The 61,703-nt window shown below is 33.2% G+C and overlaps 2 protein-coding genes across 3 annotated transcripts; both read left to right on the forward strand.

The window, feature by feature from the left end:
• Positions 1-11,245: 11,245 nt before the first annotated feature.
• LOC146997428 (zinc finger BED domain-containing protein 5-like) lies at positions 11,246-12,061 on the forward strand. Its single transcript, XM_085817872.1, has one exon. It carries the CDS (start codon positions 11,246-11,248, stop codon positions 12,059-12,061), a length of 816 nt encoding a protein of 271 aa, XP_085673998.1.
• Positions 12,062-19,728: 7,667 nt separating this feature from the next.
• Positions 19,729-48,403, forward strand: LOC118186288 (mediator of RNA polymerase II transcription subunit 30-like). Of its 2 annotated transcripts, none has more exons than XM_085817767.1 (5): positions 19,729-19,997; positions 33,753-34,051; positions 35,926-36,090; positions 39,564-39,665; positions 48,114-48,403. In XM_085817767.1, exons 1-5 carry the CDS (start codon positions 19,856-19,858, stop codon positions 48,210-48,212), a joined length of 807 nt encoding a protein of 268 aa, XP_085673893.1. In that variant the 5' UTR covers positions 19,729-19,855; the 3' UTR covers positions 48,213-48,403. The 2 variants fall into 2 exon arrangements, with proteins under 2 accessions (XP_085673893.1, XP_035212267.1); XM_035356376.2 differs by having other exon boundaries at positions 19,883-20,005.
• The last annotated feature ends 13,300 nt before the right edge of the window (positions 48,404-61,703 follow it).

Genomic DNA, 61,703 nt, shown 5'->3' on the forward strand with positions numbered 1-61,703 from the left:
CGTACAGATGTCACGCAAAAACATCGTTAAATTGCCTTCGATAGCGGTCAAAATGGATATTTTCTTTCAAATATGGTACCCGGAATTTTCCATGATTACAATACTTCCTTTACTTCGTACAAGGAAGTAAAAGGGGATTTTTGTAGTTGGTCGCCTAAATCTGTAATCATACATATGTATAATAACTGTTTAAAAATACCCTTTGAATAATCCATCTAAACATTTTCCTCTTAATAATATTTTCATAATAATTTGCCATCATCGCTGCATTAATCCTTTCAAGCTCTTTTATCTAATCATGAAGCTAGCTTTTTTACAATGCAATATTTTTTCCTAGTATGTTATATTTACGTGGCAATTATTGAAGTTAAACAATAGAATAGTGGATAGAAAGGATAAGTTTGAGTTTGGAAAGCCTACGATTTGTACACATTGCCTAATTTTTACATGACCTAGTATTTCTTTATGCATTATTGTATTTTGCGGATTTCAAATAGGATATCTCTTACTTTTCTCTATAAATTATTTTTTGAAATTGCGATAATAGTAATTAAAAGGCACGAAGAACGTACTATGAATAACGTAAGATTAATTCTGTGAAACTCGTTGAGATGTTTCACGCAAAAGAAAAAAAGTAATTTGCGATTACTTTTTTCTATTATCAAAAAATACAATCTCTGTTGAATTTTTGAAATTCAAAGGCTGATTCCGAAAGTTACGTGTATAGAAATTTTAATGCAGTTTTATTAGACGAAAGAATCTCCTTTTGCGGATGAACCTCCTTTACTAAAATGCATTAGGACTGTATCCATGCTCTTCACGCCGGTTTTTACTTTCTTGTACGAAGTAAAGCAAGTATTGTAATAACGAAAAATTCCTGGTACCATATTTCAACGAAAATATCAATTTTGACCGCTATCGAATGCAATTTAACGATGTTTTTGCTTGACATCTGTACGTAAGGACAGAATAAAGGATTCTTTTCTCCCAAATGAACTATAAAACTGATTTAAAATGGATTCAGAAGAGAATTTTTTCGTGGCGTCTGTACGTACGTACGTATGTACCTCTCATAACTCAAAAATGAGTAGCCTAAGAACGTCGAAATGTATGAAGGACTGCTATAACATGTAGTTGTGCACCTTCCTTTTGGGTGGCAATCGGCTGCAACAAAAATATATAAATATATATATTATACTCTGTGTTACTCGGCGGCGTGAGGTCAGATTTTTTATTCTTATATGTTGGTACATTGCGCATTTTTTGCTTAAAAAATAATTTAATTATGTTGTTTTTATCTTCGGGTTAAGGTTTTAGGCCTTTAGTTAATCTGCATGCCATAGTTGTAGTATTATCAACAATTTAAAGTTGTTTAAGTGCGGCTAAGTCCAATTACCATAGCAGACATATTTGTTTACATAATTAATGGTCGGCAGAATGGTGAATTAAGTCTTTCTGCATCTTCAGTGTCTTTTTCCCGAGTGGGACCACAAAGAAACTCAGTTTGGTGCACCGAAAAAAATTCTATCTTCTTGCCCGTTGGCTGAATTGCTTGTTTTTGCGTAGAAACTGTAATTTTTATCGCAAAAACTGTTTTTTTAATTGTTTTAACTATATTTGGTGTTTTATGTTTTTCTATATCTTTCCATTATGAGTTTTTATATATTTTTGCCAAGCCGCGAAGTGAGAACTGATTTAATTGAATGAGAAATATATCGCTAATGAAATTCGAGGAAATAAGTTTAAATGAAATGCAGGAAAAAAAAATTAGTATTCCGTACAAGGAAGTCATGTGATGTAAACATCAGATTTTTTGAAGTTGATTTTAAAAACAGCACTTCGTTCTTTAACCAATTCGACATAAATTCTTCGCTGTTTAATGCACGAGAATATCGTTCGGTGAATTATTAGGTTATTTTTAATTGCTTAAAATTCCGGAAAGATTTAGTTTTGGTTTGTTTGGGTATGGCAAATGACGCACGAAAAGAACACCGACAATTTTTCAAAATGAAATAAATAAAACTCTATAATAAAGTGGCGAATTAAGCAGTTTTCTTTTAAATCTTTCGGTCCCCCTTAAGTTATATTATCATATATTTGTTAACCACGATAGATTTTTAAATCAAGATAAAAATTTTAAGAATTGCTGTAAGCTAAGGGTAAGGATTTTACCTTTTCTTCTGAGCAGGTTCAGGGTTTTAAATCATGCTGAAATCGGGTTTCTAAATCAAATTAAAAAAATGAATGTAATGTAATCACTAGAAAGGATAATTTTCCTACGCTTAGAGGTGGCGATTTTCTTTCATTATTGCCTTTTCTCATTCTATATATTTAGAGCACAAAATAAATTAATAAAAAAACCTTTTTAATTTCACAGTTTTAATCAACTGCACTCAAATGTGAAAAGTAATTTATTTTAGCTGCCATATTATTTTTGATTTTATGTGAATAAAGTTATTACTTTGATCTTCTTTGTACAGTTAAAAGCCTTATCATCATATCCATTAAAATTTGCTTCAGTGTTATAAATTATTTGTAAAATATTGTCAACCTAATGGACATGCTAGAGCATTTCATAGTCTTTCTTGTTAATTAGTCTTTAAAGTTATAATTGTTAGACCGCTACACCGCAAAGGCTCGCCAAGAAGATGGGAGAAATACCTTATATACTACCTCTTTTAAAGGGCGACTGGGGTATGTAGGAGACACAATCGCCAAATCCTGGGTGAGGAGAATCATCATTCAACGCCCTTTTAGTTCGGGCGCCACTGTAGAGACATTAGGATTTTTTGGAAGCAAGAGAGATTGAAAAATTAGCAATCGCCTTCGCCGGGAATAGAACCACGGACCTCTGAAATACCGGCTCAGCGTGCTTACGACTACACCACGAAAGTTCGTTAAGAAGGGGGGAGAAATACCTTACATACCCCCCTTTTAAAGGGCGACTGGTGTTTTAGGGGACCTAATCGCCAAATCCTGGTGGTGAAGAATCATCATTCACAACCTTTTTGTTCGGGCGCCACTTGTAGAGTCATTAGGTTATTTTGAAGCAGGAGACGTGAGAAATGGGCAATGCCCTCGCCGGGACTCGGACCTGCCCCTCTCGAATACGTGCCAAGTATGCTACCGTTACATCACGAAGGCATGTTGGAAGAAGGGAGAAAATATCTTACATACTCCCCCTTTTAAAAGGCGACTGGGGAATAGGGTAACCGATCGCCCAATTTTGGTGGTGACGAATTATTGTTGACCACATTTTTCGTTCAGGCGCCACAGTCTGAACGTAATTAGGTTATTTTGAAGCAGGAAAGTTGAAACGTGTTCAGTGCCCTCCCCGGGACTCGAACCCTGGACCTCTCGAATACGTGTCGAGTATGCTTTCAATCATACCACGAAGGCAGGCGGAAAGGAGGGAGGAAATACCTTATAACAGATTGACAGTAAGCATTATTATGCCGCCCAACCGGTATAGTGGTTAGTGTCGCTGATTGCCTTGCCAAAGAGCCCGGGTCTGAATTCCGGAGAAGGCATGGATGTTTGTAAATGTATAGTATCCGAGCGGCATGAGGGCACTCTAAATATGCGGCGAGCCGAATGTTCTGTCGTGTGGTTCGATGGAAGGGGAGAGGAGTGGGAGACCCTCGGACCTCCCCTCCCTCGGGGTGCTCTCCATCGAAACTATGGGCGGAACAGAGCTAAATCGAACTGTCACCCGAATGGTGCTTGAGACTTTTGCCGACGACAGGCGTATTCTAGCGCTCCTTGCCTCGAGAAATTTCGTTGGCTTACGTCAGTCAAGCGAGCATAAGCAACAACAACAAGCATTTTTATTCAGCATATTTTTACTTCCTTGTACGAAGTAAAAAGGAAGTATTGTAATCGCGAAAAGTTTCAGGCAGCATATTTCAACGAAAATATCCATTTTGACCGCTATCGAATCCAATTTAAAGATGGTTTTGCGTGACATCTGTACGTAAGTACAAAATAAAAAACTCTTTTCCTCCAAAAAAAAAAAAAAAAATTATAAAACTGCTTTAAAATGAATTCTGAAGATAATTTTTCGTGGCGTCTGTACGAACGTATGTACGTACGTACGTATCTCGCATAACTCAAAAACGAGTAGCCTCAGAACGTTGACATTTTGTATATAGGACTACTATAACACGTAGATGTGCACCTCGTATTTTGCCTGCAAACGTATATAAATATATTTATATATATATATATCCCTCTGTTACCCGGCTCAGTGATCTCAGTTTCTTTACTCTTATATGTTTGTAATTTGTACATTTTTTGCTTTAAAAATGATTGAATTATGTTGTTCTTATCTTCCGGTTGAGGTTTTTATGCCTTTAGAAAATATGTATGCAATAATTTTAGAATTATCAACAATTTTAAAGTTCTTTAAGTGCCGCTAAGCCTAATAATTTTTTTGATGGCGGCCATTGCTTGTTTACATTTGAAACAGCAGAGTAGTGGATTTGTTGCCAATCTAGAGAAACGTAGCTTCGCAACAACAAAGAGAAGGTCTTCATTTATGATTGCGAATTACATCATGCTTAATCCTTTCTGGAATTTTTTCGAGGAAATAAGTGTTTAAGATTTATTTCATAATTTTTAGTACAGATATTTGGAGTTTTTATGCATTTTTGCCTAGTCGCGAAGTGAGAACTGAATTTATTGAACGAAAAATACTAAATCGTCTGTGAAAAACTGTTTCTTTTTTGTTTTGTTTGCTTAATTTCTTTTATACATCGTTCTAGCTTTATTATAGTATTTGAATAGAACATGTGGCAACGATTAGATAATTCTTTAAATGATATAAATTTTGTGATAAACCTAGCGCGAAGTCATGTGGTGTACACATCATATTTTTTTAAGGTTAATATATTGTTGCGGGCGTACGGGTTCGTAATAGATTGAATGCACAAGTCCGATAGTAGATTTATAAGGTATTTTTCCCACTTTCCTAGCGTGCCTTCGTGGTGTAGTGGTTCTCCACTCTGAGCCGGTATTCCAGAGGTCCATGGTTCGATTCCTGGCGAAGGCGACTGCTAATTTTTCATCTCTCCGGCCTCCAAAAAAATCCTAATGTCTCTACAGTGGCGCCTGAACTAAAAAGGTGGATGAGGTTTCTCCACACCCAGGATTTGGCGATTGGGTCCCCTGAAAACCCCAGTCGCCCTTTAAAAAGGGAAGTATGTAAGTTATTTCTCCCACTTTCCTAGCGTGCCTTCGTGTAGTGGGCCGGTATTCCAGAGGCCTCATGCATGCTGGGCCGGTATTCCAGAGGTCCATGGTTCGATTCCCGGCGAAGGTTACTGTTCATCTCTCCATCCTCCAAAAAAGTCCTAATGTCTCTGCAGATTAATAAAATTCATTCTTATTAGAAGAAATATATCAGAACACTGGAGTTTTCCTCAGTGATATTCGTACAAGTGTTCACAATATCACGCAGTATAATCAGTAGCTATACTTCAAACTATTAAAAACGTTAAGTACTACGCACTGTAAAGCGCACCTATAGAGAAAGCTACTAAGATATCTCAGTTCACGCGAAACTAAACAACCCGAAATAACAGTAACTAAGTAACTGCATTTAGACGCTCTCTCTCCGGCCTTTTACAGTTTTCAACCGGTCGCGAGATATTTCTAGTACTTTCTGTTTCTCGAAATGACTGGAAAGCAATCCGAGAGCGGAATTACGGTTACAGCTAACATACCGGTCAATTACATTTATTCAGTTTCAATACAAATTACCGAGATATCCATTTACTCGATGTTAAATGCACGTGTCCCTGTTTTCTTACATTTCTGGCATAGCTTTCTCTTCAAATTTGTCTCGCGCTACACTGCACGGGGAAATACGACAGTTTCAATTATAATTCTACTAAAGTTACCTATCTGAAGTACAAAATTCGTAACAGTGTTTAAGATAACCAACCGTCTTTAAAATTTGTAGCCTTTTACGAGGTGCGATGTCTTTGTTTTTGTCTTCAGAATAGCTCTGTGCAGCTGTTAAAATTTCGATGCCCTAAAAATGCTACCCTTCTAGTGTAACTTAATTTCTACACTAGTGTGCAAAATTTAAAAAAGAAAATTGTTTTTCAGCATATAATCATGGAATTGTTGAAAAGGGCTTCTGCGATCAGTACAATAAAAAGCCAACATAGTAGAAAAGTGATGCAGATGGGCATATATCAGCATCATGACTCTACGGGGTACATCGGGGCAGGTAAAATGCGAGGAGTTAGCGCGCTGTGGAAGACAGCATGAAAAGAAGAATGTGTCCACGGCTATTTCGATATCATTGTTTGACGGATGCTGTACCCGTAATCGTAACACTCAGAAAGCCAAAAAATCGGAACAGAGCATGGTAATGTCCTAGTGTAAAATTTTAAAATTAGTGGGTAAGAAAAGGCCTTAGTTTGTCTCAGATGTTCACGAGGAAATTTTTTTTTTCAGGAAAAGGGTTTTTCTTGCAGAAACATTTTTGCTTTTGAAGAAGAGGGACTTATGTTTGATTACTCTAAAAATCGGTACAGTTTTTGAGAATCTACGTCAAAATAAGCTGTATGGGGGGGGATCTACTTTTAAATAAATCATTAAAATTGAAACTAAGCTATTTGGTGACATAATACTTTACTTAATGACATTTGTGTCACTCAGAACGTTTTATAATCTATTTCGAATTTATATGGTGACTTTTCTTTACTTTTAAAAATTTATTTAAGGGGTTGCCATAAATGTTGATCACAATAAGCGATGTATTTTCCATGCTCTTTAATTCCTTGTACGGAGTAAAGGAAGTATTGTAATCACGAAAAATTCCGGGTACTATATTTCAACGAAAATATCTATTTTGATTGCTATCGAATGCAATTTAACTATGTTTTTGCTTGACATCCGTACATAAGGACAGAATAAAGGAACCTTTTTTTTCCCCAAACAAATTGTAAAATTGATTTAAAATGGATTCAGAAAAGAATTTTTCGTGGCGTCTATACGTACGTACGTATGTATGTATCTCATATAATTCAAAAACGAGTAGCCTCAGAACGTTGAAATTTTGTATATAGGTCTGCTATAATATGTAGCTGTTTACCTCCCTTTTTGGTTGCAATCGGTCGCACCAAAAATATATAAATGTCTATATATATATCCGCTATGGTTATCTAACCCACTATGTTACTCGGCTGAGTGAGGTAAGTTTTTTCTTATTCTTATATGTTGGTAAATTGCTCATTTTTTGCTTTAAAAATTATTGAATTATGTTGTTCTTACATCCGGTTAAGGTTTTTATGCCTTTAGTTAACCTGCATGTTATTAGTTGGAGAATTATCTACAGTTTCAAAGTTGTTAAAGTGCGGCTAAACCTATTTTTTTTAACCATAGCAGCCATATTTGTTTACAGTTGAAACTTAGTAGAATAGGGGATTTGGTGCCAATTTAGAGAAACTAAGCTTCGTAACAACAAAGATAACGTCTTCTTTTATTATTGCGAATTAAATCATGCTTAATCTATTCTGGAATTAAAAATTTAAGTTATTAAATTATACCATATTGTTACGAAATGTACAGGCGCTGTAACGTGGCTTCCCCGCAAAGCAGTTTTGGGGTTGCCATAAAATGGCAAGAGAAGGCAGGATTGCCACAGTTGGCAAGAAATCGCTTATTTGGCGACATTTGGCGACAAAATTGGCGATATGCCATGGACGGATGGAGAACCATCTGGAACGAATTGTTACCGGTTTAACCCAGAATGTTCTCGAACACAAGCCGAAAGCTATATAAGCCCTGCTGGTCCGCAGTCAGTCGGAGTATGTGCCTCGTCTAGCAAGCTGATAGTCAGTCAGTGTGTTTCATCTAGTTAGTCCGTGCGGAGACGATCGAGTGACAGCCGGCCAGCGACTGCCGAGTGGGTCGTCGAGTGCATCGAAGAGTCTTTTAGTGTATCGCGGTTAGTGCCTCGTCGAGAGAGCGTGTTCAGCTCAGGGAACGACCGAACCGAAGAGTCGGGAGATGTGCTCTGCGTTTCGTCGAGTGCATCGCGAGTTGTAGCGTGGAGAGTCTCGAGAGTACGTGGAGTTTCGAGAACGACCGAGCAGAATCGGGAGCTGTATTCTGGTGCTTTGCAGTGAAGCTTTCTCCACTGTTATAGCCTGATAGTGCAAAGGCTGTGTCGCTGATTGTTCCAGAGTGTTTATATAGTAGATCTTCGACGACTGTAAAACGTATTTTGTAGCTGTCCTGATCATACTGGCCTTAAAGTGTGTTATTCGATACTTCATCAAGTGTCGTCTTTATTCACTCCAAATCCACACGAACACCGTACGAATGTAAAGGAAGAAAATTACGTAACAATATATTGACTCAGCATAGCGTCCACAATAAATTGAGTCAGGGTCTACGCCTTCAGTGTCTTTTTGACGCGTGACACCAAAAGTAAACTTTCAATTTTGTGCACCGAAAAATCTGCCCGAATTGGTTGTTTTTGCGTAGAAACTCTAATTTTAATTGTAAAAGTTGTTCTTTAAACTATTTTAACTGTATTTATGTTTTATAATTTTCTGTATCTTTTAAGTTTGAATAAAAACATTTTGAGGTTTTTATGTATTTTTGCTTTGTCGCGAATTCTTTGAATGAGAAATATATATCTAATGAAATTCACGGAAATAAGTTTAAATGAAATGCAGGGAAAAAATGCGTATGATTTAATATATTTCGTACGAGGAAGTCATGTGGTGTATACATAAGATTTAATTTATACAGGGAGGCGATAGCAGTGTAACGCGGAACGGTAACATTTACCGCGAATACAGTAAGCGGTGTGTACTGTAATATACTTAGTTTCTGATATGCTTTGTGAACTATTCTAATGATCATGCATGGAGTATATTAGCACTACTAGATCCGATTTCACACCGGATAGTTCTTCATGGCAAATTTCTTTAGCAAAAGGTACTTTAAGGCAGCTCAAATCTCTCTCTATAATAATGAAAGTCTTTGCCATCTATGTGTTGTAAAACATTTTTATGGCCTCGAAATTTCACAACAAATTAATAAAAGCAGAGAGCAAATTGATTCCTCTTACTTTGTATCCAGCGCAGCGTCAAGCGAGGTGATAGCTAATTAACTTGTAATCTAAAAAAGGTTATAGACGGAAATTGTAACAGAAACACATTTTTATCCATACAATGAAAATAGATTAAGATTCGTTAGTATCACAAATACATATCGAAAAAGGGAGTTATATAATAGAGAGTGTCATATCACTGTCCTTTCCTGAAGGAGTGAGAAAATTAAGGAGTAAAGAATAAGCGAGTTACACAATTAAACTCCTTTGCAGGATGTCCAGATTACACTGTGTATTGCGCTATTGGCGACAGTCCATCACTATATGCATACCAACACCATGTTCATTTTATTACTTGGTTTTCCCCATGTGTAACGTGTATAAGAGCCAGTTTCCTTTAGAAAGTCCTTCACGAAGGCATCCCTTCCCTGAGCAGGTAGCCCTAGTGTGCTTTGCCATAAATAAATACACACACACACATTTTATTACTAATTAAACAAAAGAGTCTTTTAGTTATGAGTTCAAAATTTAGTAATTTATATGCATAAAATATTAATTACAGTCTTATAACGAGCAAATCTTATCGTCTCGTCATACGCTTAATGTTATTTTATACTGTTATTAGCGAACCGTCGATCATTTCTTGAAGCTCTTTTATCCATGGATCTGAATTAACAGGTGTAGTTACAGGTCATATCCGGATTGGGAATTCCTGGAGTATTTACAAGATTCTTTACCAGTGTGGTTTAATTTACATTGGTCAAACTAAGAGAGCCTTAAAATTTCGTGTTAAGGAACATGAGGCATATGTTAGAAAGAAGGAAACACATAGGTCTTCTGTTGCCCAGCATTGTTGGTCCGAAAATCACACTTTCAATTTTTCTGCGCCAAAATTATTCAAAAAGTCTGTCATTGGTGAACTGGACTTTCTAGAGGCATTTCACATTCAAAAAAAGTCTTTCTGTTCTAGTTAACAGCCCTAATTCCAATCCATATTTGCTTTCAGCCTTTAAAGAAATTATGTTTTAGTTGTGGTTTCATCAACAGATGTCGCCAGTAGCTTGACTTCTGTCTAGGCATTCGTATCTTATCTAATCACTATATTTTATCTCTTTCATTTGCGCTTTTGCAGCTGAGGATGATGGTTCGGTAAAACCATCGAAACTAGTCCTGTGAAAATTTGAAAATATAACGCTGATTTTTGTGGTTTGACTTCTAAATTTATACCTGACGCTAGCTTTAATTTCATAGTTTGAAGGAACATCTTTAGGTCATAAGTGATGTTAGACATGCCAGTTTCAAAACTTGCACATTTTTCATCACTATTGTCCGATTTCCTATTTCGAGCATCTAGAGCAGTGTGCCATCTGAAGCACCGTGGTGTGCCGCCGGGTCTAGGTGTCACGGTGCTGTTCGCCCGCTATAACTCCTCCCGTCACTCCCCCCGCCAGTGTCATAGGTGGTCACGGCGCTGTGCAGTGCTATAACTCCTCCCCCTGCCAATCTTGACAAGTGTCCGCCGTGTCCCCGCCCCCATGAGACGCAGGCAGACGCCTCACACAGTGTCAGAGAGACAACGGCTGCTGTGAGGAGAGAGACACTGATACTGCAGTGATGGACAAGTTTTTGAAAAGGAAAGAACTGGACTCTGAACAAAATCTGGAGCCAGATGAGAGCCCGAGTATGAGTGGGGGTCAAAAGAAAGCAAAGATGGTTAAATTCTCTGGCGCAAGGCAATATAGCGAAAGCTATATTTCAGTTGGATTTACTTTCACTGGAGATGAACACAAACCAACTCCACTGTGCGTGGTGTGTGGTGAAAAGCTAGCTAACAGTGCTATGGTTCCAAGCAAACTTAAACGCCATCTCCAAACGAAACACCCTTTGCTTCAAAACAAGAATGTGGACTATTTTGTTCGCCTGCGTGACAACATGGAGAAACAGGCAACTTTTATGAGAAAAACAACAAAGGTAAATGAAAGAGCTCTTAAAGCTAGCTATCAAGTTGCTGAACTTATAGCCAAGACAAAAAAGTCGCACACTGTGGCAGAGACATTAATACTTCCTGCCTGCAAAGCTATTGTAGAGGAGATGCTCGGACCTGAAGCAGCAAAGGAAATAGCCAAAGTCCCTCTCTGAAACAACACAATTTCCAGACGCATTAATGACATGTCTGCAGACATCGAAAGTGTGGTTTTGGAAAAGATCCGTATCAGTGAGAAATTTGCATTGCAACTTGACGAGTCTACTGATATCAGTGGACATGCTCAACTCTTAGCTAATGTGCGTTTTGTTGATGGTGATGCAATTAGAGAAAACTTCTTTTTTTGCAAGGTATTGCCAGAAAAAACAACAGGAGAAGAAATTTTTCGGGTCACATCAGAATACCTTGAACAAGGAGGACTTAAGTGGGAAAACTGCACAAGTGTCTGCACCGATGGAGCTGCAGCCATGGTCGGGCGCACCAAAGGCTTTGTAAGCAGAGTGAAGGAAAGAAATCCAGTTGTGATTATTACGCATTGTTTTTTACACCGCGAGGCCCTCGTAGCCAAGACTTTACCATCAGCCTTAGTTCATGTGTTGGATGATGTTGTGCGCATGGTAAACATTGTAAAGTCACGACCCATGAAAAGTCGCATATTTGCAGCTTTGTGTGAGGAGATGGGAGCAAAGCATAAAACCTTGCTGTTTCATACGGAGGTCCGGTGGTTGTCGCGTGGCAAGGTCTTGGTTCGTGTGTATGAGCTGCGGGAGGAACTTAAAGTGTTTCTGACAAATGAGGGGTCAGATTACGCAAAGCAGCTTGCAAGTGATGAGTGGTGTGTAAGGCTGGCATACCTGGCAGATATATTTCATCATCTGAATGAATTGAACACCCGAATGCAAGGCCGAAAGGAAAACCTGCTTACAAGTACAGATAAAATAAATGGATTCCGTTCAAAGGTGCAACTCTGGCATCAACACGTGGAAAGTGGCAATCTTTAATGTTCACACTCACCATGCAATGGCAAGGTGTTCACACTGCTGCACTGTGTGAGATAATAGTTAAGCATTTAAAAATTCTTGAGGAGAAGTTGTCATTTTATTTCTCTTCAGTCTCCACTGAATGCCTTGACTGGGTTAGGGACCCTTATAGCTCAGCATCAGTTGTTGGAAAGGAAATGACTTTACAGGAGCAGGAGGAACTAATTGAACTGAGACAAAATCGTGGTTGCAAGCTAAGATTTGCTGATCTACCTTTGGACAGTTTTTGGTTGGATACTGCCAAGGAGTTCCCCTTCTGGCAAACAAAGCTATTTTGACATTGCTCCCTTTTTCCACTACATATCTGTGTGAGATTAGCTTTTCAAGCATGATTGCTATGAAAACCAAATACAGAGAGAGACTGAGAACTGTTGACGAAGAGCTACGTGTGTGTCTTTCTTCGAATCCAGCCAGAATATCAGCTTTGTGTTCAGCCAAACAGGCCCAGGTTTCGCACTGAAAGTATTTTATAATTTTTCATTATTCTGTTTACTTAATATTTCATAATAAAGTAATTATAAAATACTTTCTTTGTGCTTATTTGATTCTTATTCAAGAGAATTACTTTATTATAGTCAATATAGGCACAGAGTTAATTTTTTAACATTTTCTAATGGTGGTGTGCCTCGTGATTTTTTTCCCCGCGACAAGTGTGCCTTGGCCAAAAAAGTTTGGGAAACGCTGATCTAGAGTATCACACATAAGTGGCACATGCTTTTTTACCATTTTTACAATTAATTTACATTTAATTTTTTGGGGAGTCCCCAAGAAAGTGGGGACCTTAAGCTATACCTTGTGTAGCTTATACGTAAATTCGGTCCTGAAAACAAGATTCAAACATAGGATAAAGTATCGCAGCACATTTATCAGTAGTCATTCCCAGTGTCTCTAGTGATTCGTTTCGAGTTTTATCGTAAAGAGATATCATTGAAATTTCTTCTTGTTTTTGAACCGAGATTATCAGTTTTAAGAACTCTTTGACATAAACCTCCACTAAAAGGTCATCCCGTACAAACCGAGTTTTCAGACTATCAACTGCTTTGGCGTAGTTGTCTTCTGTTGCCGGGAAGCTTTCTACAACTTCTTGTGCTCTGGATTCACTTATAGTAGCTTGAATGAGGTACTGAAATTGAGATTTCAAGTGCAATTTCTTGAGGCTTATCTGCACTTAAACAACTTTAAAATTGTTGATAATTCTACAATTGTTGCATGCAGATTAACTAAAGGCATAAAAATCTTAACCGGAGCATACTAGCAACATAATTCAATCATTTGTAAAGCAAAAATGGACAATTTACCAACATGTAAGAATATACAAAATCTGAGCTCACCGAGTATATATATAATTTTGGTGCGTGAGATTGCAACCCAAAAGAGAAGTGCACATCTACATGTTATAGCAGTCCTATATACAACATTTCAACGTTCTGAGGGTACTCATTTTTGAGGTATGCGAGATACATACATACTTACGTACAGACGTGACGAAAAAAATCTCTTCTGAATCCATTTTAAATCAATTTTATTAATGCGTTTTGAGAAAAACAATCCTTTATTTAGTCGTTACGTACAGATATCATGCCGAAACATCGTTAAATTGCATTCGATAGCGGTGAAAATGGACATTCTCGTTGAAATATCATACCCGGAATTTTTCATAATTACAATATTTCCTTTACTTCGTACAAGGAAGTAAAATTATTCATTTACTTGGAATAAACTGAAACTGTAACTAAATTCTAAATTAGTATTAATAACAGAGATATTATGATCTTGTTTTGAGAAATTAACTAACTACACCATTCTTAATTTAACATCAATATCGTAATCTTTACTTTTCTCATGTTTGCTTCTGTTTCTAGTTAAGTGTCATCTATGTAGTGCCTCTCCCTTTTTTTTTCCTGTCTTCAGCTACGTGAAACGTAAACGTGTAATTATGGAATATTGTACATAAAGCATTAAATTGTAATTATATAATTATGGCACCATTTCTACACTTGTATGTGGCTTTATTTTATTTTATTCACTAAATTATGCAAAAGATAAAATAGATCCATGACTACATATGACTAAAAAAAGAATCATCAGAAAAATCATAATATATATTATGGGGGGAGTATATCATTATATACTCCCCCCTCTCTCTATATATATATATACAGGGTGTATCAATACAAGTGACAAGTGACGGAGGACGTGGGCACTGCCCCTTTACCATGAAGGTTAATCAGTACAGCACCACGTCCACCAATATCTAGAGTAACCTGATGAGATGCCACATGAGGACCTCGCACAAGACGCCCAGATCCAGCACCTAGTCCATCCGAACGGCGGTCGAACTAACCAAAAGGCCCCCGGGAAGTCAACCCCATCCAACTGCCCGGGTCCAGTATTTATTGATATTGACAAAGGCAAATACATGGCCATACAAGGGCTAATTACTATAATGACTACATATGATATGTAAAAATAATCAATACACATTAAATAAACAAATTTAGTTAAAATACAGTGGCAGATTGCTTGCCAGAAACCCTAGTACGTGAGAATGCACAAGACTAATATTATACTCTTCATATATAAAAATAATGCATAGTGCAATTAGAATTAAAATAGCACTACATGCAGATACTTAAATTGCAGACATTGATATACAAATAATTTGGAAAGACATAAATGAATAATATTAAACAGCTACTGTCTAACGTAGCGAAATGTATACCGCCCACACAAGTACTTGGGCATGCTCAGACAATTAACTTGGATGATACTAATATAATAATCATACGGATACTGCTATATGGCTAAGGTTTGACTCATATGAGATATTTAATAAGATGATTTACATACATAACTGCACATAGGAACTAAGACTATATATAAAAGTATTTAAGCTGAATTGCAATACAGTAAAATTCGTACGTTACAAACTTTCAATGCAATGCCCTATACTTTCATGTTAATATTTCAAATATTTTACAGTTATTTACATGTTCATTTATGTATATTATAAGTAGGGTCCTAATACTAGTAGTTAAAAATGGAGCATAATGTAATCTACCCAAACACATACACTGGTGCAGATCTGAACTAAAACAGCACTATAAATTATTAAACTGGTAACACAAGAAGATATTTAAATTGCTCATACAATAAACATACAGATACTGCTCATGTGTGGTATTTAATAAGTTGGTTTACGTTCTTTAGTACACATAGGTACTCGTAGTATATGTAGAAAAAAATTTTAAAAATTCATACATTACAAACTTTCAGTGCAATGGGCATTTATAACACTTTGCATGACACATTCTAAACCTCTTGCTGTAGATACATTTTACGATATGACTATTAACTTACATTAGAATCCTTTTAAATAAACATATTTTAGTTAAAATACAGTAGCATATCGCTTGTCAAAACCCCTAATACGTGAGAATGCGCAAGACTGATATAAAGCTTACATTATACTCTTCATATATAAAAATAATGCATAGTGCAATTGGAATTAAAATAATACTACATGCAGATACTTGAATTGCAGACATTGATATACAAATCATTTGTAAAGACATAAACAAATAATATTAAACAGTTACTGTCCAACGTAACGACATGTATACCGCCCACACAAGTACCTGGGCGCGCTCAGAAAATAATCATACAATAGTCATAGAGAATACTAATATAAAAATCATACGGATGCAGCTATATTGCAAAGGTTTTACTCGTATGTTAATAAGCTGATTTATGGGTGTTTCAATACAGCGGTAACACAGTTTCAGAAGAGATAGAGTACTTTCTAGACGATGGGAAATCACATAGCAATTGCATGGTCGGAAACGCTTTCCTGGCACGCTAATGACAACACAAAAGTCAAGAAAGACAGGACACGAACGGGGGGGGGGGGAGAAAACATGTTTATTGTTGGGAGTGCAACAAAAATAAAAAAAAAATAAAAAAAAATAGAGAGGTAATGATCTACAAAGATAGGTGTTGGAAATTGTGACCCGGACCGTGATGCAGTAATTGTGCGTCATGCGTGTTCCATTCGTGATGCAGATCTTCCATGCGCCAGAGAAGTGAGGCCTGCATCACGGTCCAGAATCGTAACTTCGAACACCTTCACCCATAATTACCTTATGATGTCCCATAATTAACACAAGATTTGAATTAAATAATAAAAGCAGTTTTTTCTTTAAACTGTTATTTTTTTATTGAATTGTAAATTACACCGGATAGGGTTATGTATAGTAAAACACATCGAGCAAATAGCCTTTGCTGTCACATACGCATTCTTTTGTCGAAATTTTCCATGACTATTTAACATAAATGCGGCTGAATTTCGTCGATACATAGATGAATTTCCTCCTGCTGCTCTCCCTCCTCTTGCTGCTCCCCCTCCTCTTGCTGCTCCCCCTCCTCTTGCTGCTCCCCCTCCTCTTGCTGTTCCTCCTCCTGCCGCTCCTCCTCCTTCTGCTCCTCCTCTTGTTGTTCCTCCTCCTTCTCCTGCTCTTCCTGCCGCTCCTTCTTTTTCTGCTGCTCCTCCTCCTCTTGCTACACCTCCTGCTGCTCCTCCTCTTGCTACTGCTCCTCCTTCTGCTCCTCCTCTTGCTGCTCCTTCTGCAAGAGGAGCAGCAGGAGGAGCAGGAAGAGGAGCAGCAGCAAGAAGAGCTGGAGGACGAAATATTCGGGGCAGAATAACAATATTTGGGGGCAGAATATTGTTACGGATTTGGTATTTATATAGCTTATGTTAGTTGAATTGTAAATTAAATGGTTTTATTCCCCGCGCAGTGCAGCGCGTGACGAATAGTAAAAGAAAGCTAAGCCGGAAAATTGAAAATACAAGAGCGCGTGCATGTAACATTTAATAAATATCTCTTTTTGATTTCGAGAAAGTACTAGAAAATTCTCGCGCGCGATTTTAAAATCTTATAAAAGGAGGAAAACCTCTCAGTTCGTAGTAGTTACTTAGTTTGTTGTTGTTTAGAAAACTGCTCTTGTTGACTGTAGCGAATTCGCGGATTAGCTTTCTCTAGCTGTTTTGAATTAAGTTCTTTTGAACGTTTGAGTAGTTAGAAGATAACTACTGTGAGATATTGCAAAACTGAAAGAATATCTGAGGGAATTTAGGCATTTTGTGATAATAATAAATTTTTTTGTTCATTTTTCATCGGACTTGTGCATTCATTTCGTAACGAACCCATACGCACGCAACAATATATATATATATATATATATATGATAACAAAATTCGGGGGGCAGAATAATTTTGCTTCGGGCCCACGTGCTATTCGAGACCAGCCATTTTCCCACGTGCCGCCCGCAATTCCATAATTGTGAATAATAATGTTGTAGTTGTAAAGATAATATTGTAATATTTAGATGATTAACATCGCATCTGCCTTTGGAGAAGAGGGTTTTTAAGGTTATTTTTATTATATTCAATATATTTTTACTTGAAATTTATGAGAGAATATTCTTCTGGTTGCAACTGATGTCACGTGTTTGAAATATTTTCGCCTTGGAACAACCTGTTAGGTTAACTGCTGTTTTCGGGTTGACTGCTAGGTTCACTGCTGCTAATGGACTGCTAGGTTGACTGCTGTTTTCGAAACAAAAATGTTTGTTATCTGTATCATGACTGGTAATATAAAAGCATCTACAGCAATTGAAGATTTACCGAAACACACTCGCGGTTTAGTCAATTGACGGTTATCACGATTACAATTAAAATTGGAGGAAAGGAGAATAAAATGTGTTATAATAATTAAAAACTGACAGTTAATATTTTAACTATGTTTTGAATCAATTTAATTGGTTGACAAGTTTGTTTGACTATGTAAAATAACACAGCACTCAGATCAAGAACGTACTATTAGAAGAAAGGAGAAAGAAAAAGTCTGAAAGGATTTAAATTGTAATTTCGTATCAGACAGTTTTTTAAGGTTTTTTTCTGTTGCCGCTGAGCTCGCGGTTTATCTGCCTGTTCTTGGACGCACTCCTCCTGACACAACTACTTTTACCTTTTTGTAACCATTATTAGTGTATTGTTATTTAAGAAAAGAAATGCAAAACCTCACTTGTTTCACCAGATAGGTCATGAGGCTTGCAGAAGTAAGTAAATACCTCATCAATAGATTTGAGCTATAATACAGATGAATAAGACAACACAATAATATAAGACACCTAGATGTGGAGAGAATAGCGAATGTATTGTTTCGGATTTGTAATTAAAATCGTTTTAATTCCCCATGTAATGCAGCGCGTGACGAGTTTTAAGAGAAAGCTACTCCGAAAAAGTAAAATTACTGGAGCACGCGGCATTTAATAATAGATATCTGGTAATTTACGAGTATGTTTAAACTGAATAAATGTAATTGACAACTGTGTTAGCTGTGACCGTAATTCTGTTCTTTTGCTTTAAATTTTCAGAACCTTCTGGTGTACGATTAAAAAGTTTTAAAACGCCATAGAGAAATATCTCAGTTCAGTTGTTTACATAGTAACTGTTTTGTTGACTGTAGCGAATTTGCAGTGAGATCGGATTAGCTTTCTCTGAGCTTTGGATTGCGTTTTATTTGATGTTTTAGTAGTTTAAAAATGTAACTACTGCGTGATATTGTGTGATAGTGTGATATTGTACCCATATCTAAGAGGAAAATTTCAGCATTGTGTTTTATTTCCTGTGATAAGAATAAATTTTGGCGCTCCCCTGGCCCAGGCGCCCTTGTGCGGTGAACCATTTTGCCACCCCCACGTGGCGGCCCTGAGTCGTTATCAAAACATCTGTAACGAACTGTGGATCTTCGAAATACTGCTTACTCTTCAAAATAATTTCTTTCAGTTCCGTAATTGTGACCATTTGACGCAATGTCGCACCAATTTTTTCGTCCACATATAAGTCCTCTTTCTTAAATCCTTTTGCTATCTGAAATATTGTGTCGAATCAGAAGTAACCTCTTGACGCATAACGCCAGAAAATGTAAAGAACAGCTGCAAATGAAAAGTTACAAAAGTTACGGACGCCTTTTAAACCACTGAAGTGACCTACAAGTTCTCCAGATGAATGAATACGATAATTAAAAAAAGTTAACAACTATTTATTCAGTCAAAATGCAGCCTTAAATTAGCATTGTTAACGTGAACAACATAAAAAAGTGAGAACATTGTGTTCGAAACATTACGTAAAAAAGAAAAGAATATATTCTTTTAATAACAATAATAATCATTGCCATTTTAACAGCAAGAAAAGTAATAACAAAAATAATAGGTGAAGTAGTAGGTAAGTTTAAATAACGATATTAAATTTTGTGCAATCTTTAGCAGCTAGGAATGAGATGAAAATGTGCAGGGAAAAGGATTTAAAGATGGTGTTTACTTACATTTGCTCTGTAATGGCCTATTCAAGATAATCTCGGCGAAATGCAGCACACCTCTGAAATGTACTTAAACTTTTGTGTCAGCTTTGCTGCTGAAGAATAATCATAAGTTTCGTAAATATGTGGCATAAAACTTGTGTGTCTTCATTTTTTATTAAGACTAGTCGTACTCTAATTTTTGTTTCTTAAAATTAGAATTAACCTACAATCACAAATCTTTTTACTCTTCTTCAGGCAAAAAGACTTAAAGCTGGATCTAAATGTTGTATTTTCTAAATGCGTTATTATTTTTCAATTTTCGGTATTGTTAGTATTTTTCGTAGTTTTATAATTGTGTGAGCCAATTGATAATTTAGTTGTAAATTTTCAGATGCGAAAGGTCTACAAATATAACTACTCTGCACAGTGTCTTGCTTGTTATATAAACAATCTTATAATTTTGAAATTTCTTATTCATAGAAATTTTCCAAAAGTAAACAGTATAGCTTCGGAAAGATCTTCTTTGATAAAGGGTAAGTGGGTAAGTGGGTATATTTCTCTGTTTAATTTTTTTAAAATTTAGTAATGGTAGAGCATACCATGTTTGTAACTGTTATGACTGGAGTGTAGTTATTGCTAAAATGCGTAGAATTTGTTTGTAAGACTCAGACGTTCATACTTCCAAGTAAGTCATGTGAATAATTTCAGCATTTATTAATTCCCAGTGTAGTAGTGTAACCTCTCATGTTTGTGTAGAGTTAGTTGCCTCTGAGTAAAACTGAAAACTGCCATGAAAACTTTTTCATCACATCTCCTGGTCTGCCGCTAAATTTCTTCGTTTTTAATTTATCTGAATTATATCATAGTTTTCAGATGTAATTCTAGGAGGATGTTGATTACTAAGTACAAAGTAAAACAAAATTCTATGAAAAAGATTTTGATCATAAATTCTTCAGAAAAAGGCAACCACATTGTCGTCTGCAAATTTCAGTGTGGAAAGACTTCTCAGCTCTGAAGTTCATCAATTTGAATCTATGGCCCTTTATCAAAGAAGATCTTTCCGAAGCTATACTGTTTCTTAGAAATTACTAATGCCAGTTTTTCTATTTCGTAATAAATGCTAATTAATATAAATAATTTGCTATGCCATCAATTTCTGTAGCATCTATTGCTGCTTTTGTATTAAAAAAATAAGCTGCAATCCATGTGTATTTGTTTACATATACATGAGGGAATCGGAGTCAGAGTCTTTAAAATTTCAGGAGTCGGAGTCAGTCATTTTCCCTACTGACTGCACAGCCCTGCTTTTAAGCACAAGTATTATTGATGTTCTATACTTATGTGTGTTCTCATGAATTTAAATGCATGAATTATTAGTTGGCCATCTTAACATCTAACAATACATACCGTAAAACTGCTGCTTTTCTGTTATTAATACCTTCTCAGAAAGTTGCCAGAATGTTGTACCAAATGGTTTATCCAGTAACCATTACTTTTAACATTACAGGGTTACCATTAACAGGGTTATTACGGTCCTTAAGAGTCCTTAAAAGTCCTTAAGTTTTTTTGAATTGATTTTTGGTCCTTAAAAGTCCTTAATTTCGGCCAAAATCGGCAGAAGATCCTTAATTTTAATCATTGGAAATAGCTGTTTTTTATGACTGCCATTTTGAGTGTGAATTAGCATTTTGGAGGAATATTTTTGGTGATTCAACTGACAGATATGGTTATCTTTTGAATGGGTGAATGGATTATAATTCGTTCCTATTTCTAATATAAATCGTGGGATTTTCGAGTTTTATATTAAAAGAAGTGCAGCATAAGTATTTTGAAATGATTTCATTTTTTCTAATGAAGAGCTCTTAAACAACTTTTGGCTTTTCGGGATGTGAATTCTTTTATTAAACGGCTCTGAATTCGGCAACTTATCAGCATTTTGGCGATTTTAAGATCAGTTCCTATAGCAAATTTTTAATTTTGAGATCTGGGAATTTTTCGACATTTTTTAAAACATTCTAACATGGATAATTTTCATTAAAATAGTGGTAAAATATTGAAATTATGTTTAAAAAATTAAAATAAAACATTTTTAATTTTTGCTGTCATATTATAAAGTTCCATTTTGGCCACTTATTATACAATATTTTGAATCTGCGAAATAAGCAATGTATACGAAACAATTAACGAAACAGTTTTAGCAAAAGCAAAATAGCTATGTAAATAATTTAAAATGTCTTCTTAAATTTTTTCATGGTAAGAGTTTTTCCAATGTCTCTGAGTATTCAGAATTATCAGAATATTCAGTTTTCTCTATAAAATTAATTTTACACCTTTTCCCTCTGATATTTTTTCTCAAAATATTTCTGGCTTTTTACTGTTACAGAATTTTTCTTTAGGATTTTAGACATTGCAGCTTAGAAAGTTGAGAAGGATCTGAAGGCAAAATTTATAGACCCAAGATTCTAGAAAATTACAGAAAAATGTCTCCATGCTATTAACACGTAACGAATGTATTTTGCAGAAAGTTTATGATGTATTTCTTACTTTTTGGAGAAGGTCTGGAAGAACAAAGAAAACATAATATTTGAATGTTTTACTTCTGATACTAGAATCTTTTTCTTAACACGTTTATCTTCCCTTTATTTTCTCTAATTTTCACTAGACACAGACATGGAAAATATCAAAAATGCTTTTATTCTTATCAGAAGGACGGGCATTATAGAAAGAAATTTTTTGCTTAGTAAAGAAATTGAAAACTGACAATTTAAATGATTTATATTATATGTCTGAATGCATCATACACAGGGCTGGCGCTAGGCATTTTCCCACCTGATGGAGTCTCTGTGGATCCTAAATTCTGCTTCCAATGCCTGCTCTAAATTCTAAAAGTTTTGGCATTTCTAGATTTTGTTGCTTGGTGTGTCACTAAATTCTAAAAATTCTGCCACACCGTCTCTGTAACCAGCCCTTACCATATATCTGTCATATTGCTTCTGAATGTTCATATTACTAAAGATATAAAATTGGCAGCTTTTTCTATGCTTTCTAAATTTAGTGTTTTTAGAATAACAGAAATCTTTAATTTAAATTCTAAAATGAAAAGGAAATGTGCTGAAGAAAGATTCTTCAAAGATATGTACTACTATTAGTATGTACAGTTATTATTATGTAAATTACCTAGTTGTTTATAATTTCAGCCTTTACTATAATTTCCCATTTCTGTTTTCTCACCAGAATGCAATTCGCTTAGATAGTTTTTAAACTGAGGTGTATGGAGTGTAAGACAGAGTGTGTTTTATTCTCCACATACTTGCTGCATTAGTTCCTGTCTAAAATGAGACATAAAAAAATCAACATAAAGCTAACTATTAATTTAGAAGTAAAACAACAATCTTAATAAATCTAACTGTTAGTAAAACGTAAATAAAATGTCACTTATCTTCTTTCTAATATGTCCAACTATTATAAGTGTAAAATATTTAATGTTACTTGATAAATTTCATAAAGTTTTATTTTATTCTATAACTTATTAATAATTATGTTAATTAAGTTATGTTTAATAGTAATGCATCCTACTTTTATGTTTAGGACGGTATTACAAAAGTGAAGTTCAGGCACAGATAGTATTTTTAATTGAATTTGTTCAGTTCTCATTTGCTCATATGTCCTTAATTTTTTCATTAATGGACCTTAAAAGTCCTTAAAAGTACTTAATTTCCGTGTGCAGAAAAGCGTATGAACCCTGTATAAGTACTGTTCTGTTGTTGTGACTAGATTCAGATATTCCCAAAAGCTGACAATCTGGCAAAAAATTCAAAGCATAAAAATAATCACCAAAATATTTACAATGCGGTTGAAAGAAAATCCAAGGGACAAAGTAATATAAGAGATATTCATAAAATTAGAAATTTTAAATGTAAATAAAGCCTTTATTATGAAATAGGTTCTTTCTGATTATCTGTACCCTCTTTGAGAAGCTGCCAAAAGGTATTGATTAGGCAATGCACCATGTTATCCAAAAGTGTTAATGTAGCAATCCACTATGTCACCAAAATTTATTTATGTAAAACCAGGTATGTGTGTAACATTCATATGTTTGAGTACATAAAATAAGTGCTTTTCAGTGGTTTGGTAATATGTAGTAAGGCTCTGCAATATATGTGGATCCTTTTTCGCATTTACTTTGCACATGTGCATACGTGTTTTTTAGATTGTAAAAATTTCTATATATTGAGCTATATTTCACATAAGACACTTAACACATTTTTCAAAATAATGTTGACTGCAAAAAAATAGATCTTCAGAATTTCCATCGTGCAGTTATTTTTAAGATTCTGCAGTGATGTATGGATTGCAGTTAGATTTTCTTTATTGTAAGTTCTGTGTGGTAAGAGATTTCAAAACTTTCTTTTTATAGAAACTAATAGTTTACTAACATTTTATTAAAAAAATGAGTTCAGTTGTATTAGTTTTGTGATGCATGTTCTGCGTTCCATTCTTTCAGAAAAAGAAAATCTTTTTTGGAAAATGAGAATAAAAATGTGTGATTTTATGATATGTGGACAGTTACCATCCTGACATCAAAATGCTTTTTAAAAATTAAAAGAAAATAAATTTAATAATAAAAATTTTGAAAGATGTTTCATTTACTTTTGAATAAGATCTCAGTATATGAATATGCATATAAATAACATATAGGTTATCTTTTTTTTTTTTTTTTTTTTTTTTTTTTTGTATGGAATCTGAACTTTTAGGAGATACATTTCAGAATAAATGTATCATAGTCAGTTACATTTAATTCATAATTATGAGGCCTTTTGTGTGGATAAGTTCTTCATAATGTAGCATAGTATAATATAATGTAGCAGTAAGAGGACATAAAATAGTGGTCTAAGATCTTTTCCCTGAAGATGTGTAAATAACTGAATCCTAACATGAGACTTGAATTATTAGTTAGTAAATGCCTAACACAATGAATCGTTCGTGGAACTGCCTTTTGCAAAAGCATGAAGGGTATTTTTCTTGATTATTTAATGTTAATAAAAATATCTTTGTAGGTCTTTTGTTGTAATATATCTTATTGACATTTATTATTGCTGAACTGATCTCATAGATACGTATCTGATATATCTTGATTTGATTCTGCATTCTATTTATCACAATGTTTTTTGATTTTAAGCATGCTGAATTCCAGATGTATAAATGATATTTGAATGCTCAATGCACCTATATTATTGGTCGGGAAATACATAACAACAAAACATTTTTTTTAATCCTGTGCCTGTCTGCGGCATTTCTGCCATTAAGCGACGAGCAGCCCAGTAAAATAAAGAAGAATGAAAATGAGAATTAAAACTACTATCAAAAGAGTTGTCATTAAAAAACTTTAAAATGATGGGGCAGTTCTTGAGATGTTTGCCATCCATGTCACCCTGATGACATAAAGGGCAACAATCTGAATCCTTGATTCCAATATGACATAAATGGCTCTGTAAATAATCACGTCCAGTTAGCATTCAGAAACAAGCAACTGCAACAGATCGAGGCAAAAAATTGGGAATTTTATTCTTTTTATTAAGCAGAATGTTCCACCTCTTACCCACAGCCGCGTCTCTATATAAGGACATTCTATTATTCTTAATTTTCTTGTTTACAATCCTTTTAATGTTACGTAGAGGCAGAGGAGAATTGGGCTGAGCTATTAGAGAACCAGTTTTAGCAAGTCTATCAGCTTGCTCTTTACCAAAAATGCCACAATTCCTCTGAATCTATTGGAGAGCGATCTTTTCTCTAGAATTCCGTTCAAAAAGCCTTGGTCTATAAGTATGGATATGTGCATTTTCACATTGTATTTTGAATTCAAAGTGACAATATAGCAGCTTCAAAATCAGTGAGAAACACGATATTGCAATCAGGACTGTCTTTCAGTGTATCAATTGCAAATGATATTGCCGCTATCTCTCGCATCAAAATTGTTACAGTATTTCCCAACAGGTTAGTTAATACCGAAAGTACTTGAATATGCTCCAGCACCGGGTTTTTTATAGTGCCATCTGCTGAACCATCAGTATACGCATGGAGCCAATCATCCAGAGGGTACCTACTATATATAGTATTTAGAGCAGCACTTTTTAATTCACTTTGTAAGGAGAGCTGTTTATAGACATTTCAGAATAATTATTCATTAAGATCCAGGTGGGTGCCAACATGGTTTTATCTAGAACAGGATTTAATTCCTGAAGAAAAACCTAGCAATTGGGTGTAGGAATATCATACATATCATAAAGATCATGGATAGTAGAAAGGAAGGAATTGTGGGTTTTTAATCTTTCGTTTGCTGGTCTGTAATGATTTAGAAAGTTATTTTTTCTTCATATGATTATTTTCAACGAGGTTTATGGGTCCCCTTTGGCACCTTTCACTTAATGGTTCTAGTTCAGTATGAAATTCCATAGCAACTACGGGGCTTGGATTTAGTGCCACCAGTGATCAATCACAACATGTTTTGGAATAGGTCCTTGTTTTGAACAGAGGCAGTTATCAAAGCCTTGTTTCCATATTCAAGAGCAGAACGTCATGATTTTTATAGGCTGCACACAAGACATCTGGGGTTGAGCCCCAAGTGACACCAGCTAAACGTTTTAATAGTCTTGTTTTGGCGTATCCTTTATCAACGGCTGAATCAATATGCCTTGTCCAAGCTAATTTTGCATCTAAGTGAATACCCAAGTAGACAGTATCAAAAATTATATTCAGGGCTTTGTCATTAAACTGAAGTTGGATGTTGTGATGTTTTCTACTGAGGGAAAACAGTTGAAAGGTGGTTTACGACCATATTATCATAAGTACAGGTGTTAAGAACATTTAAGGCCTGTTGTAGGATGCTTTCTAGGCCAGCAAAGTCAAATCCTGTAGCACTCATCACCACATCATTAGCAAATAGTGTCTATTAAATCATTGATCATTATATTAAAAAGAATTGGGCTAATGTTTGGTTTGACTATGACCTGACACAGTATGACCACACTTATAAAGTGTTGGTCAAGAAAACTTTTAATCCATTTAAACAAGTAGCCTAAAATGCCACAAGAAATCAGCTTCCGAAGCAGTCCAGCCCTCTAGACCCTATCAAATGCATTTTTAAAGTCCACATATACTGCAAGGGTACTTTGCCTTCTTTGGAAGCCATCTTTTACCTCTTGGGGCAAACGTACAATTTGTGCAACTGCGCATCTAGGTCTATGGAAACCTGCCTATTTTTCAGATATTACACCAATTATGTCTAGTACAAACTTTAAGCTGTTAGCAGTCAATCTCTCAGTTAATTTACACATTATGCTTGTAAGAGAAATAGGGCAGTAACTGTTTATATTTTCAGCTGGTTTGTTAGGTTTGAGAATTGGTATTATCATGGCCTTTCTCTGAGCACTTAAGAAGCAATTTCTGCAGGTTTGGTTAGTGAATGCCAACAAAGTTATTTTTGCAGAATCTCCCAGTTTTACTAGGAACTTGGGTAGGATTTCACCTGGGCCTGCACTTTTACCTAAGGCATCAAAGCCATTTTTCAATCCCTTAATAAAGAAGTCAGCATTATAAAGTTGCTTAAAAACTGGAGATTTGTTGTCCTGAGGTTTCAGTTTAATTTTTTTTATTTTAATAGTAGGCCTGTATTTGCTTACCCGAGCATAATGCCCACAAAAAGCATATGAAATATCTTTATTAGTAGTAAGCTCTTTAAACCTTTTTTAATAGGTTAATTTCTTCTGATGTTTCGATTGTTTATCTGGGACAAAAAATTATGAGCCTTTATGCCATCCATCTTAAAGTCCAGTTTTTCTAAAATGTTTTTATATGAGGAATACTTTGCTTCAATTATTGAACTTTTTAAGGTAGCTTGTTTCTTACACAAAGCTATACAGTCTTCTCTAAGGCCGATATTTCGAGCCTTCTCACGAGCCTTATTGTTGTCTTCAGAAAGCTTCTGCAATTTGTCATTCAGAAAAGGGGTATATTTCTTTTGTTGTACTCTTCGGCCACATAAAGAAGCACGCTTTAGTATAGCATGAGTAAAGAGTTTTGAACAATGTTCAAGATTTGGAAAAACCAAGGAGTTGCTTATATAATTTATCAGTCTGCCATTTTAGAGTTCAAGAACACCTGACGAGGCTCCATGTAAGGGGATTTATATCTTGCATTACTGGATAGTAATAGTTTATGTCCAGCACCACAGGGACTATCAATTAACTCATGCTGTATTTTACATGACAGAGCTGAGTAGGCTAGGAGTAAATCAGGACGAGAGACACTTCCATTGCAAGAAAGGAAAGTCTGAGAATTTCCTTCATTCTCAATGAAATCAATAGGGTTAGAATCAATAAGATTTTCGAATATGTAGCCAATACTATTTGATGTTTAATACCTCAGCGAGTTGAGGGGGCATTGAAGTCTGCAAGTATAAGTGAATTTCTATCCTAGTCGAGTATTATTCTTTCAAAATTGTGTTTATTATTTGAAGATTGTACAAGTGAAATATCTTATGTAGGGTCTCTTGTCTCCATACATTTATTTCCAGGAATTCTAATTTATCGTTGGTAGTCATCCGGTAAGAGGCAATTAATTTTGCCTTTGAAGAAAGTTTTACAAAATAATAATAATAATAATAATAATAATGGCAGTAGCAATTTGTAATCTTAAAAGCTGGTTTAGTCCTAGTCTTAGAAAAGATTTCTTGCTTCATTTCTCTCTTTACTTCTAAAACCCTCAAGAACGTGCACCTCTTACTAAGTCAAAAATGCTTTCCTACTTCTTCATCAATGAGGGCTACTTAAAGGCGATAGGTATCAGTCATTTAGTTTAAACAGGGGGCACCACATGAAGGCGACTGATATCACCCCCAGTTACAGTTCATAATTATTATTATTATTATTATTATTTTTTTTTTTTTTTTGCGAAACATTGACAAACTGCAAACAAAGTGGTTGTGTTAATGTGTAAATACCCATCCAAACTCATATTCTCTTTTAACTTGATGAAGTTGTCAAATGGAATTTGATAATAATATCCTAATTTAATTGTAATAACTGCTGTTTGTTCATTTACAGGGATTTTCTGTAAGCATTAGACAATTCTTAATATTTCATAAATCTTGAAATCTGCCTATAAATTCTTTGGATAAGGCAGTTAAATAACTTCAGTTTTTTTTTTTTTTTTTTTTTTTTTTTTTTTTTAAATTTTTATTTTGGAGGTATTTGAATATCATCTTGTTTAGTTTTTATTATGACTGGAAAATTTTATGCAAAATTTGCTTTTTTATTTTTTGTGTAATGATAATAATTACTTTCAAAAGCATATACTTTGTTTACCATCTGTGAAATAGTTTTATTTTCGCACTTCAAGCCATGACTGATATTGTTACATTTTCTGTGATGTTGTACAAAAATTCTAAAATACATATACAGCTTTTTTTTTTGTTTGTTTGTTTGGGATACACTTTATTGTTTTCTTATGAAAATAATTTTTGTGTGTTAGAAAAAAGAATGAATTTTCACAATCTCATTTTCTCATGAATTTTCACGATTCATTTTCTCACTATTCAGTTCTCATTAATGTGTAAAAACTATTCTGAAAATTAGGATTGTGAAGTTAAAGGTTTTAAATTTTTTTTTAAATCTTGCTAAAATACATATAATAAACTGCCACAGGCCCACCAGCAGGACAAATCATCAAGGCTACCATCAGCTGAGTGCTAAAGTCACTGAACACTGGTAGTTCAGTCTGAGGTTCGAATACCACAAATGGGCTGGCTGCATGAGCATTTTTGTGGATTTTCCCATGTGTAACATGTATACTAGCCAGTTTTCCTGAGAAAATCCTCCATGAAGGCATCTCTTCCCTTAGGCAGACAGCCCTGGAGTACTTTGCCATAATCAAATAAACCAAATCAATAAATCATCGTTAAACACATAAAAAAAAAAACATCATAATGCTATTCGACTCTTACACTCATCTTCCAGGATGAAATCAGTTTCAACAAGTAGAACAGTTCTGTCAAAAAGCAACAAAAAAACCTGTTTGGTGTGTTTTCCTCCCTCAGCACAGTGGGATTTGCATGTGATGTTAGCTGCTGTCTGTTAACTTATAACATAATACTAGAGATGTAGAGTCTCTTGAATTTCCGGAGAAGCTATAATTTAATTCACAGGGCTGTGCAGTTGGAGTCATGGAGTTGGGTAGATTTTTGGGTAAAAGGAGTTGGAGTCGCTAAAAAAAACGTCGCCTCCGACTCCAGTGTTTGTTGAACAGTTTGAATTTGAAATGAAATTAAAGTGAATTGGAAAAAAAAAAAAAAAAAAAAAAAATAATAATAATAATAATGACAAACTGAGTTAATATTTTTATTTATGGACTATATTCATTAATAAATAGTTATTTTTTATTTTTTTGACATATTAATAAATAAATATAAGGGAGCAGGATGGATGTGGTATTTGCCATTGTTGATTAAGCTGATTCATTTAGTTATTAATCTCATTGGTGAATTGAGGTAAGCAGCAAGAACTCCCAAAATTGAGGCCATTCTTAGGAAGCGAGCTCGAAAAGGAGCAGTGCAATGGAGAAGTACATATTTGATGATATAATGGTTGTTAGGATTAAGAACTTTTTCAGAAGATGTAAATAACCCTAATATTTCATTAACAGAAAGACTGTGAAATGATCTTGCAGAACTGGAAATCCTTCTTTCAACAACTGAAAGACTGCGATGTTTGTTCTTTCTGAAATGGAGGGTTTATTGCAGAAGGAATCATTTCTTCAATGAAGAAAAGAGAAACTAGTTTGCTAGACAATAAGATCACGCTGGGTTCAATATATGTAGATCCAAAACGCTGAATTTTTGGATGGCAAACAAATTAAAAAGGCAAAGAAAGCCATCTATGAATTTTCATTAAGAATGAAATTATTCTCAGAGCAACTGGAGTATTCAAATCAGGACAGTCAAACTGCAGATATTGCAACTGAGTCTCTATCATCTTCTTCCATTAATGAATTAGATTTTGAGAAATATTTGAATAATATTGAAAAGGCTGAGGCAAAGCGAATGAAAATAAAGAACCAAGAGCCTTTAGATATAAAAATGAAAAAATACGAACAAGATTTATACAGGGCCTTTGAAGAAATAGATAAATATGATTGCTGTTGCAAGACATCTCTTTTAGAACTTGCAAAAATCTATCCTGAAAAGTTAAAGGAAGTAGCCCTAACAGTAATAGCTCTTCTTCCTACTCACATCAGAGTGGAAAGACTCTTCTCAATTCTGAAGTTTATCAAATGGGCTCTATGGACCTCTAACAAAGTAGATCTTGCCGAAGTTTTACTGTTTCTTAGAAATTATCAATGCCAGTTTTTCCATTTCATAATAAATGCTAATTAATATAAAAAATTTGCTAATAATCAATTTTTATCTGTAGCATCTACTACTTCTTTTATATTAAAAAAATAAGCTGTACCCATGTTTATATGTTTACATATATATGAAGGAGTCGGAGTCAGACATTTTCCCTAGCGTCTCCACAGCCCTGGTAATTCACTATTAATATTAAATATCATTCAAATAATTCATAGAGAATTTTTTCCTTTTCATCTCAATTAACTTAAATACAGATATTTCTTAGCCTTACTGAAATAATTCCCTTTGGGATTTGATCCCTTTGGGATGAAGTCTTACAGTCTGTACCAATCAACTAATTACTTATGCATGTACCATGTATTTTTATTTATTTATTTACCATTTACAGTTGTAATTATAATTAATTACAACTAATTACTTATGCATGTACTATGTATTATTCTAGGAAACAGTAAACTTACTTTAGTAATACATGGTACATGCATAAGTAATTAGTTAATTATTAATACGTTGTACATGTATAATTAATTATTTAGTATATCCATATTTATATGGGCAATCACTAAATATGTGTATTCATAGTTTAATCTGATATTAACAATCAACATATACCTCAAATAATGATTGAGTGATTTCTGCAATTTGATTTATGTACAGTTTTGACCCCAGTTTAAACTCAGTTTCTTTATAAGAAATTTATAGTTTCTACTTTTTCAGGATCATACGATGACAAGAGTAAGTATAGCGATAGTAAGATGACAAGAGGTACTCATGTGAACAGTTGTTTTCGGTAACTCTTTTGTTAAGACTTCACCGAAAAGACCTTTCTCGATCTGTCAGGCACTTAAACACGAAATTCAGCTGATGATATCTGGTGATCATTCTGACAACTGTGGTGTCTGATTTATTCTGGCATGGTTGGATTTCTGGTGGCAAACTTGTAGCGGCTATATGGAAACACTGGCTCTGTCATACCAAAAAATCTTTACCCAGTCTTCAGGTGTTTAGTGAGACAAGTAACCCTACCTAGCTAAGTCTATAATATTGCAGACTGTTATGAAAATGAGAGCTCAAAATTAAAGGCATAAAAGCCTTCATTTTCTTGCTAAAATACACACAAAAAACTATTTACAATAAGGCATCAAAAACGTCAGTACTATTCATCTCTTGCTTTATGTCCAGCTTCCAGTACAGATTAATTGACTATTTGGCCATGGGAAAGCACTCTATGCCTATTTGCCTAAGAGAAGGGATATCTTCCTGGAGGACTTTCTAAGGAAAACTGGCTCATGTAAACTAAGCATGGGAAAAATCATGAAAACGATCAAGTGGCCAGTCTGCTTGCTGGAATTCGAACCTCAAACTGAACTACCAGTGTTCGGTGATTTTATCGCTTGGCCACTGGTGGGCCCCAGTGTGGAACCAGTTTCGACAAATAGAGCTGTTCTCTCAAGGAGTAGAGAAAAAAACAAAATCTCTTGACAAAAATTCTGACATCCCTAACTTTTACAGCCTGCTTCAGGTGCATCAACTCTGGTGACAGTCCTGTTGAAATTTAGCATTTTTCTATGTGACATAAACAATAAGTATTGTCATGTCTGTATATATATCATCTTACTAGATTAAACTTATGATCTAAAATCTTGAAATTTCTGAGATCCGAAATCATTGAAGTCCCCATGATTCCAGATCTTGGACTTTGTACTGTACAGTTCTTTTTCAGAAGTGTGCTGCTGTATGTACTGCAATGTTATTTATGTCTGATATAATTCTTCATAGGTGAAAATTTGATAAAATTTTCATTTAAGTTCTGTTCAGTACAGTATCTAATGAAAGTGGGAAACAGTGCTGAAATGTTGGTGCTACAATCAAAGGCCAAGTTAAAATATATAAAAATTAAAGAATTATCTTTTATGTGATCAGAAATATGTTTTGATATATTTTTCATGCACTTTACATAGATCGAATCTGAGAGTTGCTTGTCTTTCACTTGTGCAGTAATTTTATTTTTAAAATTAATCAAATAATGCATTTGAAATATTGATCAAACATTCTCATGCAATTTGGGCATCAGTGTACATAAAAATTATCTCCTGCATTAACTTATGTTGGCCCGCAAGTGGCTGAGCAGTAAAAGTTGCTGAATACTGGTAGTTTGATTCCAAGCAAACAGCTTAGCTGTAAAGGCATTTTTTTTTTTTTTTTTTTTTTTTGTATTTTCCTGTGTGTAACAAGGACACGAGCCAGTTTTCCTTAGAAATTCCTTCACAAATCCCTTTAGGATGGCCTTATGGCTGATATGAATCGGCTAGGGGGGTCGGGGCTGCGCCTATATTTTTACCTCTCTTTAGGCAGATATCCTTCATGTATTTCCCATAATCAAATAAATAAAACCATCAAACTTTGATACCATGATTGCTGTGTAGTTAATAAATAGTCTTATATCAGTACATGATTTGTGGTTTTTTTGAAGATCAGTGTTCTATTTTTTATATCACAATTTCAGGGCAAATCAAAATAAGTTTTTAAGTTTATTTTGCTTAACTAAATATTCCTCTTGTCACCTGTCTTCAAATAATAGAGATTCCCATCACTTATATATATATACGTATGGATTTAAAATAATCAAAAATTAGAATTGCAAAGGATCAACATGATTACACAACTAAAACAGTTTGTGCATGATACACTGCAAGATTAGTTTGGGTCATGCATAATGATATGTATCCATAATCACACATTTAATAGTAGTCAATATTTTGTCATTGAAATTCACTTTGTGCTGAACAAAATTCTTAAACGTGACTACTAAAAAAGACTTAAAAGACTATTAAAAGTGACATTATGAAAAGGTTTGAAATTTATATTTTCCTAACTTTTTCAGAAATGGCATCTCCTTTCCAAGGATCTCGTGGTGTTCAGCAACACATGCCGTCCCATCAGTCATCTTATCCTGGATCTCAAGGTCTGGTAATGGGATCGAATACAGCCATGGTACCTGTTGGAGTACAGGAAGGCCAGGGAGGTATGGAAGCACCTTCAGGAATGAGTCAAGGAGGCATTCAGCAACCACAACCACCTAAAGATTTTAATATGGCTCTATTATGTCGAATTGGACAAGAAACAGTTCAAGAAATCGTCGCTAAAACTACTGAATTATTTCAGACATTGAAAGGCTTACAGGTATGTTCTGCATCAACGTTATTATTAATGAATTTAAAATCAAAATGCAGAGATTATTTTGTAGTAAAATTTTAAAATAAATAAATAAAATAGAGAGGGGGGAATTTCTGTAAACCGTAAGCATTTCTGACTTAAGTGAAGTTAATATTTGATAATTGCAATGATTGAGTAAATTTCCTTATTATATTAGTATATATGTTACTGAAGTACTTACCTGTATGTATTAGCACAACTTCCTCAGTATAGTTGTCGATTTTTTATGAAAACATCAAAAGAAGAAGACAGGGACTGATCTATGATTCAAAAAATTTGTGAGGTTTATCTATTTATTTTAACTAATAGTTCATTTTAAGTTGAAAGACTTTCCTGTTACCCTCTTTTGACCCATGTTTTTCATGCCAGACTGTAAATGAGATGGTGAGAGTTTATTCAGATTAAGGTAGAAAGAAGTGCTATTTAAGCAAGAGTTTCGGAAGTTAGTTTTAGAGCATGTCTGTGTATTCCAAGCCACTTTGTGCTGTGATTATTAGCGACTTGCATTAGTGACATTGAGTGTTTTAGCCATTTGGCTTTGTCTTACCAGTTTACTACAAATCCGAGCCCTTCCTGCACATTAAAGTATTCTGTGAGCCATTAGGCTAATTTTCAACACCTTGAAATTAGTATTTATTGCATATTTCTGTTAAGCCAGAGGTGCTTATTGTAACCCAAGTTGGGTCATTTGTTAATTTTATGTTTGAATAAAAGGGTCTTATACACCCTTATTCTGATTTCTGTTTTGTTTCACAAGGCTAGAAGATAATTCTCCAATAGAACTTTCAAAGTCTATGTTCCTAAAGAGACATACTTTACAAATTGTTTATTATATATAATGTTGTATGATCTTAAATTCATTTAGTGCGAAAATAAGTTACTACTAGCGCAATTGCTGCAAAGTAAGTTAATAATAATTTATTTACTAAATAATATTGATTATTGATTATATTATCTCCTAAGTTTAATTATAGTAGGATTATCTTAAAAGAGCGAATCCATACTAGTAAGTTATATTTTGAAAGATGTTTTGAAGTAACTTGAAAGTTAATTGTTAAAAATGTTTTAACGGGGACTGGAATTAAATCATGAATAACAAAATTTCAATTGTAAAAGGAATAAATTAAAGGCAAGAATTAAATTAAATGCATGTAATCATTGTCATTGATCGGAAATTAGTTGACTTTTCAAGGGGAACAAACCAACTCCCGTTCAATGAACAATAATTAATAAATAAATACGAAGGTGTTTCATCTTTACTCGAGCAATAAGGTTAAGCCAAACCGGCAATTCAAGTCAGGCCAAATATTTCCGTGAATGGAAGGGATTATGAACCAGTGTTGATATTCAAAGAACCTATTATATACATATTTTTCATTTAAATTAGCTATTAATCCCTAAAATCAACCAATAAGGAAATTTGGTGATCCTACTTTTAGAACAGATTCAAAGTACTTGCTTCCTTTACTGATCTTCATGCAAAATACTGTATTCCTTCAGAAATTTTGCTGCAGTTACTTTGGTTGCAGGAAAATTGGTTGCAAGCACATTATTTTAACATTGCATTTTAAGATAAAAGAATCATGATCTTGTTTATAAAAACTACTGAAATTTGGAACACAACAAAAAGAGCAGGCATGAGAATGTGGCATCGCTTTCTAAAACTGAAGAATTGTTATGCAGGAGGTGCCAGAATTCGGCATATTATGAAAATTTAGTGACTTCTCTTGAGGCAGTTGCGCTAATACATTAGCACTTTGTAATGTTAACAAAACATAAATGTGTTACAAATGTAATTTTATTTTATTTATTTAATTATTATTATTTTTTTTAATAAAAAGCCTCCAAATGGTACTGCTCAAAGTCTGAATGGTCAAGAAGAAAGGAAGACAAAGCTACAGGAAAATCTCCGAACAATTGCTACATGTTTTAAGAAACTTCGCCGCATTTATGAAAAATGTAATGAAAATTGCGCAACTATGGAATACACTCATATTGAAGTAGATGTAAGTTTCAAAATTTACTGTTCTTAAAAATTATTGTAATTTTATTCCAATTTTATAATTTAATTTAATTCAGTTTATCACATTTATCAATCCTGTGGGTGCTATGGCTTTTGGAATCAGCTCATGAAGACCTGTGTTTAAGCATTTATCAGCAAATTTGTTCATCACTAAAGAAAATAAGAAAATGAAATATCTTTAATTATAAGCTATCGTATATCATATTATGTATATCAAGTGACCAAAAAATCCCATGACTGGATAAAGGCAGTCGTACCACTAAGGAGGTTAGTCAGTTTGTTGAATGAATTCCATTTTTGAATTATAAAATACAAATAATAATATTAAAATAAAAATAAGTTAAATATAAAAAAATCTAAAAGCTTTCAGATGTTACATTACGTCCAAAGGGGCTTTTTTAACGTTTTGTGTGTTACCTTTATTTATTAAATATCATGTTATTTGCATTTAAACCATTAAATTCAGTTCAACAGAAATATCGTAAAATAATTTTAAAAAATGAGCATATCTTTAGAATTTCCGATATACAGTTCCGCGCACTGGAGATAAAAAGGCCTCCCCTTCTGTAGAGTGTTGCCACACTTTGAAATCATTTTGTTAATCAAAAACTCATAAAAATTTTATAAAAATATGAAACAGACAATAAAACAAATTCCAAATTTGGGCTTGCAGATGCCCATAATCGTGTGGAGGACTACACTATTCAAAATTTGATTAAACAACGTGTTGCCATTGTTTCATCACAATGCAAGAAACATACATACATTTATGCAGATTATTTCTTGGAACATAATACAGAGCGATTATATTTATTGGCAACAATTTGAAAAGTGAAACGACTTTTAGAGTGAACCAACACAAAATGCCAAAATGAAATTACTAGTCCTTCTGGGCAAATTGCTCCTTTGGACTTATAACAATACAATAAGCACATTTTGTTGTAATTAATGTTATGCTTTCAACATTTTATTTAAGAGTTATGGAATTTAATTTATGTAAAAGACTCTGTAACCTCATGAATTAGATTTGCTTGTAGCTTTTCATATTCTTCAAAATTTGTCAACCAAATTAGTTATTTTAATTTTAATAATCATTTTGTCATCTAAAATTGATTGCTGCTTCTGTTTTCTTCTTTTGTGAAATACTGAAGTCAAACTTTAAAAGAAGGTTTTAAATATCTTATATTTATCAAGTGTGTGATTTTATAGGTTGGAAAACTTTAATTAAAATACATGAGATTAGTAAAAAATTATTTATGGGTTCCCCCCTGCCGATAATTGGCGGTATGTGGACACCACGTTTGTGCAATTCTTTGACTTGTTATTTTGGCTTTAGTGATTTTTGTGTCAAAAATCGCCGCTACACAAATCCAAAATAACAAGTGATTTTTGTGCCAAAAATTGCCGCTACACAAATCCAAAATAACAAGTCAAAGAAGTGCACAAACTCGTCAGCCATGTACACATCGACCTATTTTAACTTAAAAAAACATCGGAAAATTGGACAAACTAGGCATTGTGCACTCCCTTGATTTTGTCCATGTACACATCGATCTGTATTCAAGTAAAAGCAGCAGGTTACAAAAAAATAAAGTCTGAAATATGGATGGCCAGTCATCAGGATGATGTATTAACCAGACCACTCATAATTTTTTGTAAGCTTTTTTCTCACATAGTATAGGAATGAATAATACAGTCAAAAGTCGTTAATCTGGACTCGTCGGGACTTCGGCGATTCCGCATTATAGATCATCAGTTTAAATCTGGAAAGACGGCATGCAGAAATTATAAAATTAAAAATTTACATTACGCATATTCGAAATTAGAAAATTGCAACCAGAAAACTATTTGATTTGTATTCGTGATATTTATAATGACGAGGAATTTGATTTAAATCATATCAAAGATGGAGTACATCGAGATGAAATACTACATTATAAGCCGAATAAAATAAAAACATCTGCCCTGAAGATAAGGATAGTGCTGACAGATCAACGTCCAGTTCATTGCGTGCCGTTCCTCCCCGCGCAGAGCAGCGTGAAATTCATAAAAAGATTTCGGAAGGGTTAGAGAAACATAGCAGCCTTTATCCATTTTTTGCAGCAATTCCACTTTTTGTTTGATGGACATTGAGACATGCTTTCCCTTTGTAGATTCAGCATCGGAAATTCTATATGACATAATCGAAAGTTCCAACTTACTTTTATAAAATTGCTCTAACAGTCTGCAAAAAATAATAAGCCGGTTCCAATTCGAAGATTAAGGAACAACGCAATCTGCAACATTAAGTGAAATAGGTAATTAGATAATTTTAGCTTAGCTTATACTGTCCGTTATACATTAAACGCACATGCATCAACGTATTATGTACATGCATAAAGGTATTACACGCATGTGTCGAAGCATTATGCGTTGACGCATGCGTAGAAAGTTTGTAGCTTTGAGGTCCGGATTATAGGTGTCTGAATTAACGACTTTTGACTGTATAATACTTAAGCAAAAGGAAGTGTGCCATTAAATTAATTTTTTCCCCAAATAATTTCACCCCCCCAACGAAACATCTTTATCCACAAAAACATTGAATCGTCGTGCATGTTATGCACGTTTATATAGGCTTTCAGCACCTATACGAAAAATGAAAATGTAATTCATCTTTTCATTTTAGGCTCTGAAATACTTCTGGGTATCAGAGCATTTTATTATCTTATTTCCTTATCTCTGGAAACAATAAGTGAACCCCAAAAATTAATGTATAATTTTAGTTGAATGTTGCACATACTAATTTCTGTTTCATTGGCATAGTGGGCAGAAGGCTACGATGGCAATCCTGTATCAACAAACCATTAGCGAAAGACAAACCATTTATATGGTTTTAAATCTGAAAGCTGTTGCCACGGATTCTGAAGAAAGTGATAAAGATTTTAATGATTATTGAAAGTGAAAAGATTTCAATTGGTTACTTAATGGGAATTCTCAAAACGGCAGCCATACACAATAAAACTTTGTAACTGAAGAAGAAACTGTCTCTATGAAATTAAAGAGAAAATATTAGCATAAAGCCTTTTTTACCCCCCCTTTTTTTTTTTTTTTGAAAATTTTTTATTCTTTTGAGATCATAAATACCTCATTATTTTACAGACAACCTTTCATATGTTTAATTTTAAATCTAGTGAGGTTACATGAAGAAGCATGTAATCTCACTAGATTTAAATTGTTGATCTAAAATATGGAAATTTTGTACATCCGGAATTGCCAAAGTCGGAGGGATTCAAGATCTCAGATTTCATACTGTATTGCCTTTTTTACATAAGACTGAAAAAAAGGTCTGCTTCTTGTAATTAAGGTTTTAAATTGTTTTTTATATTCGGTAAATATAAACAATATAATAACTGAATTTCGTAATTCATGTAATTATAACTATCAGTGTATTTTATAATTTGTATAACATTTCTTCAGAGTCTAGTTCCTCTGAAAGATGAGATTGATTCAAGGCAAGAAGACAAAAAACCAACTGAGGCTATTAAATATTTGACAGAAGAACACCGGGACTTAGTTGAGGTATGTTTGGGCCATTTTTTATCTCCTCCTTTTTTAAACGCAGAAAAATATATAAGTAAAATGATTTCTCTTCAATAATGTAGATATAACCTATGTTTTTTCAGATAGTTTTTCTAAATATTGATGTCCGAGTTGTCAATCTATGGGCTTTGTACTGTATCATGCTATATCTTAATATCCTAGATAAAATTCCTTTTCTTAAAACATCAAGGTTGATTTTATTCCAGTCCTTCACAATCTTTCAGAGTCCATGCAATGTTTTGGGATGCCACTTATAAAGATTTTTTAAAAAAAAGTCTAAATGAACAATAATCCACGGAAGACACATCAGAGGACTTGGTAGGATGCATTTAAAGGGAATGGTTTAAACTTGAGTTTCATTTCTCATTTTTTCAAAAAGTAGAGCTGTAAGATTTAGAGGTATGGCTCGGAGCCTCATCCTGATGGAACTCAATACACAATGAAGATTGTTTGGATTAATAGATGGAATTTCTTCTTTAAAAATAGGCATTAAAACATATTTCTGATAGTAATCCAAATTATTTGATATTTTTTCCTACTTTCCTAAAATTTTCTGTTATAAAAGAATCCAGTAATAACCATAAAACCTTTAGAAAAACTTTCTATGTTTTCTCCGACGCAATATATTAAGTCTTTTTTCTCGTATTTTTCTGTAGAAAATCGATCTTTTTCTATTGCAATCAGATAAATATATCCAAATCTCATAGATTGTAACTATATATTTCCATTTTTCATGCCAAATAATTTTCATACGTCAATCTGCACACAGTCTTACACCGAGAAACATGTTTTGGTATTAGGCGTGAACATCGTATTTTTTTGTTTTGATTAGGTTTAAATCATATTTTATAATTTTGTTCACAGTTCCTACAGAGATATTTAAAGATTTCTGCAATAGCTCTTTGGGTGCTGGATTTACCTTTAAAACATAAGATGCGACTTTAGATTTAATAAGAGCTGTATGCACCTTTATTGGGTATGCATTTTTTTCCTTTTTCCCAGTCTGTAATGGCTTCGTGGTTCAATAAGGCACCATTTAACAAGACGAAATGAACATTTATTAAAAATATGGTTCAAAGCATAATAGTAAACTCAGAGCAGTACGTCACTTCTACAGCATTGTGAAATCTACAACCTTCCTCTTCTGAGGCTAACATGCAACTCTCATAAAATAAATTAATCCTTCTTGGAGAAGAGGCTACACTCGCCAAGCATGCTCTGTTGATCGCCAAACAGTCACCAGATACTACACAGTCAGATGTAAACTTTGATGTTTCTTTCCTTTCATATTAATTATGTTATTTATTTTACGTCTTGAAATATTAAAACCAGGCTTTTCACATTTTTTTTAAATAAGTGAATAAGGATATTTCTCTTCGGGCAGTGCAGAAATATAGCCTTCGATCTATTGCGTATTTTATGGCGACTTTTGAAGAAAAGAGTATTTTTAATGCTGATAATTAAACCTTATTTCAGTTTGATGCTAGTCATGTTTGTATTTTAAAATTAATATTTAAGTTCATGGAGAAAATCAAAATTGTTTAAAAAATGTGTGAACACCATCTGTAAATGTAACCATAGATGGTGAGATTTAACATTCATTAGTATCCAAATTTGTGCATTAAAACTAAGGCAAAGGTTCGCATTTCCTTTAGTTCAACTGTTGTGTCATTCTGTGAACATGATTATATTAATGCTTATCTTTTTTACGTTAAATCTGGGAATTCTTCGGTGTATTTGTTCTCTTTGGATTCTGGATAGCACATTGATAAAGAACTTGGTATGTGCTCCGTACTTAATAGTTTTAATTCTATAACCCAGAAAGATTGGGAATCAAGGCAACAGATGGGTTAAATGCCAAAATCCAGGCATTTGTAAATAAGTAAATAAAGTCAAAAATTTAAATTATATAAAAATGAAAATTAAAGATATTTGAGAGTCTCTACTTTGTAGGCATGATGGAATATACTTTTTTATTACCTTGGAATATACTTTTTTATTACCTTTCATTAGTATGAATATGTATTAGATGCACATAAGACTCACTTAAAAGTAATTATGCCATATTGTTTTTGTTCAATATATGTTATGTTAATTAATAGTATAGATTACTTTAAAAATATGTTTAACCATTATAGTTTATTGTCTTGATGTGGTTTCTGAAATAATAAGCATGATTAATTTGTCATAATGAATGCTTGCAAGATAACTTTATTTGCAATCAGTTTACACTGAAGATCTACAGATTATTTTGCAGAAAGCATATAAGGCAAGATGTTGTATATAAAGTAATCTGCTAATTTTATAGGTATTAACTTATTGTAAGTAAATGACTGTGTCTGTCTAGACAAGAACAGTGAGCAAACTATATCTACTTAAGTGGTTAAGATGCATTATGTTTTTAAATGGATGTATGCAAGTTTATAAATTGCATTATTTTAAAATTTTTAAAGGTACTTTTTGTTAAATTATTGCAGTTTTTTTTTTTTTTTTTTTTTTTTTTTTTGCATTTAATCATAATATGAGTAAGTTATTTTTTTACTGCAAAAAAGCAATGCAGTTTTATGATAACTAAATTCAATTACTGCCTGCAGCTCAAAATAATAGTTGCCCACCAGTGGCCAAACAGTAAAGCCGCTAAACACTGCTAGTTTAGTCTGGGGTTCTAATCCCACAAACAGGCTGGCTGTGTGGGCGTTTTCTTGGTTTTCCCTACGTGTAATGTGTATACGAGCCAGTTACCCTCAGAAAGTCCTCCACAAAGACATCCCTTCCCTTAGAAAGATAGCCCATGAGACTTTGCTGCAATGACATAAACCAAACCAAAATAACAGCTGCATTTTGTCAATGCGTGTGTTCACAGTGCAGTAATTATTTTTGAATGGAAATAGTATAAAAGCCAAAGAGATCAAGTTATAACAAATAACTGCAAACAAGCCTTCTTCTCTTGCATTTTGCCCACTTGTTGATGTGTGTCTGTATTCAGAACATCATCTTAATGAAATGAGTTTGAAAAACATAAATAGAAATTTATTATTGTGTTATATGTGCATAAGTGAAATCTAGACAATTCTGATATATTAATTACTAAACAGCCAAACATTAATAATAAAAATTGGTATTGCATTATTATTAGATGGAATGTATTAGATGGAAAGCAAAATGAGTATTTTGCAGTACACAGTTGTCATACAGCATGTCAACTCAAATTATTAAGCTGACTTTACTACTTCTCACCCAGATTATCTTTATATATTCAAATATTGGGAGCAAAGCAAAAATGAGATTGTATTGGCATGTATAAAACATTCAAGATGTTTTCTCAATTTAATAATGAATCAAATGAACTCATTCTGCTCAAAATTGGTAATTAATTATAAAATTAGTTTGACATAATGAGAAGCAATGCGACTTCTGATATTAGTTACAAATTGATCAGGATTTCTTTAAGATGAAAAGAAAACTTAAGCTTTTATTGCTGTACAAGCAGTTATAATTAATTTTCATTGTAGTTAAAATGAATGTTTCTTAGATAGTGGAAAAGTTCTGCATATTATTATGAATAACTTGGCTTACTGTTTGTGTAAATTTATGACTTTTTTAATTTTAAAAATGACAGGAGGAATTATATTTTAAAATTTTTGTGATTTTTAATATTGTTATATTTTTAAGTTATTTTTCATTAATCCAGACTTTCATTAGTCTGGATAGTTATAATTTCCAGTTAATATGAATTGATAAGGTTCTATTGTACTTTTAATATACTTTTTATATGTGTGTCTGTTGTAATGTTTCCTATATGGCAGCTCAACGTGCCAGATTTAAAAAATAGTCTGAAGATTTTAACACTTTGTATCTCATGAAACAATACACAGAGGGTGTCCACACACTTTAGTAATGATTTTGCAAAGATTTATATATAAACAAAACTTAGAATTTTATTTTCTGATATGTTCAGTCTGATAGCCCTTTTGTTGAATTATCATATTAGGTCTTGATTTCCAAAATTTGTCCTTTTCTTAAATCATCAAGGTTGATTTTATTCCACTCCTCCTTTACAATGTTCCAGAGTCCAAAGGGAGTAGCATCAATTACCATTTTTTTCTAACAGAGCAGTAGATTTAAAAGTATGGCTTGGAGCCTCATACTGATGGAACTTGACGCAGTGAAGACTGGAATTTCTTCTTTAAAAATAGGTGCTGAAACATATTTCTGATAGTAATCAGAATTAATTTTGATATTTTTTCCTACTTTCCTTATTTTAAGTTTTCCATTCTAGAAGAATCCAGTAATAACCATAAAACATTTAGGAAGAGCTTTCCTTGCTTTCACTGAACCAACATATTAAATATTTAATTTTGTTTACAGTTCCTACAGAGATATTTAAAAATTTTGCAATAGCTTTTTTGGGGGGAGCTGGATTTTCCTTTAAAACATGAGATGCAACTTTAGATTTAACGAGAGCTGTATGTACCTTTGTTGGTTATGCATTTTTTTTTTTTTTTTGTCTTTTTTCCAGTGAGATGTAAACTTTGATGTTTCTTTCCTTCCATATTAATTATGTCACTTATTTTATGTGTAGAAATATTAAAACCACGCTTTTCACATCTTTTTTTAATAATCGAATAAGAGTACTTCTCTTCGGACAGTGCAAAAATATAGCCTTCAGTCCATTGTTTATTTTTTGGCGTTAAAAAAAGAATATTTTGAATGCTGCATACGACAATGAAATCTTACTGCAATTTCATGTCACTCATGTTTGTATTTTAAAATTAATATTTAAATTCATGGAGAAAATCAAAATCGTTACTGTAATGAGTATGAGAATCAATCATTCAGATGGAAAGGTACTATGCTGTACAGTTGCCATAGTTGTTTATGTGATAGCTTAGAATGTCATATATTTATTTATTGCATTGGTCATCTAAGGAGTATTGCTGGCAGCTTTGGAAGGAAGGGATGGTGCTGCTGTCGTAAGTGAACAAAGTGAAAATAGGGCTGGCAGTTTGTTCAGATGTGTGTGTGTGGGGGGGAAGTAATTTGTATTAGAAATTTTACACAAAGAGAAATCAGAAACTGTAATAAAATTCTTGTAAACCAAAGGTGAACACTTTTGGAGAAATCTAAAAGTCTAAAATATTTTTGGTTTGAAATCAAGAGCAAGTGGAGTAAAAGGATCATTACTTTGCCTGGCAGCATTTGTCAACATACTACTGAATTGAATTTTTGAAGTATTTTTACCAAGAATAATTGAAGTAGCCTTCACGTAGCACTGACCTAAAGTATTACATTAATGATGCCTTTCAACTTCTGTTTGTTTGAGCTATATAGATAGAATTCACTTCAAGTCAGACAATCATCTGAACAGAAGGCTGATTCTGTTTGAAGCATAATTTGATTTGGCTTCTTTCCAAGTGATAATTGTCAATGTGCTGTATCGTAACTCACATGTTTGACAGCAGCGTCAAAACAAGTCTACAAATTTTATTATGCTGAGGAATGCAGGTTTGCATCTGTCATCACTATGGGCTTTGGGTATCTTATAAGTGACAGTATGACTTTGCCCAGCTTTGTTCCAGTTTTCAAGGAGAATCCTCCACCAGGTAGCAAGGGTCTCCCTCACTCTTTTTTCCTTACCACCAAACCACCAAACCACCTGAGAGGACTTTTAGCTTCCTGCATAATTTCATTGCATGCCATAAAGGCACTAGACATTTACAAACAACCAAGCCTTCTCTGAGATTAAAACCCATGCCTAGCAGTATGACAGCCAGCAGTCCTGACCACTGTGCTATCCAGATTGGCAGTTGTCATTATAAACTTGGCTTACTTGGCTTGCACAAGCATGTTTGTCATCTAATCATATTTGTTTTTTATTTGCATTGGATTTTACTATTTAGGACTTGGAAGAATTTTGCAATACATCATTCTTATTTTGTTGATCCGGACACTAGACGTCATATAAGGTTGCTATTCATATTTCTAGCATTGGTAACAATAAGTGTTACTAGGTGACTGCAGATGATTCCAGTTAAAGGTTATTTTTAAACCTGACTTCTTCAGAATGTTTTGCCAATTTTTGCTTGATTTGTGTTGTTTTCAGTAAACTGAAAAATTCATCTCTTGCAAAAAATGGAACTGACACGTGAACATTTTTGTGCGACTATTTTTCATAACTTTCGATGTGGATTATCAAAGCAAGAGTGCTTAGTTCTTTATATAGCAATAAAGCTTCATCCCACAGCATTGCAAAAAACTGGTATAATGAATTCCATTCGTGGTCGACGTTCGCTCCAGAAAGAATTCCGTGAAGGTCATCCAAAATCAGTTGTTGTGCCAGAAAATATCAATGCTGTTCGTGAACTGATAAAGCAAAATCGTCATGACATACTGTGAGATTTAGACATCTCTGAGCATTGGTATGAGAAGCATCAATAAGATATTACATGAACATTTGGCTGTAAAAATGATTTTTTCTTCCATAATCTGAGAGATGCTCAAAAGAAAGCTCATGTCGATTGATGCAAGGAAATGTTGAAAAAATACGTTCAAGGTGCATCAAAGGCTGTTTATAACATCTACACAGGTGATAAATCATGCATCTGTGCATATGAGCCAAAACAAAACGGTGGTCGACTGTATTCCAAGCTGTGCCAAATCCAACAAAAGTTGTTTGCGGAAGAAGCACATCGAAGCAAATGTTTGCCTGTTTCTTCTGCATTCTCAGTCACGTGGTGACGGTGGCATTGCAGCAATGCAGGACAGTTATTTCCAAATGGTACATAGCCATTTGTTTCCCAGAAGTCATTGGAAGAATTTGAAAAAAGCAGAAGAGGCAAACCATTCTTTATCATGACAATGCAAGCTCTCACGCATCGGCTCAAACAAAGGAATTTTTGTCATGCCAGAATATCATATTGATGGTTTATCCTCCATACAGCCCTGATTTGACACCCAATGACTTTTTTTATTCCCGCATATCAAAAATAAATATTGTGGCCAGCGATTTGCTACACCCAAAGAAGCAGTTGATGCATTCAAAATGCATGTTTTGAAGTTACCTCAATCGAAGTGGAAAAAGTTGTTTGAAAGTTGGTTCAGACACACCCAAAAGTGTATTGATCTTCATGAAGAATAATTTGAAAAATAATAAAACCAGTTTCAATTATTAAGCATTTGTTTTTTCATTATTAGGTCAGAAATATAAATAACAACCCTCGTACCCAGTTTTTTTAGTGTTTGTGGTATAGTGCAGAATGGCACAGCAAGCATTTAAAGAGGCACTACACACCAACATTTAGATTCTTATTTAATTGAATTTATATAGTACTACATGCATTCCAAAGGAGAATTTTGCTAAATGTCATTTTTGATTTCATGCCTGCTGTTTAGTCCTATATGATTCTTTTTTTTAATGCAATGTTTATTGATTACTGTTGTTTTTTAGTTTAGTTTTGCATGTTTTATTTAGTTATCCCAAAAGCAATAAATATAACTTTACTAACTTTTCATAAACTGCCTTTTTTTCTGTGTTTATTTTTCTTTCATATTAAATTTTTATTTATTTTTGAAAGATAATTCCAGCAATGAAATCAGCGGAAAAATATCCACAGAAATTTAGTTAAAAGCAGAGAAAACTTTAAAAACAAAAAAAGTTGGGGGAGGAAGCATCTAATATCGCGCTAAAGGCATGGAAAAAGATAAGTGAAAATGTGGCACCAAAATGAACGTTATGGCTTTAACAGGAAAGAACTAATTCATTTCTCAATTAAGGACTTGGTGTAGATCAGCGGTTCTCAACCTTTTGACTAATTAAAATCAGAATAACAACCTTGTATGTTAAATGTACACGTGTTAACATATGTATACTAAATACGAGGTTGTTATTGCGATTTTAATTGTCACATTGGCATGTTTCTCTTCTATTCTACTTCTGACTAATGCGTACCATCTTAACAAAAATAGAAAACCTTTAGTACCACCACTAGAAAGTACTACTACTACCACCACCACTCTTGAACAAAGCTCAGATCGCATAAATTTACGAGTGTTAGAGAAAATTTCAATCGGGATGTTGGGGTTTTAATTTTTTAACGCTGGTACGCACTCTTGCGTACCACTGGTTAAGAACCCCCCTCCCCGGTGTAGATAATTACCTGGCAGGACTGTTGTGGCAAATATTTTTGATTATCCTGATGTTATAAAGGATTTGTACTATAGCATCTTTTCATTTCAATGCTACTTAAACAAAATGAAGATAAATTATGAAGAGAGTAATGATTATACTATTTAGATACTAATGCATGCCTGAAATGTTATTGTAGCTCTAAATATTTTTATGGTTACATCATATTTAATTTTCAAAATTAACTTTCAATATTATTGTATGTTTTATTCTTTTTAATAATGAGCTGTTAATTTTTTTAGCAAGTAATGTTGCAAAATAGGCAATTAAAAGAAGTCATCGACAATCTGAGGACATTTATATGGGATATAAATACAATGCTAGCAGTGAGAAAACCTTGACATAGCAGTACAGTTATGTATTGTGAAGTTTTTATTGCAGAAAATATTAAGAAAAGAAGTATGTTTTGTCACTTTGCTACAAGTTTACTACAGTTTTAGTTTCTGAAAAATTTTGAGAAATGCTTTTTAAAATGAATTATGTACTAATTGTAATAAAATAGTTCTTGTCACTTATTTTGTCAAATACACAATTGTATTTCTTTGATTTTCTTTATAAAAAGTGTTATTTATAATAGAGTGAGTTTTAATTCTTCTTATTATTTTAATATTATTATGAATTTAATCTTGATTTTCTTTATAAAAAGTGTTATTTATAATAGAGTGAGTTTTAATTCTTCTTATTATTTTAATATTATTATGAATTTAATCTTTGGCTTAAAGTAACTTTTCTTAACTTTTTCCCTAAATTAATAGTGAAAACATGAAAATACAATAATGATCAATTCTCATTTCATATTCTATGTATAATATTCAGCAGTCATAGTTGAGTGAATGAATGGATTTTTTTTATTGAAATTTATTATTTGAATGGATTTATTTTAAAGTTACTCAAAGCTGTAAGATAAAATTTAATTGTAGATTGTTAATAATTACTATGCAGTGATAGTTTTTGTTTTAAAGAGGTCACACCAAACAAATAATTTGGTAACAAAATGTAAAATGTTATATGAACTAACATAGAATTCATAAAGAATTTTATAAAATCTGCAAGCTTATGCTTTGATTTAAAATAAGTAATAAATAGTTTTTACTCAGTTATGCAATATATAAACCTGGAATATTGATAAAAATATTTGATCTACCGGAAAGTTCTGTCTGTTTTTGGAGTAAAACAAAATACAAATTTTTCTTACTGCTAATAAACTTTATTAAATAATATAATTGCCATTATTATTAATGATTTCTTGCCAGTGTGAGGGCAATTTATATGTCCTAGTTTTGAAAAATGTACCTTTTGATGCAAAAAATTTAACCAGCACTTGTTTGATATCTTCTTCATTTTTGAATTTTTTGCACTTCAAAAAATTTCGTAAGGAGAAAAACAAGTCCTATAGTCGGAGGGTGCTGAGTCTAGGGAATATGGTGGATGTGATAGAATTCCCCAGCCTACTTCTACAATTTTTTGACGAGCAAAGCAGCATGTGGCCTGGCATTATCATGATGTCCTTCGTATTGAACATCAGGAACATCAGCAGCCTCTTTTCATAGGCTGCTGTCTTTAAATTATCCAGTTGCTGATAATACTTCTCCAAGTTGAGCTTTTCATTCAGTTTTAAAAGCTCATAAATGTATAGGTCCTCAAATGCCCTACCATATACGCAGCATTCTCTTATTCAGAGTTAAATTTGGTTTAGAGGTGGAAGAGCTATGCTATCTTCCGAATATGGTCTGAAATGGTTTTCTGAGTTGAATTAAGCCTTTCTTTGATCTCTGATATTGTCAGAAAAGTATCTTGCTCCAACATGTACTTAACAACATCATCGTCAATCAGAGATGGTTGCTCAGAACATGGCTTATTAGAAAGGTCAAAATCACCTGTTTCAAATTTTTTGAACCATGTTCTGCATGTCTTATCAGAAACTGTACCTTCACCAAACACTTTCAATAAATTTCTTCATGCTTCTGTAGCATTAAATGAACTTTATCAGTAGCCATGGCTACACTATTGCTTCACTCTTAAGACTAACATTAATCAACTTTGTTTTAGTTACTTTGTTACATCAGTATGTATACATTAAGTGATAATAATAAAGAGCCTAATAAACAGGTGCTTACGTGTTATAAAAACTTACAGAACTTTCACATAGACCGAATAACAGGGTACCCCTTGGCGAAAATTGACGATTTTTTTTTACGTGCTTACTTGCAATGCTCTCCCAAGTAAAGTAACGTTCAAAACATAATTAAAACAGAAAAATATTGTAATCTCAATAACTGAATTTTAAAATAAAACAAGAAAATATATGTTATCTAATCTGGGCAGTATCGACTTACCTTAGGAGTAAGGAAATATCGACTTACCCTATTTAGAAATTTTTTTGTCTTTGGGGTATCACACATAGAATTCTTTAACAGTATCCAAAAACTGTTTAAAATTATCTGAACTCAAATGTGTGTACATCCGTTGCCACATAAATTCACAAAAGTAAAAATCAAAAATATCCTCCTTACTACCGGTGGCATTCCTTTTTAAAAAATCCCTTTTTATTACATCCCATATACCTTCCATTGTGTTCGTATGCGCTCCGGTTTCCAAATCCTTAAATCTTGCTGCATAATTTACCGAGAGGTGAACAAAGCCATTTAAATCTTCATTCACACCAATGAATTTTTTTTGTTTTCCCATTTGTTCCAAAGTGTACAGAAACTTCAGGTTAATTGTACCACTAGCAGGCATTTTATGGTGTAAAGCGCAATACAAGCAACGTACTTCCTAACCAAGATCCAATGCATAAATAAGCCCTATGAAATAATTTTCCAACAGTCGCAATCACTCATTACAACCAATCACATCATAATAGGATTTCCGTAACATTCAGTGAAATACTCAGGTTACCATAAATGAAAAAACAACTTGGTGATAATCCAAGGGATACCCTAAAATATAGATTACCCAAATATTAAAGTAAATGATTGAATTTTGTGGCTCTTTCAATATGCATTTGCAAATTGCTTCTTCTGTCAGATTCTTTTTAAATTCTTTTCTAAAATTGATGTTAATTTCAATTGGATTTTGTCTAATTCCAAGTGTAGGACCTGTCTGCCTATTAAGTGATTCAGTTAAAAATTGCCATTATTTTTACGGTCATTGCTTATTTCTACAAAGTGTTATTTTTAATATAACCACAGCAATATAACTATAGAAATGTAACTCTATTCAGATTGAAAATATCTTGAAATACAGGGTGTGCCAGGGAAACTTCCTTATTTGAAACGCGCACCATCTAGCAACATTTATTCCAAGATGGGTGGGGTGGCGCTCATTGAAAAGAGCGGTACCTAAAGTTTTATGTCATGTAGGTTTAGTACCGATCATGCAGTGGACGAGAGAGGAGTGCGCGTTCTCCGTGGAGTCATACTTTTCAACGTAGTGCATTTTCATCCATATAAATTGGCAGTGGTGCAAAAACTTAATCCATGTGATTTTCTTTCACGAAAAAATGAATGCAAAACCGTTCTTGACAATACCCCTTGTGTTCTTTAGTGAGGAGGCTCATTTTCATCTTTCCGGTTGCAGCATGCATTCAGCAAAATATGCAATAATGGAGTGGCACAAATCACCGAGAATTTCATGAGCAGCCCCTCCATACAGAACGTGTGACTATTTGGTGTGCATTGTCCAGAATAGGCATCATTGGACCATGATTTTTTGGAGAACATTTACCTGGATGCCTTATCTCCTTACGAGGCGATTTCAGTGGCCAGCACGCTCGGCTGATTTAGCCCCGTGTGATTTCTTTTTGTCGGGCTATCTGAAATCTCTAATGTGCAAAGACCCTGGCTCAATTGAAGAACAATATTCAAGCTGCTCGTTTTATATTCAACAATATTCAAGCTTGAACAATATTCAAGCTGCTCATAACAACATACTCGTTAATATGCTGGTAAAAGTGGAAATAAACTTCAAAGCTCAATTATCTCAATGCACTGACCAGAATGGAGGCCACCGTAATGATATTATTTTTAAACTGTAATTAAAAAAACTTTGTCTCTCTATAACTTGGAAAAAAATTAAACTGATATTGCTTATACTATTTGTGTTATTCATTTTTAAAATAAAGTAGTTTCCCTGCCACACCCTGTATATTTACATTTTGAGCCATGTGAATCTTAAGATTTGAATATATAAAAATTTTCAGAAGATATGGATTTTTATGAATTGCTAATATTAAATCTGTGTTTACAAGATTCAAAGTGCCTTGTACATAAAGCAGACCCATTTTAATAGTAAGTGTGAAGAACTAGAAAGTTTGTGAATAAAACAGGGTTCCTAATAAATAAAAATTTTTAAAAAGTTATATGTATGTGACACATATATTCTATAATAATATATTTATATATTTTATCATTTTTATAAATATGTAGTGATTAATGCATGAAAGTAATTTTCAATGTGCAGAAGAACTTTTCTCAATGCAATTAATTAATCCATCAACTATTGTAGTAAGTGAAAGCATTTCAAGCAATACAGTTAGGCATAAATTACACAGGACATTATGTTTTACATTAAATGTTTTTTAATTGGGAATAAATTACATCTCAAGCAATACAGCATAGGAAGTAATTATTCATCACCTTGCATAAACTTGATAAAAAAAAAATCTGATGTGTACACCACATGTCTTCCTTGTACAGAATATTAAATTATACACAGTTTTTCTTGCATTTTATTTAAACTTATTAGATTGAATTAAACCTACTTCGCCGACAGTGCATAAACCACAATAGAATAAATGCATTCTTTAAAATTCACTTTGTTTACCATAGCGACACTCTGGCGCTAGGTTTACTTAACAGTATTATATTTCATTCATATTATAACTCAGAATGCACAAAATGTATATCATTTAAAGAATTATCTAATCGTTGCCACATGTTCTATTCAAATACTATAATAAAGCTAGAACTATGTATAAAAGAAATTAAGAAAACAAAACAAAAAAGAAACAGTTTTTCATAGACGATTGAGTATTTCTCATTTAATTAATTCAGTTCTCACTTCGCGAGAAGGCAAAAATACGTAAAAACTCAAAATATCTATATTAAAAATTACGAAGTAAATCTCAAACGCTTATTTCCTCGAAAAAATTCCAGAAAGAATTAATGATTTAATTGGCAATAATAAATGAATGCGTTATCTTTGTTGTTGCAAAGCTAAGTTTCTCTAGATTGGCAACAAATCCACTAGTCTCCTGTTTCAAATGTAAACATCAATGGCCGCCATTAAAAACAGACTTAGCGACAATTAAACAACTTTAAAATTGCTGATTAATTCTAAAAATATTGCACACAGATTTACTAAAGGCATAAAATCCTTAACCGGAAGATAAAAACAATATAATTTAATCATTTTTAAAGAAAAAAATGTGCAATTTACAAACATATAAGAGTAAAGAAACTGAGATCACTGAGCCGGGTAATAGAGTGGATATATATATAAATATATTTATATACGTTTGGTGCTGCCAATTGCAACCAAAATACGAGGTGCACATCTACATGTTATAGCAGTCCTATATACAAAATTTCAACGTCCTCAGGCTACTTGTTTTTGAGTTATGCGAGATACGTACGTACGTTCGTACAGATGCCACGAAAAATTCTCTTCAGAATTAATTTTAAAGCAGTTTTATAATTTTTTTGAAGGAAAAGAGTATTTTGTTCTGTTCTTACGTACAGATATCGCGCAAAAACGTCGTTAAATTGTATTCGATAGCGGTCAAAATGGATATTTTCGTTGAAATATGCTGCCTGAAATTTTTCGCGATTACAATACTTCCTTTTTATTTCGTACAAGGAAGTAAAAAGAATAAAATCCTCAAAATTAATAAATATCAGTTTTTAAAAATGTTTATTACATGTCTAAGCATTTGTTTTGAGCTGTATTTTGATGTCTCCCTAAAAAAAGTTAGTTGTTTGAATACTTTTTGTATTTGCAAATTCTATTTACAGTAGTGCGAGCCAAAATTTACTACTCGTTGAATGATTTTTAATAGTAGCATGCAGTTTATGATAGCTGGATATTTTGTCAAAATTTTGGCAGACTTCAAACTTTATCATGCTCAAGTTCTTTTGCAGTTAACATTATGTGTACAATATATGGTTTGAAACTGAAGTAAGGAATTTTTCCCCTATCAGAAGAAGTTCTTGTACTTCTAAATACAGTGACAAATCCCACCATTGGTTGAGTAGTAAAAGCCGTCGAACACTGGTAGTTTGGTCCCGGCTTTGAATCCCAGCAAATGGGCTGATATGCGGAATTTTGTGATTTTTCCCATGCATAACGTACATGTGAGCCAGTTTCCCTTAAAAAGTCTTACCCTGGGCATCCATCTTTTTCTGAGTAGTGCACATAAATAAATAAATAAATGCAGTGATACTAATTTTTATTGAAATTTCTGCAAGAAAGAGGAGGTTTATCATTTAAAGAAATCTGATGTGACATTTTACAGATCTTGCTAGTAAAAGCTATAAATTTCTTCAACTGTTGTTCAAATTTAAGCAGCATTTTATTGAGCATTCCTGATAATGTATCATGAATGTCATTTGAAGCATTTGAACAGTATTTCTTCGATGAAACAACCTTTTTATTACTTCCTTGTACAAAGTAAAGGAAATATTGTAATCACGAAACATTCTGGGTATTGTATTTCAACAGAAATATCCATTTTGATTGCTATCAAATGCAATTTAAAACTTTTTGTGTCATCTTCACGTAAGAGATTCACGAAGAGATTTTTTTTGCATGATGTCTGTACATACTTATGTATCTCACATAACTCAAAAAGCGAGTAGCTTCAGAATTTTGAAATTTTGTAAATAGGATTGCAGTAACATTTAGTTGTGCACCTTCCTTTTGGTTGCAATCGACTGCACCGAAAGTATATAAATAGATATAGATATACCCACTCTGTTACTCAGCTTGGTGAGCTCAGGTTTTTTATTTTTTTTTATTCTTATAAATTTTACCAACTTATCATTGTGCATTTTTTGCTTTAAAAATGGTTGAATTATGTCCAGTTAAGGCTTATCTTCCGATTAAGGTTTTTATGCCTTTAGTTGCATGCAATAGTTGTTGAATTATTAACAATCTAAAGTTTTTGAATTATTAATAATCTAAAGTTTTTGAAGTGTGGCTGAGCCTAATTTTTGTTTACCATAGCAACCATATTTGTCTGCATTTTAAATTGAACAGAATAGTGAACTCAGTTTCTTCATCTTTGTTTTTTGCCGAGTGGGACCAAAAGTAAACATTCAGTTTTGTTCACCAAAAAATCTGCCTTTTTGCCCGCAGGCTGAAGTGCTCGTTTTTGCATCAAAACTCTCAATTTTAATTCTAAAAAAAAGATTTTTTAACTGTATTTGGTGTTTTATTTTTTCTATATTTTTCAATTTTTAATGAAGATATGAGGTTTTATGCATTTTTACCTTATCACAAAGTGAGAACTGAATCAACTGAATGAGAAATCTATCTTTAATAATGAAATTCAAGGAAATAAATTTAAATGAAATGCAGCAAAAAATACATATAATTTAATATTCTGTACAAAGAAGTTAAGTGGTGTCTGCATCAGTTTTTTTTTTTTTTTTTTTTTGGTACTGTAATAATATTGGCTGGTTTAAAATTAATTTATCACTGTAGATTGGTGACAAAAAATTTGGTTTAATGTAAAAGTTGTGGTAACTGATCAGTAACTTTCAGAAAATAGAATTGGAGTACACCTATGTAAAACTCAGACTGTGAAAGTCAATAGATGCTAACCTTTTGCCTTTTGTTCCTGAAAAAGAGAGATCTGTCTTATTTTGTCTGATTTTGAGAAATTATGTCATTTCAGCCATCATTAAATGAATACCTTGTTTAACAAATTTGAATTAATCAAGGTTTTCCTTTTTTAGTTCTTAAAGTGTTAAATGCACCAAAATTGTTTCATATTAATGTAGAAATTCATTAACTACCAATTCCCTATTCTTTATAGCGTGTAATTAAAGTAGGTGTCTCTTAATGTGATCACATTTGCCCATAGCTATTTTGATAACATTAAACAATCAGAAAAGTATCCATCAAAATGAAATTTAACTTAATATCGTATAAAAACATATCAATAGACACTTTCTCAGCATTTTAATTAGAAAGATGCAAAAGTTTGTGTATGAACTTCTTATAATGTCTTTACTGTAAAAGTTCATAACATTTCTGGAAATTATTTGACCAGTGCCATAACAGTAACTCAGAAGGCATCCCTCATTGCAAGAGAAGTTACCAATGTAAAATTTAAAAGTAGGCAAAAAAAAAAAAAAAAGAACAACCTTAGGTTTGGTGTGTATGTTTTCATAGATTCCCCCCCCCTTCCTCAAGGAGAAAAAATTCTGGAGTTTTTTTTTGGGGGGAAGGGGGGGGCTTCTGAAGAAAAGGGCATGTGTCTTATCCCTTTGAAATTGTTAGAGTTGTTAGAAATCTATATCAAACTAAGATTGCCTTTTTTTTTTGAACTTTAAATGGTTGACTGAAATTGAAACCAAGCTATATATTGATGTGATCCTTTGGTTGGCAATATCTGTCTGTAAATTGGCAACTTTTTATAATGAATTTTACACTAATTATTTGAAAACTTTATTTCTGTTTAAAATATGTATTCTGTAGTATTTTGATTATATTAATTGAATTGTTGATTGCACTAAATGATATATTTTCCACGTTTTTATATACAAATTGATAGAACACTTTTGCAGTTTGATAACAATATCTAGATGATAATATTAAGGGGTTACATGGGTTTCACGGGTTCAAAAAAATCGATTTTTTTTTTTTTTTGCTTATTAAAATCTACAACATCTCTCGGATATTGTCCGAAAATTTCAAGTTGATCCGAGTAATAGTTTCGGAGATACAGCCTTTCGAAGTGGCGCACTCAAGGCTACCTGGGCTCCGCTTGCCGCAGGTATAAAAGAGCAGCTGCTCGCCTATTGTTCATTTGTCCTTTATGGCTACTTTTCTCTTTTTCTAAGGGCAACTAGTTGAAATACTTCATTTGGTGATCACTTGTTGAACCACGAGGTTTATTTTGAGGTTATAAGTGTCCAAAGTAAATTATATTTAAAAATGCTCAAAGTTTCAAGATCTCTATTAGTGGAAGGTGCTCGTAGAAAAGGTCGACCCAAGAAATGAAGACAGTCGTTCAATCCTAAAAATCCTGAGCAGCAAAACTTTAAACGAGTTTTTCTCAAAACGATGTTTTTAAAGTCGATTGTCAAGATTTCTCGAGGACTACTCCACCGATCTCGACGAAATTTTAAACAGGTCTTTGAGGTACAATTTACAAGGACTTGGACGAAAGATTTGTTTTTTTTTTCAATTATAACTATTTTTTTTTTCAAAATGCCACGAAATTTTTATCGAATTTTGCATTTTTATGTAAAAACCGCTGTCAAACATTCAATTTTTATTTATTTTTTTTCCTTTGTCCAATTTCTAGTTTGAAGTCTTAACTAAAACACGGAATTTTTTTTTTTTCACTTCATATGATCCTGCTAGGAGTTCTGCTGTCAACACGAATGCTCCTTTTTTCCGAGGGCTCACCGGGAATGACGTCACAATGGCGGAGTTTCTAATATTTTTTTCCAAAAATTGTTTATTAAATATGTACCTTTAAGATAATAAAAAAATTAAATTAAATATTTCATTTATTATATGAAAAAAAAAATCTTGAAAATACGCCGTTTTTACTCGGATGAAACTCATGTAACCCCTTAAGCCTTTCAGGGGCAGTATATAAAAGAATTTAAATTCTGGTAAAATTATGTATGAATATGGACCCTAAGAACACATGATTGAGATTTTAAAAAGATCTAGAGTGAAATCCTGACTTTTGAGGGTAATTATATATTTTATACCAGTGCCCCTGTAAAACATTCACCCCCCCCCCAAGCAGCTGCAAATTGTTAATTTTTTTTTTTTTTTTTTTCAATCTATTTTTGCATACTTTTGATATGTTCCTATACAAATGGGTGCTTGAATATAGTTATGTAAGACAGGTCAAAAAGCTGTAAAATTTCAATTGAAATTTTAAATTTTAGAAATAAAATTTGTTTTGACTGAGTGATTGATGATGCCACTCAGTTGAACATACTTATGTAAAGTATATGTAAGAATTTTTAGAAGTTGCTTCCCATTTTCTTGCTTTGCTTTTCCTTTGTAGATTACTATTTCGAATAATTCAATCTGCATATTTATTAGTTTCAGAAACTATTATGTCAAAAAGATCATCATCAAAGAAAATGTCCAGGAATTGTAAAGTTCCATTATTTAAATAAATGTTCAAATGAACAGACGGATTTGCAGTGAAAGGAAAGTGTGGTAGAGGTAAAGGAGGATTATTAATATCAAGTTCACAAAAGTTCCGAATTTGCGTTAGATTATCTACACTTTCCATTTCTTCATCACTAGATAAGTCAGACAACAAACTGTCATTACTTCCAGAATCATTTAGTGAAATTTCGGATTCACTATCCGAGTCAATATCAGAGTTATCTTCAGTCATAAGCTGCTCATTATCATTCATTTCTTCTTTTATTTTAGCTCCAAATTTAAAAGAAATGGTATTCGCTGCAGCCGGAAGACCAAGCTAATTAAAAGAAATTTCCCGCCTTTACTTGCGCAAAAGAATTCAGTAAAACCTAACCTTGAAACCAGTAGTTTTTGCAATTCATTTCTAACTTTACTGGATTACTAGCACAATCTGTTAGAAACATTACACACTAAACAAGCAAAAAATTTGGGTAAATCAGTGTATTAGACCACAAAAAAATGTTGCCCGAGTGCCGCTCGGAAAAACAAAACAAAAAAAAAAAAGCCATTTCCAAGTACCGAACGGGGTTCGGGCAAAACTGGGAAGTGGTTAAGAAACAAGGCTCCTTCCAAATATATGTATCAAGTGTTTTTTATCCCTGTGATTCCAATTCCTTTCTGAAACTTTCTAAAATAAATAATACAAATAGAACTTTTCTTTCAAGTCCTCTCTTGCTCAAATTAACTTCATTCAATGATATCTGCCTTTAAAATGACCCATCGTATCTCAACCAATCACTATATTATATAACCATGTTTCTCTATCCTTCGAGGAAACAAAACTGAAGATTCAGAAACTACTAATTTCATTTGGAGTAAGACTACTAAAAACAATAAGAAATCTCTTACAGACTAGAAATACAGTTTGTTAAAGCTAAGGATTTCTTCAAAAAATTTTAAAAAGCTAAGACTATAATGCAGAAAATAGAAACACGCATGGCTACCTTAGAGGTTATTTCATGAATCTTGAGCTCGAGTTCTAAACTTACTGTGCTGCTTTGAAATTGCTTCTCAAGGATGTGTTGTATAACTATTAGTTATTTCATATATATATCAGTACTGAGTTCAACTGCAAGGCTTTTCGCATGTATAAAATATCATTGAATTGTGACCTAAGACATCATAGCCAGTGGATAGAGACTGTTTCTCTTAACCAGCAATTAGTTTGAGCATCGATTTTGAACTTCAGTATTTTCTTCAAATAGTGTGTACCAAAAGCTTTTAAAATATTTTTAGGACATTTGAGTTATTTTGTTGCTTAATTTATTCTATTTTTCCGTTCATCAATGTAAATTATTTCTTTGACCACAGTAAATTCATTTCGACTATAGCCAATGGATGGCGGCACAGGCTGGAGACTCCTTCGTAGTCATGATCACTGACTGCTTCTTCACCTTTGGGTGAAAGGTGCAATTGCACTGTGTTTTTCTATTACAGGGTTTGTACACATTTCTGCACGTGGAAATTAAGCACTTTTAAGGACCATTAATGAAAGGTTTTAAGGACCATTAATGAAAAAAAATTAAGGACCTATGTGTATTAAGTAGGACCTTAAGTAGTATGCATTATTACTAAACATGAATTAATTAACATAATTGTTAATAAGTTTGAGAATAAAATAAACTTTATGCAATTTATCAAGTAGCATTAAATATTTTACACTTATAATACAGTACAAAGTCCGTATTCCGGATTAGGGGTTTTTCCGGATTATAGATCATCAATTTAAATCTGGTAAGATGGTATGCAGAAATTATACGATTAAAAATATGAAACCGTAATTTATGAAATAAAGAGCAATTATGATCTAAAAGGTATCAAAATTTACAACAAAAAAAAAAAAAAAAAAAAAAAAACTTAATATTTATTTACTTTATTAAACATATCTTTCAATGTAAGTTGTTTAAGTTGCTTTGTTTTTTGTGTTAATACTTTCTCTTTAATCTCTCTTATATAAACAGTCTCTCTTCTCTTTACGCACATGTGCAATGGACGCACGCATTAAAAGGGCATGCGTAAACGCATTATGCGCATGTGTAAATGCATAATGCGTTTACGCATGCACATAAAGCTTATAGATCATTCTGGATTATGGACATCCAGATTAAAGACTTTGTACTGTAATTGGTCATATTTGAAAGAAGATAAGTGACATTTATGTTTTACTAACAGTTAGCTTTATGTTGATTTTTTTTCATGTCTCATTTTGTCACATACTTGATCAGTCTAGAGGTTTAGTAAATAGCAGGCAGATTTTATGTGCAATGGCACACGTTAAAATGAGAAATAAGATCATAATCAGCATGATCCATAACAAAAGACTGAATGTTGTCACCGCTGCTGCTTGTCTAGAGAGAGACCTGCTGATTAGAACAAACCTGAATGCCTGATGTAGGCACAGTTGGGCCAAGTTCTGTTTGATGCAGTTAGTGTCGTAACTTCGTGTACAGTTCCAGGAGTTGTAACTCAGTTAATATACTTTAAGGTTACAATAAGCCATTAAAGCACCAGAGGTGATAAGTTGTTTTGTATTATTTTAAGTCTCGGTAAATGCAAAGAATAAGTTTTACTTGAATTTTTACATTTTTATATTTTATTTTGCGACCACAGCGAGTATTATTGAAACGCTATAACTCGCTTTAATATGTAAAGATAATTTTTAAGGGTAAGCAGTTAGTTATAAATAATTAAATTAGGTAGTTTGATAGCCTTAGTCATTATGGATTTACATGACCACTATTAAATTTTAGCCCTATCAAAATCTAATACAATTTCACAGTTTAACCCCTTAAGGCACACTTTAATTTCTAATTTTCGGTCAAAAAATCACCTATTTTTTTCTTGCATAATCATATTCTCTAGTGCATTTTAAGACATGATCGACAAATAAAAGTAATTTTTAACTAAAAATTTAATTAAAAAATCTTATTTTTAATTTTGGAATAATTTCACTTAAAGTTGTCTTTTCTTATGCTCCTTTGTATTAGAAAAGACAACATACAGGGGTACAAGTATAGGCTAATTTAAAAATATATATATATATTATACAAACAAAGTGAAAACGATTTGATTACATGTTTATTTTGAATTTCAAGTTATTAAAATCAAATTAAATCAAATTTTCATACTTGCAAACATAAAATTGATTAAAAATTCAGTTTGGTATGATATACCATGAAGCATGGTACTGCGCAAAGTCCAACATTACAGTTCCTACAATAGTATCTTGTTTCTTTCCTTATCTTTTTACCCCTCTCATCTCTTTTACTGCAACAAACGGCGCAATTTCTACAAGGGGCCGCTTTCTTTTCTGTAGGTGGTACAAATTCGGGAAAGTGCCTTTCAGTTAGTCTCAGAGGCCCAGGTTGGTAACCAGGCCGACCTGTTCTTTTGGGTAACACTTTTGAATGGTATTTTTCAATTAA

Source organism: Stegodyphus dumicola, chromosome 5 (assembly GCF_044657685.1).
Source record: "Stegodyphus dumicola isolate Sdum_Otavi_A_Nest chromosome 5, ASM4465768v1".
Classification (NCBI taxonomy): domain Eukaryota; kingdom Metazoa; phylum Arthropoda; class Arachnida; order Araneae; family Eresidae; genus Stegodyphus; species Stegodyphus dumicola.

Excerpts from the sequence above, each read along its gene's own strand:
- LOC146997428 (XM_085817872.1), top strand. The coding sequence starts at position 11,246 with ATGTCTGCAGACATCGAAAGTGTGGTTTTGGAAAAGATCCGTATCAGT.
- LOC118186288 (XM_085817767.1), top strand. The coding sequence starts at position 19,856 with ATGCGAAAGGTCTACAAATATAACTACTCTGCACAGTGTCTTGCTTGT. Across the intron at positions 19,998-33,752 it reads AAGATCTTCTTTGATAAAGG|AAATGGCATCTCCTTTCCAA; the intron begins GTAAGTGGGTAA and ends TAACTTTTTCAG. Across the intron at positions 34,052-35,925 it reads AGACATTGAAAGGCTTACAG|CCTCCAAATGGTACTGCTCA; the intron begins GTATGTTCTGCA and ends TTTAATAAAAAG.